Below are 72,089 nucleotides of genomic sequence, written 5' to 3' on the forward strand. Positions count from 1 at the left end.
TACCCTCTCAATTTTGGGTGAGGAGGAACTAAATCCACCTCAAATTTCACTAAATATAGTCACAAATTTGAAATTTATATAGACATTATGTTTTGGAATGTGGCATTTTCCTTCTCCAATCACAATGAGAGGGATTTGAAATTGCCTCATTAACTAATTTTCCCGAGCCTTTTTGAGTCTCATCCTTCCTGAGTTTATTTATTCACCTTCTTGAGTGATTATTTACTGCCGATTTTGGGCAATTGCTCCCTATACCTACTCATGTTGATTCGATCACTTTACTGACTAGTTGGCAATTGTAAACACACATAATCAGTCAACACTCACCTTATCTTTCTATGCAGGTCGTTGTGTGCTTTTTGTCTCCAAATTATGCGTTGCAGGGCAAGCCGAACTCTCTCTCTCTCTCTCTCTCTCTCTCTCTCTCTCTCTCTCTATGTGTGCGTGTGTGTGTGTGTGTGTGTGTGTGTGTGTCCATCCAAACTTCTCATGAGGCAATGCCTTTGAGAACATATCTACAAGGCTGTTCTATATCTACACATAAACAATATGATCTCTCGAGCTGAGTCTCTCTCCATGACATAGTGATAATGCATCTCAATGTGCTTTGTGTGAATACGAAAGACTCTTGCAGTGAGCACAATCTTCCCAACTCCTTGAAATTGGGTAAGAGGCATTGTTGGCACAAGAGATGGTATTCTCAATAGGGACAACACTAAAAGAATTAAACAAGTTACGGTGAGATATATTAGGCTTTGTAGCACCACTTCCAAAATGCCACACATGTGAATTTGCGACTTGAATCATGCATGTATCATGGATAGAAGGGTCATACTGACATTGTTGCACTAAAAGTCCATTCTATATCAACAAATGCAATGGTTACATTTGAAGAAGATTCACTTTCTTTCTTGCGTGTCTCTTTAGATTTTAACTTAAGACATTGCTTTATCATATGATCAATAGCTCTACAATAGCTGCATCATAACTTTTTTTTTTCCTCGTTCAATAGATTTATCGGGTGCATTGCTATTATGGGATGCATTTTTCAGAGATATTTGCTAGCTGAAGAAGGAACAATGAGAGGAGCAACATTGTTTTTGCCACCTCTTCTTCATGTAACAACAAAAGCTTGATCAATAGTACGTTGTTTAGCCCTATTTTTTTTGGACATAGCCTCTTGTAATAACAAAGAGGCACCAACACATCACACTTAACAACATTATCATTTTCCTCGACTTGAAGTAGAAGCAAAGTTTGATACAAATTTGCTAAGACATGTAGAATAGTTTGCACAAGTAAATGGTCGGGAATGACTTCACATGTAGAGTTGAGCAATGAGTTGTTAATTGATATCTTTGATTTCCACAAGAAAATATTCCATTTCATCTTCCTCGTGCATGACCTTGACTCTAGTTGTTTTTGCAAAAATGATATTTTGTGCCATTGCTACCTGCATATAAGCTAGCTAGAATTTTCCGTGCCGCTTTTATTGTTTTGGCTAAACGAATGTGATGATTGATAGTATGCTTGATAGACAACACAAAGAATGGATGCACCTGCGGATCTCTACTATCCCAACTAGCCTATTCAGTTGTAGATAAAACAACACTAGTTGTCATAAAATCTAATATCTAACTAATCCAAATGATTTCTCATATTAACCTGATTATTCAATGTGAGAGAATAAACGGGAACAAGAGTTAAATATAGACATGTACTTATGGATCTATCTCAACACGGGATTAAAGTCAATGGGTCCAAATGAGAGACGACCTTTCAAAGAGCAATGCTAGCTAATGGAGTTTAAAAGGCCTTAGGATTAGCTTCATTAAAGACCTCCAAAGTTTAGTGTTAAAAGTCCTTATACCTAGAACCTTAGGCAAGCTAGTGCTTGAGGTGGGAACCCGGCCCAAGCTTGAGGTGCTTGTCGTGCTTGCTGACTAAGGTGCTTGAGGTACTTCATGACTAAAGTGCTTGAGGGGATTAAGGTGTTTCAAAAAGTCAAGCATATGCCTACAAAGGAGGGGGCGAGCCCCAAGAGTAGGGGGGTGGGTTGAATGGCTCCTCCTTCACCCAAAGGACACCCCTTGCTCAAAGAGGCAAATGGGACACGTGTCAAGCCCCTAGCTAGGTTGCCCTCATAGTGTACCTAAAGCCTATTGGTTGATCCCTAGAGGGGTCCAATGATAATTTACCTAATTAAATTTAATGTTTATGCATTTATCAAGTGCTCTCTCTCAAAAGGGAAAGGAGGACACTTGTCCAAGGACTACCTCTATTGCTAGTTGTGACCAAGGCTTGTGTTGGCTAGGCTTGGGAGAGACAATGAGCTTCAATCAAGGGAAAAAAGAGGGGGTCGACCCAACCAACTTGGGGGACTAGCTTCAGGGGTATACTCTCTCCCCCCCCCCCCCCCCCCCCCCCCCGCCCCACACACACACACTCATTGTGTGAAGTGCTAATTGCAAGAACTTCATCTCCTTCTCCAAGCTTGTTGAGAAGCGGAGAGCCTACACCAACACTCTTGGCTATGGAATGCAAATCCAACCAAGAGCCATGCTTCAATGCTTAAGCTTGCCATCTTCTTCATCATCATTACTATGCTATTATGTTATGGTAAGCAGCAAGAGTGATGATAAGTGAGGAACTATTTCTTTCTTGTAAGAATGTTTCTTCTTCCTCTTTCCTACCCTCATTCCCTGCTATCTCTCTCTACCTTCGAAGGTGTTTGAGGTCTTGGGACTAACGTCAAGGACAAGTTAATGTTTTCATTTAGCTAAGTTACAGGCATAATTGTGGTGCATGAAGCTCTCTATCTTCATTGCACCATCAAGGTCTCAAGGAACACAAAGCTTGTATTGTACCAAGTCTCTCTTTATGGGAGAAGTTATAATACAAAAGCCTTTTTGAAGGGGGACCGGCTCCACATAAATCCGGTCCTCAATTGTTGTGAAGTTCTCTAATTCTCTCTCTTGCAAAGTATTGTTCATGGCAAGTTAATTAAGTATAATGGTTATGTTGCTACCTCTAATCAAGTTCACCCTCTATTTTCTCAAAGTATTCTTATAAAAATGCTCACTACAATTTTCTTAATTCCGTTATTCTCAATGTTCATAGTCCATTTCCATTACATTGATAGTAACAATATACTGGCTAAAAACCGACACCATCCTCCACAAAACTTGGATTGATAGAACCCGAGCTTATATCATAACTTTTATCAATGTTCCAAACACCCTTTGAAAAGAGTACATGCTACATCATGGAAGCCCACAATGGATAGTTGTCACCATTCAATTTGTCATTAGTAGATTATATCTTGAAAACATCATTGCTCTCAACAATATTGAAAGACTCAACTTGATGCAAAAACTGCCCAAATTGAGTAAAAGCTGAAGAAAAACTGTACGTGCTATATAGCACAAATCATAGTAGACTCTCAAAAACCTATTATGCAAAAATTTACAGGGGAAGAAGTTTTGTACAAAAGGATGAAGTCGCTCGCACAATACCTGCAATAGTGGAAAAGGAGGCCAAAATGAGCTCGAATCAAAATTGCGAGCACGCATAGACTAAAGTGGAACTAAGTGTAAAGAAGAGCTTCCAATTTTTGGCACCAATAGTAAGCAATAACAAAAATTAAATACCAAACTAGAGATGGATTCCTCTCTCTCCACTCTTATGATATGTTGTATATTCACAAATCATGTTTACATCTCCTCTCTTACAATCTTTCACTATCAATTTTATTCTATGTGTGTGTGTGTGTGTGTGTGTGTGTGTGTGTGTAGCTGCTAAACTATATAAATAACACACCAATTGAACAAGATGTTCAAAAAGACGACTGGCTAAAGATGTCAAGGCAAAGATAAGTACAAAAATAATTCAGTCTTTGAATCAAAATTGTACAATAGAGTAAGAATGAAGTATCATTCCAAAGGAATTTGTACAAAGGTATCAAAAACTATCCCAATTGCATCATTAAAATGCTTCCAAAGTCGGACTGCAGGCTAAACCTCTTTAAGCCAAGATAGAATTCTCACCTGCATCCATATAGTCAAGACAACAGATATGTTAGACTTGGCTACGTATAGCAGGATTAAAGGAATCTATCAGTTGTTATCCATGTCAAACTTAACAAGTTTTAGACTAGCTATTGTCCTGCATATTAAAAAGTCTCCATCATGTTTTAGAGTTACACATTAGCTTCTTATATATCTATTAGTTTTTTTTTTTTTTTAATGTTGACTAATCGATGTTATTGTAAAAAAGCTTTTGCAAGCAAAGCATGGTGAAGTAATTTTGTCCTTAAAAAGTAATCTGATGCCAAGCCTTTCAAAGCTAGAAACACGAAGGATTAACTTTGACCAAGTAATCCCTATCCTGAGACTTGGTAAAGACTAGAAGAGTGTAATGTAAAACACTAATCCTGCCAAAAAATAATACGAATGTTTATCTAACATCATAAACTTAGGTATAAAAAACAAAATACTCATCAGTTAACAGTTGGGTTAACTCTCCAAGTTTACCCAGCACAATTTTGTCAAACATGGACCAGAGCAAAGCCTGGCATCTTGATGGTTCCATTAAGTCAGAGCAAAAAGAACAAATTTATATATTTAGCTTCAGGTAAAGTGAAGAACCAAATCTATGCCAGCTAACCAAGCATTAGGTAAATTTTTTGTAAGTTATAACATAATTCTTCACCTACCATAACAACCTAAGGCAGCAAAGTAAAAAAGAGCCCTATCATTCTCCAATTGTAAAAAACATTTTAACAGACCAGATCTGTATAGTGTCAAACCAGACCCGACTAACACCCAGGATCAAGATGAAGAAACAAGGTCTGTGTAAAATCAATTAGACCAGGCCAGATCTCCATTTTTTATAATTTTGTTACTAGATTTAACAGAATATGGCAGCATTTTAGTAGCCAGAAAAACTATGTATAACCAGCACTACCACCAGGTAATCAGCTCTTATACTCACCATATATATATTTTAAAATAGTACTCGATGTCATACTCCAACAAAGTAGCAGAGGATCTGTAATTACCAGGTAAAGAAGCCAAACAACATCCTATACTGATGTGGATACAATTGTACCAGAAAGTGGTAGCCAAAACGAGTGTACCATTTTGCAGTTCCCTTAATAAACTGATGTCATTTTTATGCCAAGCAACCAAAGACCTAGAATGAGTATAAGTAATCAATGCTATGCAAAAAGAAATCCCCATATGTACAGATCCTTACTAGATGTATTGTAGAAGGCCAATTTTAAACCAGAAATCTAAGTAGAATTGTAAGTCAGCACCAGAGCCAGATTTGGCTACTCCCAACCATACCCAAGAGAGTAGGACTTTGTTTAGAAAAAACCCAGGATTATACCAGAAATCCAAGACAAAAAAACCAGCTGGTGGCCAGTAAACAGGCAGTAGAGTTTACCAGTCAGTGGGCAAAATTTTAACAGATTTCTACATTCAGTGAGCAGGATTGGAAGCCAGCAAGAAAATAATCATATTCTTTCACTATGCCAAAGTAAAAAAACCTGTCATCATTCTCAATAGAGCAATAGATTTCTAGACCACCTCTAATTTTGACGGAATGTGGAGCTAGTGAGCAGCAGTACACTCACAATAGTCTCCCAGGAGCCAAGATAGGTAAAAATCCAATGATAGTTACAACTACAACTATCAAAAAATGGCAGTATTCTAGTTACCAGAAAATCTATGCATAACCAGCACCACCACCAGGCATTTAGCCTTTATACTCACCATCAGATTGTAAACAAATCCAAATAGTTTATATACGATAAATTTGATGCCATATTCTAGCACAGTAGCTACCAAAAAACTAGAGTGAATGTATGCAATCAGCACCATGTAGAAAGACGGCCCACTTGTAAAGATAAGTTATACCAGCCCAGCTCTGTTAAATGGAAGAACCAGATCCGGCTACAGTTCAATTACCATATGAAAGATTCGATGCCATCTACTAGTATTACAACTTAACAAAGCCATGAGATTTAAAACAGTCCTACCTGTGAGGCACCGGGTGTCCTACATTATGTTTTTCAAGAGATGAATCAACAACACTATTCCTTCCTCTCGCTTTTTCTCAAGAAAAAACAACAAAGTCTAAGTGAGGGATCAGAAGATCCCTCACCTCTTTATATGTGGTCTTGAAGCACCAAGGAGGATCATCTAATACACTCCTTAATGTGATAGCTGCCTGGTTTAGAGACAGAGTGAGTGTAAGATTCAGCAACAGAGGCAATCCCCAAGGAGATCCGGGCCGCGATGCAGTATGATAGCTGCGATGGTTTGATGGAAACCAAGCAGAGTTAATGAACTCGAAAGCCACCCAAAATACTCAAGAGGCCAAAGTATAAGTTAAGAGATAGATTAGGGGGTAGTATCCATAGGGTAGCCCCAAAAGTTGGTAAAAAGCACTAACTTCACCAGCAGTTGTACAACAATGTGTAGCAACTCACTTTTTACCAAGTGAGTGTGTGTGTGTGTGTGTTTGTGTATGTGTGTGTAGCTATGGTCAGCTTGCTGTGACAAAGTGTGTGTGTGTGTGTGTGTGTGTGTGTGTGTGTGTGTTAGCTTAGGCATGTGCACTGGGTTTTGGGAGAGATGGTGAGAGGTTTATAGGTATGTGTGTGAGGAAATTGGAATTGTTCAAGCAAACATTCTCCAAAAAATTCTCCCAATAGTGGTATCAGAGCTTCTGGTTTGAGGTAATCTCCAAAAAGTGGTTTGGCTTCTGGTTCCATCTTCGGATTTGCAGCATCAAGATTGCAAGTCAAGGCTTAATTGACAGTTAATCTGCAAATCAACCAACTAATCCCTCTTATGAACCATCAAGAATTCAGTATATGAAGCTTTAAATTCAATTTAATGGCTAAATCTCGTGTATTGTGAAGGTGGGAGAGCGAGAATCGAAGAAGCAAGAGATTTTGAAGATATAGAAGAAGTCGCGACTAAGAATCTAGCATCAAAGCACTCTGAAGGATATTTTGAAAGAGCAAATTGGGCGTAGAGATACAAAAAGGGGATAATTCAAGGGATGGCTTGCAATATCTAGCATCAAAGCACTCTGAAGGATATTTTGAAAGAGCAAATTGGGCGTAGAGATACAAAAAGGGGATAATTCAAGGGATGGCTTGCAAGATCTTTCGAAGATATACTAAGAGAGAAATTGAAGTTCGTAAGTTTGAGAGCAGAGCCGACAGGAAATTGAACATCTTGGAAGCGTTTAGGTTTCATTAGGAATCCCCAATTTTAAGACCAGACTACGACATCTCGCACCCAAAGCATGAAAGAAAAATACCATTGGAAGCAAATTGGGGGAACCAAACAACCACTACATGGGAATCACCCCTTGATTACATAGAAGCCTCATTGTTGACCGCTACCAAAATCTACAAGGCCATCATCAAATTGTTCATCCTAGCGATTAGAGCACCTTTTGCTTCATGCTTGTGGGCCGAGGATGCAAAGGTTGGCTGCTATTAGCCTCTCACTCTCTACGCGCTGTCGTCCTCACATTCAGCTCGTTGTAGGCCATTCATTTCACACACTTTTGATTAAAAGCGTGGCATTGCTGGCCGATCATCCATTGCATGCCAAACCTCCTTGGCTTCCCATTTATTATCAAGGACTCTAAGTCCTTAAGGGTGCAGACACCCCCCATTTACCTCAAACTCTTGGTTGGTCGCCAAACACAAGAAGAAAATGAAAAGAAAAATCTTTACTTTCTTAGCATCTTCAATACCCTTGGCTGCCCAACTTCGAAAAAAAATCCTTGGCGGCGATCAATTTTAACCCACATCTGGTCCGGACACTCAAAGAGGAATTTGGTTGTCCTTTTGCCCAGGCCTTGAATCATATCTTCTACAGCTTCACACATTGAAAAAACACTCAAATATTCTAAAGCTGGTGTTTGCCGTGGTTTTTGAAACCCCAACAACAGTTGAATATACTCAAGCTTGTGCTAGCCATCACCAGGCAACCATACCCGAAAGTTTGACTGCCTTATTAATCACCTCCTAAGAAAGTAGAAAAGGGAGTTTGAATGCAAATAAAAGTTCAATTTCTCATCTTTTTCACATACTGGCCTGCTCAATCTCTCACAAAATTTCAACCATGCCCAGGTACGACACTTCTAGGCAAGATGTCATCATCGACCATAGAGCTAAGTACAATTAAATTTGAAAAAAGAGAGAAAAAAAGTAAAAATAAATAGAGAAAAGAACGCCATCATGGCCCATCTTCCACAACCACCCTCTATTGTTGAATAACTCACAAATTTGCAACAATCACTTGCATATGAACACATGCAAAGGTAGGAACTAGAAGATAAGCTATTGCAAACTACCCGCACCAAAATTGCACCTGCTCCAAAGCAAAACAAAATTACTAGAAAAGCAAGGATTTTTTATGGCACTAAATATGCCAGCACGGTACTGGCATGGGTTAGTCAACTAGACGACTACATCCATGATGAAGACTCTCTTCAGTGTGACATAGTCAAATGTGCATCAAATCACCTCATCGATAGTGCTACATTATGGTGGAATGCCACTAAACAACACAGTAGAAGACTTCTCACATGGCATGCACTCAAAAAGTTATTTTCACCCCATTTCTTACCTACACACTACAAAGCTAAAGCACGTCGCCAATGGGATTTAATTTGCCAAGTAGTAATGAAGATGTATAGGCTTACGCTGATCATTTTTGGAATGATCTTATTTAGCTTCAATCCATTGAACATGCCAGCCGCTGGAAACTAAAGCATAAGCACATATCTAAGTTAGCACTGCAAATTATTGCTGAAGTTGACATGTTTGAGCCATATTCATTATCAAAAGCCATCAATTTGGCACTCAATGTGGAGAAAAAGAAATATGGACATCAACTCCATTCCGATCAACCAACTAACACCAACTCTAACAAGAAAAATACTTCCTCTACTAACTTTGACAAAAACAAAAACTAGAGTCATATTTTTTCAAGAGGTGCAGATTTGACAACTCTGCTACATCCTCTCAACCTAATGGCAACAACAACAACCACATGCATTAGAGGGGCAACCAAAATCTTTCCTACTATCAACGTCCTAATCAACCTTAACGGTAATAAAAAGGTGAAATGTTTCAAATGTTTTCAGTTTGGTCACTATGCAGATAATTGCGCAAAATTTAAGAGCAACGATCATCCCAATGGACAATCTAATGGAGTCGCAACCACAACCAAAGACCATTCAATAAAAACCACCCAAACGGTACACAAATTAACCTCATCGAAGATGCTAATCCTGCCAGCAATGAAGTTGAAGTCAATTACGAGGAGGGATCCATGATCCCGAGTATGATGCCAACGAAAATCTTTCTCTAGGTATTCATATATCTCCACACTCTACTCAAAGTGAAATGCACAGAGTTAAAGGTGAAGATATCAGAATTCTTTTAGACGATGGTAGTAGCCATGATTTCATCTCTACACAATTGGCACAACAACTTTCTCTTTCACAACTCTCTTCACCTCACAAAGTAAAGATTGTCTTTAATGATCAATGTTTCAATTGTAAAGCTCAAGTTACTATTGAAGCTAGCATTGGTGAATTTTTCATACACATACATTTCTAGTCGCACCACTGCATGGTATTGATATGATTTTGGGGATGCATTTTTGACATAAATTTAACCCACCAGTCAATTACAAAACACCCACTTTGACTCTCACCCATGAAAACAAAACCTACTCTATCCAAGCAATCCTGGAACATAAAAAATTTCCACTATTTTCTCACACTCATACCAAATAAGCAATTCAAAAGCAAGGAAAAACATATCTAGTGCTTGTAAACAACTCTTCACTCAAACTGAAACTCGTCAAGAGTCTTCACACGATGATTTCTCTCACAATTTAAACATTGTTTCATGCATGATTTTCCTCCCGAAATACCACCGTCATGCCCTGAAGACAATAAAATTGATATTATCCCGGGTAGTGAACCACCTTATAGAGCACCCTATCATGTAAACCGAGCCGCACACATGGAAATCCAAAACTAAATCACACATTTACTTGATCGGTAAATTATCAGACCTAGTAGTTCACCATACTCTAGCACTTCTTGTTAATAAGAAAAAAGAAACTTTTTGTATGTGTATTGACTACAGGGCTCTAAAAAAGATCACCAATAAAAACAGGTTCCTTATTCCGAAAGTGGATGATCTACTGGACAAATTGATCTTAAATTAGGGTACCACCGAGTCAAAATGTTTGAGGAAGATGTTTATAGAACTGCTTACAAAATCAAATGGGACACTATGAATTTCTTATCATGAAATTTGGAGCGACAAACGCCGCACTTGCTACTTTCACTCAAATGATGAACCGAATTTTTATTGACCATCCAAACTTTGTCATTGTATTTCTTGATGATATTCTTGTGTTCAATAAATCTGAGAAAGACCATAAGAAACACCGAACATGTGTCTTTGACCTTCTGTCACAAAATCACCTCCCGAAAAGAGTTCATTTTCCAATCTGCAATTGAGTATTTCGGACATATTGTATCGGAAAAGGGAATACATGTAGACCCCAAGAAAAATCAATCATGGCCAGAACCCAAAAACTTGCGTGAGCTACGTTCTTTCATTGGTCTATGAAGCTATTATTGAAAGTTTGTTTGTAATTGTGCTTACAAATCTTACTCTCTGTCTCTTCTATTAAAAAAAAAACACTTCATATGTACGAACTCATTTACAAGAAAGCTTATTCACTACAGGTAATAATTCTTTGACTAATGCACCTATTTTACAATTGCATGACTTTGATCGACCATTTTTTGTTGTAGTCATTGATGCTAGTGGATGGATTAAATCAGCAACCTCTAAGAAATTAGGCCTTTTACACCCTCTCCCCATTCTTGAAAGACCTTGGGAACACATTTCTATGGACTTTATTACTAGTTTTCCACTCACTATTTACAAGCATGATATAACTTGGACCATTATTGATCTTTTTTCTAAGCAAGCATATTTCATTCAAGAAAATGCTCACTACATATCAAGCTACACTTCTCTTTCTAAAGCTATCTTTCTTCATCATGGTTTCCCAAAATTAATGTCTGATAGAGATTTCAAATTTTGAAGTGCTTTTTGGACTATAATTTTTGAAAATCTTGGTACTATACTTGATTTCACTTCTGCATTCCATCTTGAGTCTAATGGTCAAACAAAATTCACTAATTGCACTATCATTGATTTCTTGAAAGCTTACGTGTCTCCTCAACCAAATAAATGAGATAATTAGCTACATATTTTATTGTTTTCTTATAACAATATAGGTCACTCTGCTATAGGTAAATCTCCATTTGAGATTATGTATGGTCACTCTCTTTCTACTCCTCCTTCATGTCTTTCTAACATTGTGCCTACTATCAACACTTTCGCTGCAAATTTTCATGATATTTATGAAAGTGTTCACTCTGCTATTAAGCACTCACAAGAACTTTGCACTAAGCATGCTAATAAGAACCACAAAGCACATGAATTTAAGGAAGGAGATTATGTTATGCTTAAAATTGAAAAGAGGAGAATTAAAAGTGTTGATACAAATTTTTTTGTTAAGCTTTATCCTCGTTTTTATGGTCCATTCAAAATTTCTTCTGTGATAAATGATGTTTCATTTCTCTTAGAATTACCTTCACACTGACACATTCACAATGCATTTCACATTAGTTTATTACGACTCTTTTGAGGACCCCTACCTACACATCATATATATGGGGATCCACCTACACTTGTAGATCAAGAAGAGCAACTCATCTCTGACCAAATAGCTAATTATGATACCACCACTACACACACTGTCATGGTTTACAATCGTTATCTTTTGATTTTTAAAGGCCACCCTAGAGAAGATGCTAAGTGGATGCTTGAACTTTTTTTCCAAAACCTCCTAGATCTTCTCCACACATTTCATCACGATCCAGTTGATTATCTATTGAGCAATTGAGGACAATTACTATCCCTGGTGGGAGGGATGTTATGAGATTGGACACCCTCCTACTGTATTTGGTTAACTATAATTGGGATAGCTGGCATGTAATGGTTAATTATTGTGATGTATTTTTATTTTTACTAATAGTGAGTTAATGCTATGTAGATTGGAACTCTGGGAGTTGAGGAGAAGACGCTGACTATAAATAATTATCTTGGCCAGTTTTCATTTGCATATTGTTATAGTTAAATTTGCCAATGGGAGTTGAGGAGAAGGTGCTGACTATAAATAATTATCTTGGCCATTTTTCATTTGCATAGTGTTATAGTTAGATTTTCCAATAAGCCCCTCTTGCTCCCTTATAAATAATTAGTGAGAACTCACCCTATAGAGGAGGGTCATGCAATAAGTGATAACTACCACTCAAAGTGGAACTAAGTGTAAAGAGGGGCCTCCATTTTTGGCACCAATAAGCAATATCAAAAATTAAATTCCAAACTCCACAAGAGGTGCCGTGGAGTTTGGGGCTACAATCTTTAGACCATTGATGTGGAATATTCCTCTCTCTCCACTCGTATGCAATGTTGTGTATTCACAAATCATGTCTATATCTCCTCCCTTACAATCTTTCACTATCAAGTTTATTCTTTTGTGTGTGTGTGTGTGTGTGTGTGTGTGTGTGTGTGTGTGTGTGTGTGTGTGTGTGTGTGTGGTTTGGTGTCCTAGCCTAGGTGTGTGTACTTGGGTTTTGGGAGAGATGGTGAGAGGTTGATAGGTATGTGTGTGAGAAAATTTTAATTGTTCAAGCAACCATTATCCCAGAAATTCTCCCAATGGTGCTTTCATGTGCCGCATCGAATGCAAGGCTGCCTTTCTCTTCTTCCGTAAATTTTTTTGACTAATGCCATGGCATCACCAATCAAAATAATTGCACAAATTTCAAAAGTTCACAACGAGCTTCACAAATATCTAAAGAGACATTGGAAGTAGTGGAAAAAAGAGACATTGGAAGTAGTCCCATAAAGCCTTTTGATACATGTATCAATTGTGGACCAAGCGCTAAACAGAGCGGCTTCACGTATAACAACCACAAAGAAAGAGAGAAAGATCTTGATGGGTTGTTAGTGGTAGGGGTGATGTGTTTAACGGGGAGGCTGCAATACTATGTGGTCTTGAGGGGCACAATGGTTACTCCTTGGTGGTATGGAAAGTAACACAGTTTGTATTCTAGTTAATATTGCATTTGGTAGTAGGCCTAAAATAGAAGTATTGAAGCATTTAATAGGGTGGGTAGCGTGCAAAAGTGTAGAGTTGATAAATTGTTGTGTGGTGAGTACGGTGCTTGAATAGCTATGGACAATGACTACTTTGGTGAGGTCCAAGGATATGTTGAGAAGTTTATAGGCTTTGTGCAAGAGAATGTTGGTGTCTGCTCTCAAATCAAGTACTTCTGGTTATGCACTGCAAATTAACCTATAGTGAGAGAAGGAGAGGAGGTTTAGATGCCTCTTTTCAGGTTAGGTTGATGCAATTTACTTGTGTCTATGGAGTTTAGCCTTGCAAGCTCTCTTAGCCACTTCCTCTTGAGCTTGTTGTTTCATGGTGCCTTCTCTCTCCTTTTTTTTCATGCATGCAATTTCTTAGGCATTTATTTAGTTAAAGGTTCCTCATATCTTTTGATTCTCTACCCATTGATTTAAGCTATCATGGGGTTGCTATCCAGAGCTGCTAGGTGATTTGCACCTCTTGGAGTGATACCACTCAATACAAACAGTCCCAACCCCTGAGCAGTGAGTTTGTGTTTGTTTTTGCAAAGTGTATAAAGGAAAACAAATCCGTTTTTGGAATGTTTGCGTGCAGAGGTCTTTGTCAAATCAAGCCTTTCTTCTATGTTTTTCACCATATACAGAATGAACAGCCTTGACCTGTTTTTCATCTAATTTATCAACCTCTAGTCTTTGGAAAATGATTGGGTGGTCCATTCCAATGGTACTCCGACTCTCAAGGTTGGGCAAATAAACTCAATCAAAAGAACAAAATTAAGCCCGTAGAGTAGCTCAAATGGTGTAGTTTCTATCGCCGTTTTATAAGTAGTTCAATAAGCCCACAGTACACCTGGTAACTTGGCGACCCAAGTGTGTTGATCCTTGTATTCCACAATCTTTTTAAGTTCTGCACATAGTACCTTGTTTCTACTCTTTGGCTATCCATTGCATTGGGGATGATATGGTGCCAATGAGTTGCGTGTCACTAGAAAAACAATCAATAACACTAACTACCTTATTGAGGAAATACGAGCCCTAATCACCAAATGTTTTGATAGGTAGGCTGAGGGGCACAAAGATGTTTTGGTATAGAAGTTTCATTTTTGTATAAGCATCAACCTGTGTGCTTGGCATAGATTCTATCCACTTTGTTGAATAATAAGTGGCAACAATGATTTTGTTAAATAATTTGTGGCAGCAATGATGTATTATGTTTTTGGCTGGCAAAACCAATGTAACAAAATGTATACTTCATTTGGAAAATGCTTGTGTGATAATGATAGGTGTTAAAGGAATTTGATTGTAAGTGGTTGGGATACCTGCCCTTTGACAATCATCACATCGTGCTACATAAGCATTGGAGGCCATCTAAAGTGTGGGCCACCACAAGCCTCATGCAAGACACACCTTGGTTGTGATCTCAACGGCAAAACAAATTATTCATGTTCCCGTTCCCCCATGTGAACTCTTCAAGATTTATCAGGGCATGACACTCTTTTTAGGATTGACTCATTGTATTTGTAGTACAAATGACCTGCTCTCAATTGGTAATTATAGCTTACTCTCAAGAATTCCAGTGCATGCTCAATGAAAGGGGATAGGGATAATGGAAGTTGTGAGGAGCATCATAATGTTCTCACTCCATTTTGGGACCCATTCAATGGCAAAGAGTGAAGAATCAAGAAAATCATCATTTGCCTCAATGGGCTCCTCCTTTGCATGATGTGGTTGGTTCCTTTAGGGACTGCTACCTCAAGGTTGAACTCTAGCAAAATGATAAACCAACACACTATCCTAGCCATGCTAGAAGGTTTGTTGACTAAATATAAGAGGGCTTGATGGTAAGAAGAAAAAGTTAATTGCAAAATTGTGTCAAAACTTATCGAACAAAACGATCATCAAAGATGCTCTCTTTCTATGTAGTGTATTTTTCTCTACCAAGTTTAATTATTAGCTTGCATAGGCAATTGGAAAGTCCATGTTTTTCTCACTATGTTTGGCCAAGATTCAACCAATGTCATAAGCACTTACGTCAATGTGTATATGTGTTGGGGTTCAGGCCAATTGGCTGGACGCCCATTACAAACCCATCACTTACTCACTTATTCTTTACATAAATATAGATTAAGGAGAATAAGGATAACTCACTCTCTAGATCAAATAAATATGTGTCTCCTTCTCTCTCGCACGCATGTATCCACACACGCACACTACACAAGTGGTATCAAAGCTTGGGTAGGAGGAAGCGGTGGCATTGACCTTTTTCTCGTGCGTGCACGAGCTTTGGTACGAATGAAGGTTTTCAGCTTTGGGTGAATCACAAGACATTGCTCTTAGTAGGTTTTGAGTAGTCGATGACTGCAAAAAGCTTTGTAGATCATGTAAAAGCTTGAGAAGAGCTTGTGAGAGAGAGAGAGCTCTTGTGAACTAATATAGAGAGATAAAGGGAAGCACTAAATAAACCTTATACCAATAGCACAAATTAACTCCTTACAATATCACAAATGTAATACACCTCACAGTAGTACAAAATAGAATGCTGGTGAGTTTGGATGATAGTGCAGCAGGAAAGGCACCTCTAGGTAGACATTGATTGCAACACAACAAGAAAGAGGGAAGCTTGGCCCAACCCATCGGTATTGATTCTACATTGATGAGCACCCAAGAATCATTTTTCTTGAGACATGCTCTTCTCTTTGGCTTTGGCCTCCCATCACATCCTCACCGTTGACAGATCTACAACAGCTCAATAAACATTTTTGCATCATTTTAGTTCAATGTGAGTTTATACATTTTGATTATGCATATGATAGTACGAGTATGTGCTGTTGTGAGATCTTATGAGAGCGTTATCCCCGTAGGGGTCTGTTTTGCTTGCATACCTATTGGTGCTTGTTTATGCATATATCTTGCACTTTGCAATGATGTTACAACTCATGTACGTTGTGTTGTAGATACTACCTTTGTACGCCTTGTGGAGCCTATTTTGGCTTGGTGTGGTAGTTACCCAACCATTTCAGAAAAAGCCCTTTCTGAAATTGTGGCTAGCCATTATGTCTACTTAGCCTTTTGTGAGAGTCAAGCGCGAGGTTTTTATAATTTGAATAGTAGAAGTCGGGTTACCCTGTGCAAGGTGGACTAAGTTGCTAGATATCCCTACTCATGACTTGCCATAGGATATCTATAGAGGCATGTAGGTGATGCCTAGTTAGCAGTCTTTCAATAGTCATTTTTAAGCAGTATATGCAATTTGATGCCCTGTTAGCACTTTTTTTTGTTATATGCTTTGATTTTTCTTGTTTTGGATTTGAGATTTGGATCTCCAAATGGAGGTGACTGTATTAATATTTCCACAAAAATTTTGCCATAAATCCTTAGTTTCTCTCTCTTCCATTTTCTCTTATCAATTATGGCTAAATCTTCTAAGAAAGAAGAGTATTATATCAAGAAGTTTGATGGCACAAATTTCATGATATGGAACAGCGCATGCTCTATGTCTTGGTTAATAAGGGCCTTGTAGTGCCATTGAAAAAGTACAAACAAGGTGTTTACACTGACAATCAATGGCAAGAGCTTGATGCTTGTGATATGGCAACCATTTGCCTACACATTGGTCAATTCATTATCTTTATAATTATGGACAAGACTATTGCAAAGAATTTATGGAATTCATTATGGTCAGCTTCATATGGCAAGAGTGCCTTGAATAAGGGTTTTGTTATGAAAAATCTCATGCATTTGAATATGGACTTAGAGGGCAGAAGTGTCAAATCACACTTAAATGAGTTCAACAACTTGTATATGCAACTTATATCCAAGGGATTCAATATCAATTATAGATAAAATCTATTTTCTTGCTACAATTTTTGCCTCAATCGTGGGACAAATTTAACACTACAGGTAGTAACTCTGCACCTGGCAATAAATTTACCTGTAGTGATGTGACTAGTGTTTTTCTCATTAAAGATATTACATGCCAATCTCCTGACACTAGTGGACATGAAAATGTATTTATGGCTAGTGATGGTTGTCATGAGCAAAGAGGCCACAATTTTAGTTGCGGTTAGTCACAGGATCACAAGAATGCTTGTAGCAAGATTCTTGGACGTGACCTGCAATATGTAGAGTGCTAATCATTGCCACAAGAGAGTCCATTTGAAGAAAGATTGCTGATTTTTCAATGTTAAATCTATTTTCAAGTTTGACCCTTCTAAGAGCAGTGTGAAGATCAAGGAGCTCAATGTAGTTGAGTCTCCACTAGTTGAGTCTCCACTAGCTAACGTTGTTCCTGACATGCCGTAGTCGTCAGATGTCTTGATATTCAACATTGACTTGAGTTTAAATGCATTATTGGCTCTTGATGAGTGTTATGTGCAAAATTGGACCATTGACTCAGATGCCAATTTCCATGTTACTCCCCATAGGGAATGGTTCTCCAAATATGCTCCCATGTATAGTTTGGTCTAGCTCAGTGACTCGTATCAGCTTGACATTTGTGGAATTTGATATGTGAAGTTATGTATGCATAATGAAATTGATTTTATGCTTCGAGTGTCAGACATGTGCCAAAATTGACTATGAGTTTAGTGTCAGCCAGTCAGCTTGATGATTTGGGCTATACTACAGTCTTTGGAAATGGTTCTTGGATGATTTGCAAAGGAAATTTGGCCCTATTGAAAGGCAAAAATTCTGGCTCATTTTTACTCTTTGTAGATCTCTTCTATGAAAGAGAATTTTATTTATGTTGTCGAGGTGCCTTCTATTGAGTTGTGGCATTGTTGGCTTGGTCATATGAGTTAGAAAGGAATGAAACAACAAAGTTTGGGCTACTTACCTGTCTCAACATAACACGGTTACCTCTTTTCCATTGAATAGAGAGTTAGAGAATCCTCTTGATTGTGGGACGCATGTCTAGCCTCACCATCCTATTTTATTGCAGTATTAGCGAGAACCACGATTAATTTGTCAAACCATGGGATGAAGCTGACTCGACTAGTGTATAGAGGCTACAAGAGTTTGTCAATCTCTCGGAAAACAACTAACAACTCGCATCTAACTCAGGCTACACTCAAGTGATTGAAATCACCAAAAGGCAATCGCTCATCGACAAACAAATCACATCCGTTACAACATCAAATGACATCCAAACGTAACGAAACATCTAAGACAAGTTTATAAGACCTAAGCACACATGCTTATGGTCTCAAACCCCACTTTAGGTCAAGTTCCAAAATCGTGATTATTAACTGTAGTGGATTTTTTACCTAGTCATTTTTGACCCAGAATGCATCTAAATGCTTAGCATTGATGCCCCAATACCCCGCCTATGCTTAGTTTTCGATTTGAAAATGTAAATTCCTAGTTAGATGAAATTAGTCCGCGGGTCGGCGACGCCAAAAGCTACGAAATATTGTGAACTTCTTACGTCAATGCGTAGAGCTCTTACTTGCGGTTGCAATGCAACAAACGCAATCGCAATGTGACAATCGGGGAGGGAGTAGGGAGCGCGAGAAGGAGAGAAGTGAGCGCCTTTCGCTCACGCTAAGTATTTCTTATCCAAAAACTTATAAAAAACTTACAAAAATTGGCTTTTATACCTTAGCCAAGTTTTTTGGGTGGTCAAAACTAATAATCTGGAGTTCTACCAAAGCTAGATAGTGACTGGCTGATACAATCTGGAAGCTTGTAGACCCGGCTCATTAGTTACAAAGTTTATCCGAGAAAATAGGAGTTACAATATTCTCAATTTATCAAAATAATAATTATTTTACAAAGAAAATGATGTCCGTGTTAGCTTGTTGCTAACATTCCGTCCCTCCTCGCCTGTGTCGTCCCTGGACACAACTTTATGGGTTGAAATAGTCTTTGGGTTGACGGTTGGCGAGGCGGTCTTTAAGCGCATCCAGTGCCTTCTGGTATCTAATTTTTGTTTCTTTGTCGGGCACTTGCAAAAATTGCATGGTCACTTTATTCTTCAGCTCCAACGTTGAGTAGCCTACAAATCTGGATGTAAGGTTGTTGATCACCGGTGCAAATATCTTCGTTCTCCAGGTGAAGAGTCCAATGTAGAAATCTTCTTCAAATGCCAGCATATTATTTGATGGCAAGAACATAAATCTGGCATAGAAGCCGTAAAGTACTTCTTTGGAAGGTTGCCCACTCAGATCATAGCACAAACCTTTGTTACCTTCTAAAAATGACATCCATGGGGCTCCTATTTTCTCAGGTTCATGAAAAACTTGGATGCATGTGAGCAACATTGTGCAGATCTTATATAACATGGGACAGGAGAGATCTGGTAGACTTTTGAAGAAATACATGGTGCCCGTTAGGGTTTTCGCCATCTATTCCTTTGTCGCTTGTCCTCTCTCTGGAGCTGGCAGTTTGGGGTAGTTAAGCCAAGTTGGCCTCTTCTTTGTCAGTGCTTCATGCTCTTGCCATGTCCTTACTCTGGGTACAAGATAAAATGTGGGATCTCTTTGCAGGGCTACAGGTGCTCTTGTGAATAGAATTAGGTATCTCGGATTCTTGTTCAACCAGCTTAACCTCCACTTTGGGTGGTCTTTATGTGCGCCATCTTCTTGCATGTCTTTGTATAGCCTCTCTTTTACCTGTAGTAATTCCACTTTGATGAGAGGGTATGGCAAGTTCCATTGCGCATTGATATGCTTGGGAGTGAGTTGAGTGACGTTGATAGAGTGCAGAACTCTCAACTCCTAATCCATTGCGGCTTTCCACTGCTCATCCACCTCTAGGGTGATCTTCTCTTTCAGTGCGTCTTCTTCAGCTTTTGACAGCTGGACCATTGGCACTATGTTTGCACCTGTGATGTGAATCTGGAAATCCTCTTCACTACTCGGCTCTGATGTGGACCATGTCTCAAACATAGCAAATGAGACCAAGGGTATGTCTATCTGCGGAGGCTCTGAAGTGCCTGCCTCTTTTTGTGTGTCTGGTTTTCCATCTCTGAGGAGTTGGTTAACTCTCTTGAGCTCTGCTATTTCCTTTAGGAGCTCTTCTTCTCTTTGAACCTGCATCAGTGCCAAGTCCCTGCGCTGTGATTGCTCCAGCTTTAATTCTAACTCAAGGTCTTTGTTCTTCTTTTCTAGTGCCTTGTACACTTCATCAGTCCCTTTGATCGAGACCACGGCTGGATTTTCTCTGATTTGCCATAAGAAGATTGCCTGATCATTTATTCTTTGTTCAGAGTATTGCAAAGAAGCATTGGCAACATCTAATTACACTTGAATTTTTTGAGTTGACAGAGATGTCGTAAGAAGTTCATTCGTAACTTCTGTCAGCTGCTCGTCTTTTGCTTTGCAGGCATCGGATAATTTGGTGAGCAGATAACCTAACTCCTCCATTTCTTTTTGCTGCCTATCTTTGGCTAACTCATGCTGTTCAGCGTTTGCCTTCATCTCCAGCACTTGCCTTTAAAGATCGATGATGACAGTCATCCTGCCTTCTAACTCTCCTTGGAGAGCATCAATCACCATCTCAAGCTCTTTGGCCTTTGTGTTGCGGCTTAGTGCTGCTCAACGGAGTCTCTCCGTCATGTCTTGCATCTGCCTTGCATATTCATTTACTTGTACTATAACCTCGTCGTTCGACTGCCAATCCTCCTCTCTTGCCAGCTGAGATGTGCCTGCTGCCTCATGTGTGTCTTTCTACTGCGTCGTAGTTGTTGGTTGTTCTTGTGTGGAGGTAAAGGGTTGGTCTTTTGCTTCATCATCCTCAAGCCTTGTTGCCTCGATGGTTTTTGGTTGAGTGGAAGTAGAGGGTTCTACATCCTTCTTTTGTTGTGCTACAGTAGAGGGTTCTCGCTCAGATCTTGTTGTCTCTTCTGGTGCCGAACTTCCTTCCTTCTCCGGCTCGGGTTATTTCTCTTGTGTAGTGGTAGCCTCTTTTTCTGGCTCTGCTTCTTTATCTTTCTCTTTCTCTTGCTGGTCCGCCTCTTGTGCAAATTCTGTTTCCTTGGTAGACTCAGATTCATTGGTTTTCTCTTTCTCAGGTGATGGTGGTGGGTTTGGCATTGGATGGTCCTGTTGTTCTGTAGGCAGTGAGGTGGGTCTGGGAGATTCGTATCCTTGCTCTTGTGCTTCTTATCCAGCCATCTCCTCGGCTTGTCTTTGTCCCTCCACCTCTTTGACTCTTCTAGCCGCTTCCTTCAGCTTTAGGGCCTCTGCTTCTTGGTACATTTTCTCCAAATGCTCTGTCAGATCTTCAGCTTTTTTAAGTCCAACAGGCACCCATTTCTCTGGGTCCTTCCCTTGTGCTTGTCTACTGCGCTGGTAGGCCTATTTCTCTCTTTCAAAGCGTGCTTGTTTTTGTGCAGACTCTTCATGGTGGGCGGCGCCACAACTTTTCTTTTCATTTCTTCTCTATGAGCTCTCTTTTCCTCATTATCAGAGCTCTCGCTTCTATGCCTTTCTGGCGAGCTATCAGCTGATTCTTCATTGGATTTATAAGCTCTCTTTCCTGACCTTGTAGCTCTTGGAGAGGGTTGTGCTGCCAATATCCATGTATTTTGATCAGGAGCAGGCGGTATATTTTTGGCCATACCAATGGCATGGTATGGTATCCTTGTCAAGACCTCTGGCACACCCAAGTAAGTGATTTTGCGTTCTTTCTTGGTGCCCTTCAAGGTAGTCAGGACATACTGTGAGTGGTCTACTGGTTGCCTTGTTGTCGAGTTGAGAACTTGAGTGAATGTGGTGGCCATGGCGTGATTTGGCGTAGTGTACCTTGGTGGCCTTTTTGCCAAAAAATGGAAGTGCTGGTGGTACAAGCAGGCTGGCTCTTCCACTTGTTTGTGAATTAAATCGGCGAAGGTAGCCGCTGTTGTCTCTTTGGTAAAGGTTCCGACTGTTTTCTTGGTCCCTTGCTCGCATGGTCATTCCTTCTGTGGGCAGTCTGAGTGCCTCTACCACTATATCTTTAGTTATCACTACTTCGACCTTGTTCCCTTGGGGGTCAGTGATCTGTGCAGTTACATCTTCTTTAATGGTGGATAAAAACTCGTAAGCTTTCTGAAAATCCACTCCGCAAGGCTCCTGTTCATAGAAATCCTAAGTCCCAGCCTGCGGTTAGCCTCTTTTGTCTCTAGCTTTGTGGCTACATCATAGACTTCTTTGGGTAGGAGTTGCAACTCCACCTAATGCCCCTCTTCACCCTTGAATCTGCCGGTGAAGACTGTAGTGTGATGCTCTTCTAACTGTTCTCTGGAGAGGTACGATGCCTTGGCTGCTTTGGATGACTCGCGGTCTAGTTGATAAGCGGACAGTTCCTGTAGCTTTTCCTTTTGGTTGAGCTTCTTCTTGGCCCTCTCTGTTGCTTGCATGGCTCCTGTTCAGTGAATAGAGTGCAAAGTTAGCACATTTGTCGAAATTTTCTCTGAAATATCCTTTAGTCTGAACTGCTGACAATTTTGGTCCAATTTGCTTCAAATCAAATTTTGAACAAGCAAAGATGCATAAAAACATGCAAGGAACAAAACTGTGAAGTCAAAACAAATTTTTGCTACCCAAGTAAATAATCGCGATTATTTACAGCTGAGGAAATTTTCAACTTTTTGCAAACTTGGTTTCATAGGCTTTGAAGTATATACCAAATACATGCTCTGAGTGAAATATGGGCTCATTTGGATGCATAGGGTGAATGATAGTACCAGATTTTGGTTTTAGGTCTCTGAAACAATAGATATAAAGGAAATTTGAGATTTTGAGCTCCAAATTGGTTCAAACTTGGCTAGTGGGCTTAACACGTCATGTACTTTGGATGTATGACGGCAAAATATCAAAACTCCCCAATTTTGACCAGAAAGTAAATAATCGTGATTATTAAGTTTTCTTCCAAAATTGACATTTTCTGGTACAAACTGGTTCTAGACATTGTATAGACCTTGTATTTGAGATATAAGGTGATTTGGATCAAGAAATGTGTTCCATAACCCAAAAATTGGCTTGCAAAGACTTCTTTGCATTTTTTGACAATTTTTCAAGTAATGGGTGGTCATTTTGGCTCATACTTGATTTTTGGCATGTAATAGGTGTGTACACATGATAGGTGAGGTGAGGTGACAATTTCCAAGCAAAACTAATGCAAAAGTAAATAATTACGATTATTTACAACAGTAACAATTTCTTTGCAAAACTCACAAATTTTGACCTAGACATATTCCATACACCTAATACTAGTCCTAAATCGAATTTGGTCAAGTTTAGTCATGCCGGCATCACTTTGGGCTTTGTCAACTCTGAAATCACCGTTTTTTGTGACTACACTGCCTGTTAGGTTGGTCGGTCAACTTTGAGGCTTTGTACTTTTCCGCAACGTAGTCGTGAAGCAACCTGTCCAATTCTGGCTTATTTGGAGTCAGTTTGACCCCGTATGTCGAATTTGACGCTTTGTAACCTTCGAGCCGTTTTTTGCTTTCTGAGGTCTTTGCTTGATGGATTTCACCGAACCAATCATATACATTGTATATATACCTCATAAGCAAGCCATCTATGGAGTTGGATAGGAATTCTGGCATTTGCAAAAAATCTAGCTTTTCTATTGGAGACCCCCTCGACCCCTGCTGAATGGTCAAGTGATGATATAGAAAGGTTCTATTATGTTAGGCGATTCTATGGTTCAAATCCCATCTGATTTGGTCGAGTTGGCAGGCCGCTATGGTCAGTTTTTGGTCGTAGGTCTTCGTGGGGGATTTAACATTTGAGTTTTTCATTTCAAGTTTTTTTGACAATTTCATCAAACTTTTAAGTTTTTTTAACCAAACATGTGTCATAGCATAGAGTATCTATTTAAAGTAATTTTCAATCATCATAAGACTCCATATATGTGTTGTTGACGGAGAGAGAAAGTATAAATTCTAGAGAGATAGTATCTATGCGCGTTACCGTTGGAAGAACAGATTATAAACCCTAGAGAGAGAGAATGAATTCTCTTCTAAAATCCTTAGAGAGACAAAGTAAAATTCTAGAGTTGTATATCACTATGCACACCAATCCAAAGCTTATATAATGTCTGACTAGCCAAATAAACCCTTAACCTTGACTACATTGGTAAGCTATCAAAATTCTGATAGCATAACGGCGTGAAAATGCAAACAAAATAAATCCCCATTCCACAATTCATGCCATCAAAGTCAAATATGTTCGCAGCGCATGCCATCAGAGTCAAATAAGTCCACAACATATGCATGCGATAAGTCAAAAATCATGCCGAATAGAGATAATACCATTTTCCCCAAGCTTGAGCTTCTTAAATCAAAGTAATTTTGCGTATATAAGTATATTCACTAATCTACCATAGGATATGACCAAAATTAGAGTACAAAAAAAACATAAATTCCATAAATGTAATGGTCACTTTAAAAGGTAAGTAATTTTCTCCCAAATAGCTTGCAAGTTACTTTTGTCTTTTGTTTGAAATTTGAAATCCTATGTTGCATAAACATTTTTTTCTAAGATAGATGATCACAAGTAGAATAAAATAAAATAAATGCAAAAAAACACTTTAGTATCATAGAGCAATTATCTAGTTTAGTGAAAGATGCATACCAAACCAACAGTAATTAAATGGGGGGAGAAATCCTCCTTGGTTGTTTGAAAATAAAGGCAATATCCATTGGTGAGAGGGTTGGCTGATGAATAATCATGTGCTCCTTAGATTCAAATTCGAGTACTTTCGTATACACATAGTACATATGTTTGCATACCAAAAAGGATTTTTTTGTCTTCTCTCGCTTTTGAAAATCTAGACGAGTGTATGTTGGACTCTCTTTTATATGAATCTTATAAATCTTTTCAATGAGCACTCCAAAAACTACATGTTCTTGAGACTTTTTCATTTCATCCAAAAATAAAGTTGTCATACTATTACATGCTTTCAATTTCTTCACGGCAATTCTCCTCAGGGCCCATTGAGTGCGTGGCACATCACTCTCTAACACACTATTTCTTTGAGATGGCAAAGGTGTGGTTGTTTCTTTTTGAGATCCAATAGCATCATCACTATCACTAATTTGCAGTGGAATGTTAGAAATGCGTGGTCCTTGGATATCAAACCTGATTTTTTTGGGCCAACCGCGATGGTTTTGTTGTCTAGATTCCATGACGTATTCCGAGTGATGGGAGCTACTTGTTCATGTTCTACCCCTCTTTTTTTGTTGTACTGTTTCTTTGTCTCCATGCAAAATTGGTTGTGCATACATTGGAGTCCCTGCAATAGACTCGTGCAGTAGATGGGCCACGTTGGTCGGTGTTGGAGTGTGTTGAGATTCAACTTGAGAAAGCAAGGTCTCCATTATGGGACCCGTTCCTATATAACGCCCAGTAATATATCCCACATGCTTTGCACATTGTATATATGAATTTATAATATCTGTTACGCAAGCATCATACAAAGAAAATTTTCTCTTTCCACCTTCACCCGCTAACCAACTGGCATGCACACTTTTTGATAAATTAACATTGGGAATTTGTGCCTGCTCCCATGGACTTAAATCAGGCTATGAAACTTAAACAAACATGAGTTAATATTTATAAATTTCATGTATGCAAAATTTATAGATTTTGCTAAAAATATAAATTGTCATAAAGGTACTTACATCTGTACCAATTCCTCCCTAGTGAGAAATTCGTTGGTCCCACCATTTAAACCATCTGGTCACTCTAGTGATGCTCTCTATAGTTAGATGTTGTCCCCACCATTTTTGAATTGATTGCACCTTTTGAGATGCAAGCTCAATGGTCTTACAAGCTCTTTATTCCTCACACTTATCAATGTGTTGATTTGTTAGATTTTGAGGTATCCACTTTTTAGCATATTTGTGTAGTCTCTACTCCCAATGAAATAGGCATAACCGTTCACGAACCTTCATAATATTATCTGGCCTGCCATTGAAGACTATTCGAATAGCATTCCAATTTCCCCCAGCCTAAAACCTACAAAATCAGGTGCACCATGTCAATACCTTTCCATTGTTGAATTAAGGTTCTCCCAAAATATAACTTGAGTCTTTGCATCCTCCTCTTTAGTTTCACATATAGCTATTATCTATAGTGATTGTATGCAGCAAGGTATTCAACATAAATATTTTCACACATATCATCTCAAATTTAATAATGAAAAAAATATAAGAAATTTTAAATACTTAAAGATTACCTTGGATCATAAACTAAGCATGACATTGTTGCCCAACCTATGGGTAAAATCAAAATGCACCCACGCATTTCTTAAGTCATCGAGTCAGGTTTGTTTCATATGATTTACTAGATCAATCCCAGAACAAGGTCCCTTAGTGGACATTTTAAATAGGAAGCACTCATTATCCTCTTCGCCTTGTCGAGGAAATTTACTCCCATGGAAAAAAGGAAACATGCACTTTTTTGGAAGCAATAAAATATTATCATATCCATCCCCAATAACTACACCTTGACTCTTCCTCTCCTTTGAAACAATTGAAGAAAACCTACATGATGCATCCCAAGAAAGTTAAATCAATAATACTTAAAATATTAACAAATTCATTTGGTTTGAACAAGTGGCATCATTTCCTCCAAAAAATCATTGAATTGTCCATTGCATGTAACTTCAGCTTCCTCACCAATCAAGGAGTTAAGCACAAGGGTTGCGCCACCAACATTTAAATTTTTCTTGGACCACCCTTTTCAATTTTTAGTACTGCAACTACCAGTTTCCGTACTCTTGAAATGACAGTCCTTGAGGTTCCTACTTTAACATTATGAAAATGTTTACCAACATGTATTGCCTCCATGGCAATGTTTGAACAAATGAATAACATCAGGTTGGTACAAGACCCCATCCAAAAGGAAGAAGCTCCTTCACAAACTTCAAACCAGTTGCCAATCTTCCAAACAGTAAAGCACCAAAAAAGTTGAACCAAAGAGAGTAGCCCTCACTTGCACCCATAGAAACAACACAAAATTTTGTTAGCATTGGCTCTGTATGCAGGTGATGCATGGTTTTTATCGATGTCACAAAGGTACAACTTTTTTGTGCAAGTAACCTTATAATTGAAATATAAATTTCAAGAGACTTTGGTAGTCAATTACACCATTATAAACAATTTTTTAACAGTTTGATATACAGGTACTGGTATTGGTACCAGTATCAAATTTTTAGTGCCAGTATTGGTACTGGTAGTACTAGTACTACTATCCTCCTATCCTGGTAAATTGGCACGCTAGTTGTTATCCATTTCACATAGGTACACCTTTTTGTGTAAGTAACTTTATAATTGAAAGCAAAATTTCAAGAGACTTTGGTAGGCAATTACATCATTTTAATCAAACCTTCTACAGTCTGATACACCGGTATTGGCACTGGTACCTGTCTTAGATTTTCAGTGTCACTACTAGTACTGGTAGTACTGATACTACTATCCTGCAATCCTGGTCAATTGGTATACTAGTACTGGCACTAGTCTCAGACTCTCAGTGCTAGTACTGGTACTCGCAGTACTGGTATTGATATTGCTACACATCTATATTGTTATAATGCTATATTGGTTTATTGGCAAACTGATTTCAACATTGTTTATGTCGAGAATACCAAAAAGGTGTATAAACTAGTAGTCTTATATAGGAGATAGGTAATTCCATAAGTCTTGCAAAGAGCCAGTATACTGGTACTGATACATGTCTTGTATACTGGTACTGGCATCGGTCAGTTCTATTACTAGTACTATTAGTACCAATACTGTTAGTACTGGTATTGAAATTGCGATACCTCTAAACTGGTATACCAAGTGGCATACTTAGTATTGGTACTAGTCTAAAATTGTCAGTGCTAGTACTAACATTTGCGCACTGGTAGTACTGGTACTGATACTGCTTTATTACTTTTGTGGTAGACATGTTTAATGGTTTACCGGTTCCTTGAAATATTGTTATTTCATGAATATCTGGACAATGTTAAAACCAGGAGTTTTACCCTCGGAGATAGGAAATAGGCAATTCTATAAGGGTCCTGCTGAGAACCAGTATACTAGTATAGACATAGGTTTGGTATACTGGTACTGGTACAAGTACTAGTCTTCTGACTTTTAGTGTTAGTACTAGTACTGAAATTGCTATACTGGATACTAGTACTGGTACTAGTCAAAAAACTTCTAGTGCTAGTACTGGTGCTGGTAGCACTGGTAGTTATATTTCTATTTTTCTATACCGCTATACCGGTTATATCAACCACTGGTTAACAAAACCAAAAGAATGCAAAAACTAGGAGTTTTATACTTGAAATATAAAATCGTTACGTGTTTACTTTGTAGAAGAAGGAGTAGAAGGAGAAGAGAAGGTACTCAGTGTGTGTGTGTGTGTGTGTGTGTGTGTGTGTGTGTGTGTGTGAATTCTTGCGCAAAATGGCTATTTCCATGTGTGTGTGTGTGTGTACGCGTGCGCGTGTAGGTCCTCCATAGGAGCTTCCAATGGAGCCCCAATGGAGCTCCTCCATGCCTTGAAAGGTATGGTGAGAAGGCAGTGTGTGCACTGCCCTCTCACCATGCCTTTCAAGGCATGGAAGAGCTCAGCTCCATTGGGGCTCTAAATGGAGCTCCTCAATGCCTTGAAAGGCATGGTGAGAAAGCAGTGTGCGCGCTGCCTTCTCACCGTGCCTTTCAAGGCATGGGGAAGCTCCCCCATGCCTTGAAAGGCACGGTGAGAAAGCAGTGTGCGCGCTGCCTTCTCACCGTGCCTTTCAAGGCATGGGGGGCTTCAATGGAGCCCCAATGGAGCTCCATTGGAAGCTCCTATGGCGGAAATGCATACACACACACACACACACACACAGCAACACATTTCCCAAATACAATCACACACACACACACACACACACACATACACACTTGCATTCACACACACAACCACACAGTAACACATGACGCAAACACAATAATGCATACTCACACGCAAACACACTTACAATCATGAATTTGTATACTACAAACACAAGCACAAATAAAATTTTTGGTCTTACATGGTCAAGTACTTTGAGAGCATTGATGAGCTCAAATGTCGAGTTCTTGGACGCTCCTAGTTGGACATCCCTTGCGTTGGTGCACAATAATGCTTCTTATCCCTTGCGTTGATGTGAAATAATGCTTCTTATCCTGTCGTAAGTAGTACAAGTCCATGACGATGCATTGAGTAAAGCTGATGAGGAGCATTAATTTTGTGTAGAAATTTGTCAAATATAGTTTATTGAAGCAATAAAGCCCCATGCCATCAGAACGCAATTAAGGTTAACTGCACATTTGATCATGGGAGCAAAGCATAATGAGGGATTCAATCTGCATCACTAATTGCGATGCAATTAGTGCTGACACAAGTTGCCGAAGCCGGCAAAATACTTGCAGAAATAGAAGGATGGTAGACCATAGTAATAATATTATTATTGCTGCAAGCCTGATGATGATATGATGAGCTGAGATTAGTCGATTACAAGACTTATCACAACACAGTGTTGTGTGCGGGAGTCGCTGTCAATTATGGGTACTGCCTGCCACCATTGCTCTGATAATTAGTGGACGCTCAAAGTGGAGGACTTGCAAGTCTGCACCAGGTGGACACGTGATCATGTGGCGTGGTCATGTAGGGGATCCAAGATGCTTGCAAAGAGTACCATGAAAAAGCAGTGCGCACGCTGCTCCCTCGGTGTGCTCCCGAGGAGGACGCATTTGCAAAGCGGCTCAAATTTGGCCAGTTGTCAAAAGAGCAAGGGAAACATTACAGCGGAGTCATTACATTACTCTTTCTAGCGGCCAAGAGAAAAAGCAGCGCGCGCGCTGCTCTGGACTGAGTCCGTGATCCGGGTGCGTCCTCCCAAGCTCATCCTGCCCCTATAGGTGATGCCAACCCGATTGACTTGCTTGCAGTCGAAGCCAACACCGCCATCATGGAAGCATTTCTTGTTTCACTGGAAGAGCATTACTCAGCAGTGGACAATGGTGATGCAACCCTTGTCGGTGACCATGCTATCCTCCCTGACGCCTCAGAAGACGAAGGCGTTGCTGCTGAAGACAACGACATTGTGGCGAAAACCATGCGGAGGGCAGCCACCAAAGCACCCGAACCTGCTGACGCAACCTCAGTTGCCGCCGTCACTGCTGCAATCCATGAGGCCAACGCCACTGCCATCCCTTTTGCAGTGGATGATGGTGATGCTACCCAGCAGTTGCCACAGATGGCGGTGTCTACATTTGTGCCCGACACCTCGCAAACAATGCTGCTGAAATCAGCGCCGCGGTTCAATTCAACCAAACTGAGCCAACTGAAGCCCAGGCCTCCAATGGCGAGCCCTTGCATGCTCACCTGCATGGCTCCTATGCTGTCATCAATATTGATGGCGCCGACGCCACTGACGACGCTGGTGCAGCCCTCACATCAGCCAAAAATACCGCCAATATCCCTGCGGCGGACATAAATAATGAAGCCAAAGCCGCTGATGCAAACGATGCTGCCAAAGATGCTGCTGCAATTCCCAATTCCCAATATTGATGTTGCTTCCACATTTGCTCTCGAAAATGCTGCCCACCCTCAATTGCAGCTCTTACTCCCTTGACGATGGATGTAATGGTATCCATCTCCACTCTGGTCTCAACCTTTGCCACTTTTGCCAAAGACGCCCACACAAAACCTGCTCAACACTGAAGACTCGCTTTGGTGGCGAGCCACCTCGCAAGCCTCCTACATCGAGCTCTAAGCTAAGGCCAATCCTTCATGCCACAAATCCATTTGTCAAGTTGGATTTACTTGACGCTTACATGATTGTAACCCAACATGATTGTAACCCTCCCTCTTGAGCATCACTTCTACCCCTTACCTGAGGCAATTCTCTTTCACCCCACATTCCAATGAACATCGTGTGGCGTGTAACTGCCATATGTACTGTATATAACTGCGCCCGTGATCATCAATAATTTAACGCTTCTTGCCTCTCTCCTTGCGTATCTCCGCCTCTAGCCCTCTTCTCTCTCTCTCTCTCTCTCTCTCTCTCTCTCACCTTCTCTGTGAGATCTCCTCTTCTCTACAGAGGAGTCATGCACCTACAACTGTAGGCAGCAAATGTCTCCGCCAGTGCTCCAATGCTTGATTATGGCCATAGAGATTATACCTGCGCGCATATGAATTTAGAAGAGATAAGCGAAGAACGGAAGCTAGGTGAAGGTGCGGATCTCTTCCCTAGCACCCCCCCTTAGGAAGCATGAAAGCAGACGATGGGGTGGTGAGGAAGAGGCACATGAAGGTCGAGGAGGAGAGGCGGACATAATATGTGAAAAAGAAGGGAGCGAGGGCGGCGATAGCTCAAGTGGCTGGGAAAAAGATGGTAAGATGGGCAAGCGGCGGCGTAGATCCTAGAGGTGGACCAGGGAGGGCATGGAAAGATGATGGGTTGCGTCGGCAAATAGGGATGCCGAGCAAGAAATACGTGGGCTACGACATGGCCAACTATAATTATGAAGTAGCATCGGCTCCGACGTCACCCTCCAAAGGTAGAGCAGACGTAGAATGATCGTTGGAGACAAGGGAAATGACGGAGCATACAAGAACCACTAGGAGCTTGCCGTATGCCCCAGCTACCTTTGGTTGCGGTCCTTGTAGCTTCTCCTTTATGAATAAGTTGTAGCTTGGCTCGTTGTTCGTGTTGACGTGATGATGATCAATGTCCCACAAAGTGAGATCAGGTGCCAAGTAGCATGACATGGAGTGGTTATGGTACATGATTTGCTTGCAATGGCAATGGGTGACTGATTGCAAATCGGGCGAGACGAGCAGCTGGATGCTGACATGCAGTTTTGCCGATGGAAGCTTAAAGAAAATGAAGGGGTCGATGTTGTGACCTGATAAACATGGTGATTTTCTGAAACCCTGGTATCGGCCCCGGCCAAACGAGGCTAACGTCGTGTAAGACACATAAGCGAACGACAGGTTCGCTGCAATGGCATAATCATACAACGCTGGCCCATTGCTAATTAATGTTGCGGCAGTAGTGGGCGGAAGGTGACCCACAAACCCGGTCAAGTTCCAGGGCTCGGGAAACATTTTTTGTGGACCCGACTTTGGAACCATTTCACACGCATATGAGCAGGCTTGGCTAAATTTAAGAGGGATAATCACACTAACAATCTCATATTATAACTAAACAATCCATAATTTGAACCGGCTTGAAAACCTTCTTGCCCAAATATGAACCTACCATTTTTCATTTTGAACATGTTTTGGCAAAAGTGAACCTATCATTTCCCGAGCCCTACGGCCAACACGGCATTCCTTACAAGACCATTCTGTGGGCGATTCAACATGAATCCCAATAATTACTACGCCTGCTGGGACAGGCCTACAGCCAACTGCTATACAATGGCTCAACAGTGCAACCCTCCAGGTGATGATACAGGACCCTCCATTGTGGCAGTTGTAGCAAACATGGATTGGCCTTCTGCCAACAGATATGTAGCACGTTTTCAAGAGTGACAAACACACAAAGAGGAGATAATTGAATACCTCAGGGAGATGGTGCAAGGGCTCATACACGAATTTTCTGAGAAGACAAGGCACTGGCCAGATAGTGTAATTATGTTTCGAGATGGTGTAAGTGAAGGTCAGTTTGATGAAATTTTACAGAATGAGGTTAAAGGTAGGGAATCCTGATTATAAGCCATGATTACATGGATAGTGGTCCAAAAACGGCATCACACGAGGCTATTTCCTACTGATGACATCTACAAGGACAAGAACAATAATACCATATGGTTATGAAACGCAGTTTTAGTGAATCTGTGTTGACGTGTGGGAGAACATTGCCCTCTATACATATTTACCTATCTTACTCTTGGATGAGGCCACTAATGCTCTCGATGCAGATTCGGAGGGTGGTGCATACTGCCCTCGATCAAGCACTGACGCATGACGCTCGTTGTTGCCCACTGCCTGTGCTCGCCCCATCACAGTCTTCCATAATTGCCAAGTCGCGAGGTCGGAAAGCATGAGGAAATTTTGCGGAGGATGGGGACTATGCTACACTCACTCAATCTACTACTGCAAATAATGATGCTCACATGGGACTGCAGCTATAGATATGTCCTACCCCCTCAACCATTGCCGGCACTAACCGGGGTGCTGGCTCACCCTCTCAACCGCCAAGTGAGTAGCGTGATTGATAAAACACAAACTCTTTGGTTTGTCGCTTTGTACATGTCAATAAAAAGAGGCGCTCACTCCTCATGATACCTACGTCTATTTGACACACCAAAATATTGAGAGAATTTCAAATTGGTCACTACTCCCACCCAGCCATGACAGTAGGAGTCGATGCTTGCACTGTCAAAAGAAAACACAACAGTATGTGGTATATTTTTCAAATCAGCACAAGTGGTTAACAAACTTCATGCCCGAGATGTTATCTCTTGAAGTTGGACTTAGAGCAGGGTATGTCTGAGGTGGCCAGGACTAAGGCCTGAGTTGTTTTCATCCGCTTCAAATCAAGGGACTATCTCCTTCATTGCAACAACAAAAGTATTTCTAATAAAAGAAATTTCTGAATGAAACCTCTCTCAAAAAAGGAATTACAATAACTTGTAAATGCATGTGGTGTTGCCTTTTGGAATTTATATAGAGGGGATCAATTAGAGGAATTAAAAAAATTACTTGATATAATGATTGGCTATAATCAACAAAAGATTGATACATTTGTGGACCATCAAAGAGTGTTTCAAATATGAGTGCATAAAAATATGCTTGACCACTCATACATCCTCTCATTAATAACACCCTTTATGTCTTTGGCTCACCCATGGACATGCATTTTTTTTTCAAGGACCACTTTAGTCTCCAATCACAAGCACTTGGATGAATAAGAGAGTGTGGAGGTAAAGAGAGTTTGTAAGCCATATCTCCAACTCACTTGAGCATATTAAAAGGCCCACAATATCTCAAAAATAATTTAGATGTTGGTCCAATTTGCACTCACAATATTGCTAGGCAACCGGTAAAAGCATATGCTAGTCCCATGAGTAGTCCCAAATCTCGAAAAGCATCTACTAGTGCCACAAGTGACCACCAGTAACTGCTTTAGTAGAGTGTGCAAGAATATATGCTTGATTTATGTGCTATAAATATTATGCCCCTATCATTGCACAAATGACAATTCGACTATTGTGCAAATGATCATTTTCTCTCTCGGCTGCCGCTTCCACTTTGGCATTTTCTCTCTCTCTCTCTATCCCTCACACACCTTGTGTGTGTGTGTATGTGTGTGTGTGTGTGTGTGCGTGTGCGCGCACGTGTGTGTGTTTCTCTCGTTGTCGGTACTCTCACACCCCTATCATATCTCTATTCCACAAGTATGCTTTTCTCTCTCCGTCTAATCCTTCTTCTCTCTCCTTCTCTCGATACTTATTTCACCTACCTCAATGCCACCATAGAGAGCATACATAAGAGAGAGCTCCATGCTTATATAAACTCGAAAAAGCATCACCTTTAGCCAAAAAACACGAATTGATTAACTCGCAAATAAAATTAACCCGTCTTCGTGCACTGCTCGATTTCTAGGGTTTTTTCTAAGGCTTTAGACTAGCTACCGGCCATACTATAAAATGGATCATTGACAAGTAAACTACTTACCCCTCATGTCTCGTGTGAGACGGCGCTGAAAATGGTCAACTGTGGGCTCCAGAAAAGTCGTGCGAAAGAGGTCGAAATCACTCTCTGCAAAGGCTCCAAGTGGAAATGAGGTGGTTTTAGCCTACCTTGGATATCTATACCCGGACTTCGCCAACCAAATTTCCCCAGATTCCCCCGTTAGTCCTACTAGGCCGTGAAATCTATGTTAGACTCAAAAATTTCCCTGATAGGATTCCTGTAGCTCATTCTGCAAGAATTTTGCAAAAGTAGGCCTGGCCGCTTAATTTAGGCTTCCCGCTTCCATCTTCTGATTTCATTGAGAATTTTTGTGCTTGTCTGCTTTGTCTTTCTGATCACCATCGTGTCTTCCGTTTTTCCATCTGAGCTTCCCTGCTATTTATTATTAATTTTTGACATGTTTATTTGAAAAAATAAAAAAATGGCAAAATGCTCTAAAAAAGTAAAGTAAAAATCCAATAATTAAGAAAATCTATTGAAAAACACAGCTTTATTGTTTTTTATTGGATTTTTCTATTTTTAAGCCTCTTTATCAATAAAAATGATGAAAAATATCCAAAACATGACTATTTTTTATGATTTTCTGATAACATATACACTACTTACACTCATCGGGAAGATATTATCAATGAATTTCCCCTTGATGATGAATTATAAGGGCATTATTAGGTAATTTTGCAAAAAATCACACGCTAACATCAAACTTTTTCCTCCCTCTTCAAACATTGCCCTTAATTACTTATTACTTAGTACTTAGTGCTCAGTGCTTAGTGCCCTTCCACCCCTCCTAGATGACATACTCCGGGATGACTGTGTGCATGGGTTGAACAATTGTGTCTATGTACAGCCGTGGTTGGCTCTACCATGCTATGAAGGTCAATGCAATTCAAACCAATATGATGTGCAAGAGCTAGGTCTTGAGTAATTAACTCAAGGGTTTTTGAAGTCGAGGTTTGCTGCTGATGTCTTCCAAAGAGAAAATCTTGTAGATTGCGTACTCTCTATATAATTGTACCATCGGGATGCTTCAGCACACTGATTGTTTGAGTTGTTGGTAGCACTTTTGACAGTTGTCAACCTTTTTCTCGCCATTGGTAGCTTGGTCTGCTTGGTGCTACATTGTGTGGTGGAGTTGTTTGAGACTTACCTCACCATTGCTTGATTGGTTTTACGGTTTGTGGAGAAGATAAGTGCTCCTTTTTCTTCCAAACCATTTCCATGTTAGGTTCCTTGCTCGAAGATGTCCGTCTCTGTGTTTTAACCCTTGGAACCTTCTTTTGTTTTGTTGGTGAAGTCTTAGGCACCCAGATTTGAGTCGGTTTATCCTTAAGCTGTGCTTTTGGTACCCAAATAATGCTACTTGTAGCATTTGATTGTCGAGGGGATGGAGAAGATTGACTACTTCGTGGTTTGGTCTGCCGATTGCTTCTTTTCCAATCCTCCTTGCTTGGTGCAATTGGAATAATGAGTTGCCCTCCTTTAGTTGATAGCTTAAGTTGATTTATATCCCAATCTGGTACTGCTATGTATGTTCGCATCCAGGGAACTCCAAGAATCATCGTCTCATTCATGTGTTCATCTGGTAAGCATACAAACTGATGAGGACATGAACATCCATGTACTATCAGGCTCTAGTTGACTACTCCCAATGTTGGAGTTGGTTCTTGTTGCATCCTTTGATTGTCGCTATTCCTGTTGTCAATGCTTGACTTGTTGCCTTTTTGTACGTGGAATAACTTACTGCATTTACTCTAGCTCCTGTGTCGACCAAAGCATTGGTGCTATGATTGTTAAGTTGTACTTTGATGCGCAGGTCCATTCCATCTAATAAGTCATCATCTGTTGAAACTGCGTCTTTAGGTAATTCCCATTGTCGGTCATCTATTTCTAGAGTGTTGATGGGAATTGATATCTGTTGATTCTTGAGAGCAGCTTTTCGCTTGAGTACCTGAAGCCTAGCTTCTTCTTGGGCTTCATCAATAACCTGCTTTCGTTTGATTTTTCTTTGCTTGGCTGCATACATTCTTTCTAGCAATTCATTGGTTAGTGGCAAATTGTATTTCTTTAAACGACATCCACTAATCCAATTAGCCATTGATTCACCATTTAGGGTGGACAATTTTACTGCTCTACTTGGAGATACATCTTCAATGATAAACGACCCGTTTCCCTTTTTCTTAAACTTGGAAATGTGTTGCTTAAGGGAATAGAATAAAACTAAATCCCCTTTTTTGAAGATTTTTGTGATTAAGTGGGAATCAAATAATCATTTTTGTTTCCGCTTTTGTGCATAGATATGAGCTACATCAGTTAGCCTTTGCTCATCTAGCTTTTCCAAATCTTCAAGTCTTTCTGACAATTCATGTCCAATCCACTCAAGATTCTGTGCTACCCTTAATGTCGGCAATAGAAATTCTATTGGAAGTATGGCATCAAGACCATAAACAAGGTTAAAGGGTGTAGCATTTAAAGTTGTTTTGAATGAAACTTGATAAGCCCATAGAGCTGCATGGAGATTCATTTCCCAGTCTGTCCTTCCTGAACTAACCACTTTAGTCAGCACCGAGCTAAGAATTTTATTCGTATGCTCAGCTTGTTCGTTAGCTTGTGGGTGATAGGGAGCTGATTTGTTATGGATGACCATAAACTCATTAAGCAAATACTCGATTACCTCATTGAGGAAATGAGTTCCCCGATCACTGAAAATATCTATTGGCAATCCATACCTCGTGAATACATACTCATATAAGAATGCAGCAGTGGTTCTGGCATCATTCTTTTGAGTTGCTTTAGCCTCGGCCCACTTGGTCAAATAGTCCGTAGCTACAATGATATATTGAGCTTGGGTTCTATAAGCAGGTGGATGTATTGGTCCAACAAAATCTATACCCCATTTTGTGAAAGCTCTAGCCCCCATCATCGATCTTAAGGGCATGTTATCTACTCGTGTTGGCATTTTTTCTCGTTGACAAGCATCACACCTTCAAACATATTCTTTGGCATTTGCAAAAAGTGTTGACCACCATATGCCTGCCATCAAGATTGCTCTTGCAATGGTCTCACTAGAAAAGTGACCTCCAGCTAATCCAGCATGTGCTTGTTCTATAATCGGAATATACTCGTTTTCATTTGCACAAAGACGTAAATGTTGATCTTTACCTCTCCGATACAATTGGTTCCCAATAAGAGCATAGTCTCTTGCTTCAGTTTCAATTGCTCTTTGACGGTGTTTACTCATATCCTCAGGAAATGTTCTGCTCGATAAGTAAGTAACCAGATAGTTACTCCACTTAGGAACAGGTAACATCTAAAACAATGTTACATGAGGTATGGGTGTTTGTTTTTTGACATTGAGGGCAATCCTTTACAAAAGATCGAACATCTCTCCTCATAGTTGGCCAAAATACTCCAAGTCTCAAGATTCATTGCATAGCTGGTCTTCCGCAAAGTGAAGTCCTACTATGGTAACATGTGCTTGACTTAGGTACTGTTCTTGTTTGTGATAGGAAGTGGTATTTGTGAATCCACGAGCAATAGTCATCAGTGACACGATGTTTTCTGACCATTTAGGTATCATTTCCACGGAGAACAAATAGGCATCTGGTAGATCATCGTCTACCCCTTTAGGTGATTCTCCTGAAACAATCCTTGACAAATCTGCTTGTTGATGTGTAGTGCCCTTTTTTACAACCACAGTGAAATCAAATTCGAGAATTATGATGAACCATCTCACTATTCTCCCTGTGTTTCATGGCTTGTTGACCAAATACAAAAAGCTTGGTGGTCCACAAAGAACACAAAGTTGTTGGCTAATAGGTAATATCTATACTTTTTAACGGCATAGATCATTCCTAATCCTTCCCTTTTGGTGGTGGTGTAATTCTTTTCCGCCATGTTCAATTGTCAGCTAGCATAAGCAATAGGAAAGTCAATTTTCCCATCTCCTGGTTGAGGTAGTATACAACCTATAGCAAAATAAAGCATCTACATGTACGTGGGATACTTTATTCCAATCTGGTGCTTTCAATATTAGAGTTGAGGTGAAGCTTGCTTAAGCTTCATGAAGGATTCTTCACATGCCTTGGTCCATTCAAAGTGTGTAATCAAGCTATACATGGATTTTGCAATTATAGCATACATGTAGATGAACCATCGGTAATATCCACAATGCCCCATGAAGGCTTGTACCCTTTTTGGTGTTGTTGGTCTATGCAAATCAGCAATGACATGAATTTTTCCAATATCCGTAGCTATGCCATTTTTAGACACTATATCCGTAGCTATTCCATTTTTCCAATATCCGTAGCTATGCCATTTTTAGACACTATATGTCCAAGAATTTTTCCTTGTCTTCCCATGAATGTGCACTTTTTAGGATTTAAGAAAATCCTATAAAGTCTACATTTTTTAGGTGTTCAAAATGATCAGCCCGAATTGATGAATGTACGAATAAATCATTAATGTATACTTCTAAGAATTTCCTAAAATATTCTTTGAAATCATGACTCATCTCTTGGGGTGTAGGCCAGGTGGACGTGGGAAACCACCCTTATACACTTGATTTCCCCTATTCAATATAGGGAGAGAAAGAGGAAGGGTTGACTTTTCTCTTTCTTCTCCACTAGCCCACACAGTGGCTGCCTATGCATCTTCCCCTTCCTCGTTTCTCTTCTTCCCCTCTCTTGCACACACTCCGTACGCGCTACACGTGCTCATCAATTGGTATCAGAGCTCTAGGTTGTTGGCTTCCCCTCCCCGGCTAACCGTGTGTGAACCAACCCCGAGCTTGAGAGCTTAAGGCAAGCAAAGCAGCAGATCTTAGAAGGAATCGGTAGCAGTAGGAGTTTGCAAACTCTCAGTAGATCGAGGAAATAGAGAGCAGAGAATCAAGGGGGAGAGTCGACATCTCTGAAGTTGAGATCAAGGCCACGAGCATGTTGAATTGCAATTTGAAAGGAATCGTTTGCAATCGGGCAAGAGCAGAGCCGAGAAAAGAGTTTTTAGTTGAAGGCAATTGACGAGCAACAAGCAAAGGCAAAGGGGGAATTTCTTGTAGGTGCAGCCAGGCTTGAGGAAGCGTGCAGCAGAACGGGCTGCAAAGGAAAATCAAGGTAGCAAGTGCAGACAAAGTAGAGCTGACCAGAGTTGAAACTGAGGAGCTCGTGAGCAAGGCAAACAAAGGCAGGGCGTGAGCATTGAGGGATTGCAAAGCTTGGAATCGAGTAGCACTGCGAGACCTTCAGGGCAAGCAATTGTGAGCAGGAGTAGAACTGGGCAGTACCGAGTTGTGCAGTATCAAAAAGCTCACACACACACACACACTGTGTAAAGTCGGTTGGGAGGAGCCGACAGAGGGCAACAGAGCAAAGCCCGATAGCTTGAGCTGGGGTGGAATTCGAGCATTGGCAAGCTTGTGGTGTGTTACACACACACACAGTGCACACACACTCCCCTGTGTGTGTATTCAAGCAGCGCTACACACACACACACACACTCACTCACTGTGTGTGCTTGCTCGTCAACGCTGGCACAGACTCAGCAATGCAATAAAATAAAATAAATCGATTTTTTTTCTCCTTTGAGCCATAAAATTTTTGTGTGCAAGGGTTCATTCCCACAGAGAGCCCCCGACAAAGCCCATTTTGATGCTCCGACCCCCGACTCCTCTCCTCGAGCTCGTGAAAAGGAAGATCTCAGAAATTTGCAGCTTGTGAAATAGAGAGAAAGACACACATTCTCTCATTGCACGAAAAGCTTGTGAGATAGAGAGAGTGAGAAAGAGAGCTTGACACCGTGCTTGCGAGCGAGCACAAGCAACCGAGTTCGACAAACTTTGAGAGCAATCTTCACAGATCAAGCAAAATCTGCGATCGATACCGATCCGACTCGGTATTGAACGCTCGAGCATTGGCGTTTTACGGCTATTCGGCTAGCCACTTCCACCCGGCGGCGGAAGGCGACATCGAAATCGACACCGCTCATGCGCACCGGCTCGACACTCCTCATTGCGGCGGATTTCCGACATCCGTCCCACCGGGCACTTCCTCACACGAGCGCGTTCCCGCAATCGACGACCGTGCTTGCGACATGCGCGGGTGAGGTACCTCTATCATAGAGGAGTGACACCCGGCATCGGCACCGAGCGCATCGATCACCCTGTACGACACAGTTTACGGATACGACACCTTTGGCGGCTATCGACTAGCATATTTCTGCCCGGCGGCAGAAATCGGCACATAGCGACACCGACACGCAGGTTACAGACTACAGGGGGGTTTTTCAGCCCATTCACTCACAGATTCTTCGATTACCAGACACAAGCTTTCACAGGCGATTTGACAGTCATTTTGACAGCAGATTCTCTGCGGACACATGCATTGACAGATGCATTTTGTTGTGAGCACACCTAGTGCTACTGAGCTCTTTTGAGAGCAGATATCCCCACAGGGATCACTTTCACTGCATGCAGCAGTTCTTGGCACCTGTTTGAGCGCGATTTTACTCATGTACGTTGAGTTGCGGACACTGCCCACTATACTCCGTGTGGAGCCATTTTTGGCTATTTTGGTAGTTTTTCCCGGCCGTTTCTGAGACTCGGACCGGAAGAGCCCTTTCTGAGACTGTGGCTAGTCCATTTGTGTCTGCATTAGCCGGAGGGTCGATCGCGTGAGGTTTTCTTTGAGCTGGGGTGTGCTCGAATGTTGAGACACCTTCGGTGATACAGGTAGTGGGAGTTCCCCTTTACAGTACCCTCGCCATAGGATATGTATCTGGACGGTTATTTATGCTTTTGACGCCGAGTTGGCACTCACATAGCAGTGGTTTTGTGCAGCAGATGCCCAGTTAGTGCAGTTGGCACATTTATATGCATTTTGAGTTGAGTTTTGACTCCTCATACAAAGGAGACTCTGCCGGATTTACTTCCCGCGAGTCGTGACTTCCATTGTTGGCACTTTTGAGTCTATTTCGGTTGAGATTTTACTCCCAATACAAAGGTTACTCTGCCCAAATTTCTACAGCTTCTCACCATAGTTTGGCACCTCTCAAACCCTCTTATTAGCGATGGCTTCCTCTTCAGAAAAGGAGGAGTATTTCATTCGGAAGTTCGACGGTAGCAACTTCACCATGTGGAAAGAGCGCATGAAAGATATTTTGATAAACAAAGGCCTCTCAGAACCGTTGAAAGAGCGCGCAAAGGATGATGATTATACACAAGCTCAATGGGAGCTTTTGGATGCAAAAGCCATGGCTACGATACGTCTACATCTAGCCGAGTCAGTCTTCTTCACTATCATCGGGAAGAAAACAACCAAGGAACTTTGGGATAGCTTATGTTCAACATGGGAAAGCAAAAGTGCATCCAACAAAGTTTTTCTCATGAAAAAGCTTATGAAGCTCAACATGAAAGAAGGTAACACAGTTTTCGGTCACTTAAATGAGTTCAACTCCTTGTTTAGTCAGCTGACATCTCAAGGCTTTAAGAAGTTTGATGATGAACTCAAGTCTATCTTCTTGTTATGCTCTCTACCCAGTTCATGGGATATCTTTTGCACAGCCATTAGCAATTCGGCTCCGAATGGCAAGTTAGAATTCAATACTTTCACAGATGCGTTGCTCACTGAAGAGATTCGTCGTAAATCTCTCGATAATGCTAGTCATGGAGATGCGTATATGGCTGGCAGTTCAACAAAGCCAAGAGGCCATGACAGGAACAAATACAAAAGCAAAAGTAGAGAGCGGAATCCTCGTAGTCCTAGCAGACACAAGAACCAAAGTAGAGACCGCAATACCAAAAATGTCGAGTGTTACTATTGCCACAAGAAGGGTCATTACAAAAAGGATTGTCGCAGTTTCCTAAGAGATCAGAAAAACATGCAAAAGGATAATTCTGGAAAAGGCAAAAGTACAATAAAAATTGAGGAGCTCAACATTGTTGAGTCTCCCATGCCTACCACTGCAGTAGAGGATGCTCCTCCTCCAGTGATGCTCATTATGCCCACAGAGATTCATGCCGAGGTGACAACAGATGCCTCAGATGTTTTCATTTTCACTTCAGATCTCACTTCAGAAGCTTTGGTTGCACAGGATGAGGATTATGCACAGAATTGGATCCTTGATTCTGGTGCAAGTTTTCATGTCACACCGCATAGGGAGTGGTTTTCCTCTTATGCATCCATGCATGGAATAGTCAAGCTTGGTGATTCCTATGAGCTTGACATTATTGGCATTGGTGATGTGAAACTTCAGATGCATAATGGCACTACTTTTGTGCTACAGAATGTTAGACATGTGCCCAAGCTTACGAAAATCTTTCTTTCTATAGGGCAATTGGATGACATTGGCTACACTACAGTTTTTGGTAATCGTTCTTGGATGATCCGCAAGAACAACCTTATCATGATGAAAGGCAATAAAAACGGATCCCTGTACTCTTTGTTTGTTTCGAGTGTCGACGAACACTCTATCTATGTTGCCGAGCTGCCGTCTCCTGAGTTGTGGCATAGCCGGCTAGGGCATATTAGCCAAAAGGGAATGAAAACACTTCAGCGTTTTGGCTACTTACCTGTGTTAGATTACACGGACTTTCCATTGTGTGAGCATTGTCTATATGGCAAACAGACTAGATTGACATCTTCGCCATTGAATAAGAAACTAGGCAAACCTCTAGACTTGGTGCACAGTGATTTGTGTGGTCCAATGCCACATAAAACTCTGGGGGGGGGGGGGGGGGGGGGGGGGGGGGGCGAACTACTTTCTCACGTTCATAGATGATTCTACCAGAAAGGTGTGGGTGTATCTCCTTAAGCGTAAGGAAGAAGTTTTTTTGACATTCCAAAAATTCCTTGCCATGGTTGAGAACCAATCAGGAACAAAGCTCAAAGCTTTTCGCACGGACAATGGTGGAGAATACGTCTCCACAGAGTTCAAGGATTTTTGCAATAGAAGAGGCATTCCGCGGCAGTTTACTGCTCCATACACACCTGCACAAAATGGGATAACTGAAAGAATGAATCGTACGATTCAAGAGCGAGTTGTCTCTATGATGTCTATGGCGAAGCTTACTCCTGAATTTTGGGGGGAAGCTGTTCTGACAGCAGTGCACATCATCAACAGGTCACCTAGTTCTCCTTTGAATTTCAAAATTCCAGAGGAATTATGGACTGGCAAAAGGCCAAGCTATGAGAATTTACGTGTATTTGGATGTGAAGCATATGCACATGTGCCCAAAGAACTTCGTCGGAAGTTAGATCCCAAATCACACAAATGCATCTTTATTGGCTATGGTGCAAACAGAGAGATGGGATATCGTCTCTGGCACCCATAATCAAACAAAGTCATTCGTAGCTCACATGTAATTTTCAATGAATCAAAAATGCACAAGAAGCCCATCAAAGATGTTGAGACAGACGTGTTCGTTTTGAGGATGTAGCCTTCGAACCAACTCAGTTCAGTAGTGTCGCACCTACTCCTCAAGTGCAAGATACTACTATTGCTCCGGAGAGAGCAGAATCCAGCAGTCAGGCACTCAAACGCTCTGAGAGAGTATCACGTGCGCCCGAGTGGTTTGAGCCTGGTATACACCACATTTTGGTCACTGACAGTGGAGAGCCAACCTGCTACAAAGAAGCTATACAAATGGAGGATAGTGTTAAGTGGGAGCAGGCTATGCAATCAGAATACAATTCAATTGTGGCTAATGAGACATGGGATTTGATTGAATTACCAAAAGGAAAAAATCCTTTACCTTGCAAGTGGGTATACAAGAAGAAGTATACAGTGGAAGATCCCGAGCCTAGATACAAGGCTCGTCTAGTTGCCAAGGGTTTCAAGCAGCAAAAAGGTGTGGATTTTGATGAGATTTTCTCTCCAGTAGTCAAGATGACTACACTTCGCACCGTGCTTGGCTTGGTTGCTATCCAGGACATGGAACTTGTCCAAATGGATGTGAACACAGCATTTCTTCACGGGGATCTAGATGAAGATGTCTACATGAAACAACCAGAGCGATTCGTATGTGAAACCCAAAAACCAACGAGGACAGAATTGGTTTGTAGACTTAAAAAGGCACTATATGGCCTCAAGCAAGGTTCCAGGCAATGGTATCAAAAATTCGACAAATTCATGCAGTCTCAGGGTTACATTAGAAGTCAAGAGGATCACTGCTTATACACCAAAAGGTTGAACGATGGTTCTTTAATCATCTTGATCTTGTATGTAGATGATATGCTTATCGCAACAAATCAATTGATGAAATCAATCAGTTGAAAAAGATGCTAAGCACTCAGTTTTCCATGAAGGATTTGGGAGATGCCAATCACTTTCTTGGTATGCACATCAAGAGAGACAGGCAACGTGGAATTCTTGAATTATCTCAAGAAAAGTACATTCTCAAAGTCTTGCAACGTTTTAGTATGCAGGGGGGGAAGTTATTGAGTACCCCAATGCAAGCATACTCCAAAATTAGCAAGGAAGACTCTCCCAAGACAGTGGCTGAGAAAGAGAAAATGGTGAAAGTACCATATTCTTCAGCAGTTGGCAGTTTGATGTATGCTATAGTAGCCACAAGACCAGACATTGCACATGCAGTGGGAGTGGTTAGTAGGTACATGGAAAACCCTGGCAAGAAGCATTGGGAAGCAGTGAAGAAAATCCTTAGATATTTGAAAGGTATAGCTAGCAAGTGTTTACGCTTCCGAAACAGTGATGCATCTATTGTAGGCTACACGGATGCGGATTATGCGGGTTGCGTGGATCGTAGAAGATCCACATCTGGCTATGTGTTCATGTTTGCTGGAGCAGCTATCTCTTGGAGATCGTGTCTCCAAGATTGCACGTCTTCATCTACCACTGAGGCAGAATATGTTGCTGCGTCTGACGCCAGCAAGGAAGCCATATGGTTGGCTCGTCTAGTGGGAGATTTGGGCATTCACGAGGTTCCAGTACTACATTGTGATAGTCAGAGTGCCATTGCTTTGGCAAAGAATCCAGTGTTTCACTCAAAGTCGAAACACATAGAGGTCAGATACCATGTCATACGAGATGCATTGGCTGGCAAGCGTATCGAGCTTGTCAAGGTTCACACTGACGACAACCCCGCAGATGCTCTCACAAAGAGCCTAGCCTCGGAGCGATTTACACATTGTATAGAACTTATGGGTGTAGGATGAAGCCTCAGCAATGCTTCATCAATTTTGTATAGACTAACTATACTAATGCCACTATTGGCCACCATGACCTTCAAGTGGGAGGTTGTTGGGGTGTAGGCCAGGTGGCCGTGGGAAACCACCCTTATACACTTGATTTCCCCTATTCAATATAGGGAGAGAAAGAGGAAGGGTTGACTTTTCTCTTTCTTCTCCACTAACCCACACAGTGGCTGCCTGTGCATCTTCCCCTTCCCCATTTCTCTTCTTCCCCTCTCTTGCACACACTCCGTACGCGCTACACGCGCTCATCATCATCAACCTTTGAAACATGGCTGGAGCAAAATTAACCCAAATGGCATAACCCGATATGCAAATATACCCCATTCTGTTGCAAAAGCAGTTTTATGCTGATCTTTTGAGTCAACCAAAAGTTGATTGTATCCCAAAAAGCCACCTAAGAAGCTGTAAGCTTCTTTACCTGCAACTCATTCTAAAACATGCTCTATTATCGGAAGAGAAAATTTGTCTCTAATGGTAGCTGCATTCACCTTTTTGAGATTAATACACACTCATAATTTTTCATTCTTCTTGGGTACTACTACAATTGGAGACACCCAATCTGTCTGTTCAATTTCGTAAATGAATTCGGCTTCCTTTAGTTTTTCAATCTCTTCTTTTATCTTCCTAGCAAATGTTTCGTTATACGTGTATGGTCTCTGTCTACTTGGTTTCGCATCATCTCTCATGGGTATGGTATGTTGACAGATTTCTGGATCAATACCCTTGAGATCCTTGTAAGACCAAGCGAAGATATCTCAGTATTCCTTTAACAAGCTCAGCAAAAGCTTTTCTTCTTCTTCTGTTAGGTCATTTGCAATGTAAGCAAGTCTAGGCTCTTCTCCTGGTTCAGCCAAGTCTATCTTTTTAGCATTTTCAGGCCCTTCGTAAGACTCACCCTATTTCCTTTGTTCCCTCACAGGTTGTTCAACTATAATTTTTTGATCTTGGAGAGTATACTTTTTGTAATGGGATGGAACATGCATTACATCCTTATCATCCTCTTCCGTGGTTTCCATTTCAGTTGTGTATATCTTCTTTAGAGCTTTTTTCATCTTCGTCTTCAATATTGAGGATTGAAATTCATTTGGATGGGAATTATGTCGTAGTCATCCTCATTGCAAAATTGAGTAGTCATAGACGTATTCACACATATATCCATTGTCGCTAAAATTTGAGTCCACTCGAATGGCTCAAATAAATGCTCTGAAAAGGGTTCATGTACATAGGCTTCATCTGTGCAGTCTCTTTCTAGGATACATTCTTCTCGTCTTAAGCTTCCATTTTCTGAAGCTCCACACATCCAAATAAGAGTGTCTTTGTTTAACTAGGATGAGAGTTTAGTTTCAGCCGAACAGACTGAATCAAACTCTTGGATGGGTGTTTTCAAGACATCTTTATAAGTGTGATCTTTTAGATTTACTATTGTTATAGATCCCACTTGCTTCAAGAACAGATAATTGTTTCCCCAATCTTGTATAAACTGTACCTGTCGCATGAAAGGTCTTCCCAATATGATTTCATCGTTGATTTTTTTTCCAAAGTCTACTATGGGAAAAGTGTGTTGATATTCAATTCCACAGAAATTGACTATCACTTTTTCAAGCAACCCTAATGGTCTCTCAATGTGTCCGTCCAGCCAACTGCAATTTCATTCGAGTTTGTCTAATGGCTGGCTGTCCCCAGGATTCCCATACTGCTTAAGTGGCTATGTCTATGCATTCTTCACTATCCAATATTGCCATGGTTTCAATCTCATTATATTTCACTGAGAGGGTGGTGTTTCCTTCTTCCCCTTCATAATATTCTCCAACCTTGTTCATGGGAACAGATCAAATATCTTTGTTTTCCATTTCATTTTTCAATTTGCCCAAATTTTTAAAATTAACCCAGTTATCCCCACCTTCTCTAGGATTTTATGTAAATCATTCCATAAGTATGTTCTGAGTTTTAACAGTTCTCTCAAGGTAAGAGTGCATTGGATGGGTGTAGACATGATTGAATGAATGTTGTCTACTTCTAGGGTCTGTTCAGCTCTTTTTACTTGAATGGTCTTGCACACGATGGATTCATCTTCGTTATCTCCCAAGTAGGAAGGTAATGTTTTCAAGGTCAATGGTTTCGACATTCCTGAAGCTTCCGATCCGCAATCCCCGTACAAAGATTGTACATCCACTTTCATATCAAAAGGTAAGTTATCCAACCAGACTTTCTCTATAGGATATGACTTTAGAGTTAGGCTCCCATCATTGATCTCTCTCACTTTTTCCCATAAGTGTCCTGGCCAGTCTTCCTCTACGAATGGAATTCCGTCCAAGGCATCTTCGCTGCCAGGCACTATAAGCTCTGGTTCTTTTGTTTCCAGGTGGGGTTCTACCACCACATCATATTTTTCTTTAGTGTCTCTTACCACAAGCTCCTCAGGTTTTGTGATACTTTCAAGCTCGGGATTTTGTTTTTCCAGCATTTCTTGCGTGATTCTTACCAAATTTTGATACGCTTCCAGCTTAGCTGCTTCCATGTCTGGAGAAGGATAGTTTTTCCATTTGTTTTCCATGTTTTGGCCTGCTTTAAGTCCTACTTAGTAGGCTTCCAAGGCGGCATTAATAGGCTCAAAAATTTTATCAACAAGAATGGATCCTCCAGATTTCACGGTTATTTCTTTAAACTCACTTCCAGTTTCTTTCGACTTTTCCTGGAATAGCTTCTTTGCTTTCTCCTCGATTTCTACCCGCTGTTTTTGTTTTCTCATCTCATATCTTTTGATTCTGCTCCTTTGGTTCTTTGAGAAGAAACTTTCGTATTTTTTGAATCATCAGAGGAGTTGTGTTTCTTTTTCTTGGCCTGGGCTCTAGTGATTATCTTGATTGGAACAATCGGTTCACTCTCTAATGAGCTACTAGGTATCACTTGGACTACGTTTACTATCCTTTTACCCTTGTTCAAAGGATTTTTAGGAAAATTTTCTGGAAAGTGTCCTCCCTTTTTGCATGATCATCAGCACCACAGTTATGACAGTCTCCTGTTCTTGGCTTCATCATGGGTCTTACCATGGGAGGTATGACACCTTGATTAGCTACATAATACATTGATGCGAGCTCTGGTGGAGCATAAGTCACGGGTTCCTCCATTTGGTGGTGGATGTGAATTATACCAATCTCCTTCTACCATTACTGTAGATGGACTAGGTTCTGCATAGGGTGTAACAGGCACTAATGCTTGTTCATCTATGACTCCTTCAAAGTGCATGTACTTTATAGGCACTACATTATGTCCAAGATACGGAGATTGTTGTCCCAACACAGGTTGAGGTCTTTCCATACCCATTGGTGGTCTTTGAGCTTGGGCCATATTAGGCTGATATCTGTACATGGGTTGTCCTTGTGGCCTCATGGGCACGTACTGAATATTCCCATCATACTTTGGTCTGAAGTAACACTCGTGGGTCTCATGGTTGGTCCATTTTCTCTTGACTGCATACCATTTTTGTGGTCTAATTGGTTGTCCCTGTTGAGGTATCCCTTGTCCTGGTCCCCATATAGGTGCTTTTTGTATGTTGTTCATCATGTCGTTCATCCTTTTTAGCATATCTTCTATGGCTGAGAGTGGTGTTGCAACAGCCGTTCCCACTTGTGTTGGTTTAGTGGATGCTATTTTCTCGCTTTGGTTATCTTTAGGGACATCTTCTTCATTGAAAATTTTGCAATTGTCTCCTAAGTCAATAGCATTTGACACACACGCTTCTAAGGTTGTATGCTTTTTATTTTAGAGTATTGCATGAAGTTCTTTGTTTAGCAGTCCCTCCAGAAACAAAGATACAAGTCGTTCTTCTGCAGGTATCTCAAGCTCTGGGCATCTGACAATGTATTGTTTCATTCGAGTTGCACAATCCCTAAGAGACTCACCATGTTTCTGTTTAAAGCTATAGATTTGAGCTACTGTACTATGTTTGATCCCTGTTTTGGAACAAGCAGCTACAAATCCTTGAGCTAATGTGTTCAAGTCCATGATTGACCTTGGTGAAATTTTTTGGAACCATGTCAATGCTTTTTCTTCTAATGTCATTCCAAACCCCTCGAATTGAGTATGGAAATCGAATATACGCTCTGCTCTTAGCACTTGCTTAAAGCTTGCTAAGTGGTCGTATGGATCCCTTGATACACTGTATTTTCTGACCCATTTCTAAAAATCAGCTGGTCTGACGCGTCTGTTTGGTTCAGCTCCCGGTCTTCTGGAAATTGGTCATGTTCGAGTCCTTCAAACCACTCTATTGGAAATAGTGACTCATGTAGCCCTTGATTGGCCTTAGTGTCACCCGGTTTTCTACGTGATGAGGTGGTTTCTGGTTTCTTCACATTACTCTCAGATGATCCCTCACGGTGTTCATCTCTTGGAATTTTTTCTGCTCCTTGTCCTAATATCCAATCCCGTATGGAATACCCTTGGTATTTGGTTTGTTCTACCTCCTCAGGAGTCATCATAACAAAGTTGTTGTTATAACAATCCCTAAACAGGTAAGTTGGTACGTCCGCTGACCTTATCTTTGATCTTGAAGATATAGATGATCTTCATGGCCGTTAGTTGTCTTGGTTTGGCATGAAAAGTCCACAGAAGATCTTTTATGTTTCTATCTTCCCAACAATAGACTCCGATCCTAGGATTATCCGTATTAAGCCGTTTCAAAGGCTTCAAGTCTACTTGATTGTATCCCTCAAATTCTAAAGTTGGTGGTCCTTCTTTTTCTGATATATCTGGGATTACGGTTTTTACTTCTAACCCCCATTTTTCTATCACATCAGGGTTTTCGACTTGCATATATTGAGTTCCATTTTTGTCCATGTACATTTTTCCTTGTTTGTGTTTGCCCTAATCTCTTCTCCGAACTCAATCCCATGGTCATCAATGCAAATAGCATACTCCTCATTAGGGTCCAAGTAAACCTGGGCTCCATGATGGTTAGTCTTGTAAAAAGATAGTATATGCTTATAGCACACTGTCGTTCCAATTTTTGAGTGAGTCGAGTAAGAAGACATTTCAGATGTTGAATCTGAAAAAGTGTCTGTTGAGACTTCTTCAAGAATTGTGCGCAAGGGATTGCCTTGATTCACGCTTTCTTCGGTGGATACTCTAGTGGAGGTTTCTTCAAGTATGCCCTGATTTCCTAGTACACGACCAGATCTAAGGTTCATATAGACTTATGAAGCCTTGGATAGAGTACTCACCTTTGGATTGACTTGTCGTCAATTTCCACTTGATTCGATTGCAGCTTTCTGTCAAGCCACTAATTCCTCGTCTGCAACTTGATTCCTGTACAAATTTGATCAAGTTAGTTATTCTTCTATAAGGACAATAGAGTGTTTTCTACTCTCGTGATTGGTCTCTGTGTATCACTTCAAATTGAGCTATTGGAGTCAAAATTTGACTTTCAAATTCGACTTAGCAAAAAATTAAAGGTTTGATATGCAATCTAGAAACTGAGTGAACATGTACCAATTTTGATCCGATTGAACTCAAAATTGCCCTGTGGCTTTATATTATGTTGGTCTAACACTGCATAAGCTCAAAAGTCAAATTGATGTCTCTGGATAGCAGAAGTAAATAATCGTGATTATTTACTTTTGTGAGTTTTCTTCACTTTTTTGATTGGTTTGGCAAGTATACAACTTGTTAGAGTCCCTGGACAAGTTTCAACAAGTTTGGATAAAATCTAATCAAGTTTATCAACTGTTTTGTATCCGCAGACTCTAATTTTGAGAATATGGCTTAAGTCTCACTTTTGGGATCCAAATTTCACCAAAATTGATTTGTGAGGTTTACTTGATATGCTTGACCTTGTGATATACTCAAATTTGCAAAATCATCAAGTTTTGAAGCAGATGTAAATAATCACGATTATTTACTCCAGCTATATTTTTGCAAGTTTTTGCCCCAACTTTGACACATGTCTGTTAAGCACCTTTAGTTAAGGTCACTAGCCAATTTTCATCAAGTTTAGACAATTTTTTGTCAAATGGTCATCAATTACCTGTCCATAGACTAACTTTGCAATTTTAGTCACAATTTTCAATCCAGTGATCCAAATCTTACCAAATTTGGTTTGTGGGCTTATCATATAACATGTTAACTAGTGGTATGCTGACTTGATCAAAAAAGTTGAAAATTGGACAAATGTAAATAATCACGATTATTTACTACTAATAAATGTTTACATCCTTTTGGTCAATTGAGCATGTACACATGTTTATCACATCAATATAAGCCTATAAATCAATTTTCAACAAGTTTGGACAAATCTTTCCCAATTTACACTTAAGATTCAAAAAGTCAGTACAAACTTTAGTTTTTATCCAGTTTAGTGATCCAAATCTCTTGGACCTTTACAGAAGTTGGTTGTACACATGCAATGAGTCAATGGTATGAACCTTGGTCAATTTAGAGCAAAAAGTTAATAATCACAATTATTAACTTTAGACTTGAAATGAACACTTTTTTGCAATTTTTTCAAAGACATTCCTTATATGAACTGTTTTAAGCCTATGAATCAAGTCAAAACTCAATTTGGCCTAAAATGTCAAGAAAAAGTAAATAATTTGAGTTTTGCCCAACTCTTGAAATTTTTACTTCGAAGTGTCTTTGAGCTTACCAACTGGTTCAGACAACTTTTAGGCTTACTCTCTAGTCGGATTGAGTGATTTTGGATCTTTTCGAGCTATTTCTAGCCATAGACCTGAAATTCTGCAACTTTCAATAACAACTCACACTTGATTCTTTCAGAGAGAGCAATGTTCTGAAATCCACCTCGGATCCTACTTACCCTACTCCTAGATTCTCATGCAATGGGGTTGTGGAAAGTGTCCACAAATACGTGTTTTATGTTTTTCTGAGCATCGATCTTAAGACTTGTCTCGTCTACCAATCATTCTCGAAATCCTAATCTATTTCTACAATCCTACAATCCTAAAGGCACTCAGCAAGTATGATTACTTCCAAGCTACCTCTACACCGTAAAAGACGACAAATCTTAAGCCATGCGGTTTCTAAAAGAAAGTTTTGAACTCTAGGCAAACCTAGAGGAAGTTAAAGGATAACTTCACAAGACGCTTGTGTTTTTCCCTAGTTTAGGTCTCTTCGATCCCCGACAGCGGTGCCAAATGTGGGACGCATGTCTAACCTCACCATCCTATCTTATTGCAGTATTAGCGAGAACCACGATTAATTTGTCAAACCATGGGATGAAGCTGACTTGACTAGTGCATAAAGGCTACAAGAGGTTATCAATCTCTCGAAAAACAACTAACAACTTGCATCTAACTCAGGCTACACTCAAATGACTCAAATCACCAAAAGCCAATCGCTCATCGACAAACAAATCACATCCGTTACAGCATCAAATGACATCCAAACGTAACAAAACTTATAAGACAAGTTTATAAGACCTAAGCCACATGCTTATGGTCTCAAATCCCACTTTAGATTAAGTTCCAAAATTGCAATTATTAACAGTAGTAGATTTTTTACCCAGTCGTTTTCGACCGAGAATGCAACTAAATGCTTAGCATTGATGCCCCAATACCCTGCCTATGCTTACTTTTTTATTTGAAAGTGTAAATTCCTAGTTATGATGAAATTAGTCAGCGGGTCGGTGATGCCAAAAGCTAAGAAATATTATGAACTGCATACGTCAATGCGTAGAGCTCTTACCTGCAGTTGCAATGCAACAAACGCAATCGCAATGTGACAACCGGGGAGGAAGTAGGAAACGTGAGAAGGGAGGAGTGAGCGTCTTTACCTCACGCTGTGTATTTCTTATCCAAAAACTTACAAAAATTAGCTTTTATACCTTAGCCAAGGTTTTTGGGTGGTCAAAACTAATAATCTAAAGTTCTACCAAAGCTGGGTAATGACTGGCTGATACAATCTAGAAGCTTGTATCCCCGGCTCATTAATTACAGAGTTTATCCAAGAAAATAGAAGTTACAATATTCTCGATTTATCAAAATAATAATTGTTTTACAAAGAGAACTCCGAAAAATGATGTCCGTGTTAGCTTGCTGCTAACATTGACTTAGTACATAGTGATCTATGTGTGCCTATGCTACATAAATCTCTAGGGGGGATTATATTTCCTAACTTTTATAGATGACTCTAGTAGGAAGGTGTGGGTCTACCTCTTGAAGAGGAAAAATGAAGTTTGCTATATTTCAAAAATTCCTTGCAATGGTATAGAAACGAGTCAGGCAAGAAGTTGAAGTCTACATACCAGTTCTTCCCTTGTAGGCTTAACTTCAAAACCCTTTGGTTGATCCATATAGATGTCTTATTTTAGATACCAGGAAGGAAATCTATCTTCATGTGCACTAGGATAAGTTCCATGTCCTCAATGGCTACTATTAGCCCAAGCACAATATGCAATGTAGATATCTTATCTACTGGCGAGAAAATATCATCAAAGCCCACACCTTTCTTCTACTTGAACCCCTTAGCAACCAATCTTGCCTTACTTAGGCACCCTATGGAAACTTTGTATGTTCCCAAGGCTCACTTTCCATAATCAAGTTATAGTCCAATTGCATTGCCTGCTCCCTCTTCACGTTATCTTCCATCTACATAGCCTCTTGGTAGCAGGTAGGCTCTCCACAATCAGTGACCAAAAAATAGTCTAGCTTTGGTTGAAAATTTTTAGGGGCACAAGAGACTCGTGTAAATCTCCTCAGTGCTTGATTGTTGGCATTTGCGCTCTCTAGAGCACTACTAGTGGTAGGAACGTCACTAGTAGATTGAGCTATTTGTTTGATCTCAATTGAGGCTACATCCTCAAATCTAACATTGTGATACTCAATCTCTTTAATAAGCTTTCTGTGCATGTTCAAATAATTGAAGATCACTCGTGAGCTACAAATGACTTTTCTAGATTTCAAGTTCCAAAGACAAAAGCTCATCTCTCCATCTGCACAATATCCAATGAAGATGCATTTGTGTGATTTGGGGGATAGCTTCTTGCATAGATCTTTAGAGACATGGGAGAATGCCTCACACCCAAAGACATGTAATTTTTTGTAGTTTGGCTTATTTCCAGTCCACATCTCTTGCGGGTACTAGGTGATCAATTGATGATGTAAACTGCTATCATAACAACCTCTCCCCAAAACTTTGGAGGTGAGTTTGTCATAGACAACATGGATGCGTCTCTCTCTTGGATTGTCATATTCATACACTTAGCAAGGCCATTCTGAGCAGGTGTGTATGGTGTAGTAAATGGTCATCTAGTGCCTCTTCTAATACAAAAGAACCTTGAATTCAATGGAGACATACTCTCTCCCATTATCAGTGCAAAAACACGGAGGTCTAGGAGGGGATCATTTCTCTCATGAAACCACAGCCAGATCTATATTCATGGCAGGCATCTGGCGGCCAACTTTGTTTTCTAATGCAAAAGAATTTGTTCAACGATGCGATGGATGTCAACGAGCTAAAATGCCGACAAAAATTGATAGTATGCCACTTCAACCTATTATGGGAGCACGCACATTTGTTAAGTGGGGTATAGACTTCATGGGCCCAATACAACCACCGACATATAAAATTTAGGCACAATATATTATTGTGGCCATAGATTACTTGACCAAATGGATCGAGGCACAAGCTACTAGGAATATTGATGCTAGAACTACCGTTGTGTTCATGCACACATACATATTTACAAGGTGCGAACTTCCTTGATCACGGATCACATTTCCTCAATGAGGTGATAGAACACCTACTAAGTGAATTTATGGTAATCCATAACAAATCTGCACCCTATCATCCTCAAGCAAATGGTCAAGCAGAGCATAGAAACAAAATCATGAGTTATGTACTAACTAGGATAGTTAGTTCAGGCAGAACGGACTAGGAGATGCATCTTCATTCAACCTTGTGGGCTTATCAAATTTCATTCAAAATATCCTTGAACACAACTCCTTTTAATTTGTTATATGGCTTGGATGTGATATTGCCAATGGAGTTCTTACTACCCACTCTCAGAGTTGCACGTGAGTTGGAATGGAACGGGAACAAGTTGTCAAAACGACTCGAGGACTTAGAACGACTAGATGAACAACGATTAGTAGCTATTGCCCCATATATATGCACAAAAACAAGAACAAAAACAGCTCTTTGACTCACATTTGTTGACCAAAGTTTTTAAACCAGGGGATTTGGTTCTAGTGTACTCCTGAAGCAACATATACCCAAGTTCAAGAAAAAAGGACATGGTCCTTTGTCATTGAAGATGTTTCATTGAGTGCTGCAATCAAACTAGCCACCTTAGATGGGGAAATTATGGAAAGTGGATGTCGTCTATAAATACAACCTTTCCTTGACTAATGATCTTTTGCAAAGAATGTAGCATAAGCTTAAACAATAGCAGCTGATTGAGGAGATCAAGGAGGAAGTGTGCATTCTGGCCTAAAGAGGAAAGCTGCAAGACAACCAAACCTCAAGCTATACCACTCGATACTCTCCAAATTCAACCAACTAGTAGAAGATGAAGTCAAGACTAATGACGAGTGGATGGATGGTCTTGATATTTAAATCATCGTGAATTTGAAAGAGGATTACAAAGTAAAGGCTTTGGCAGATACACGAGCCCGAGTCAATGCGGTCATCTATTCGACTTATTGCAAAGCGACTGTTCAACCACTTGAGTATTGTCACAAACGACTATCAAAGGATGCAACAAAAAGTCACTCCAACTCTAGGGAAAATCAACTTGAATGGAATGGTTCATGGATTCTCTTGCCCGCATACTTTCATATGTATATCGGATGAACATATGAACGAAGGCTTAATATTCGGAGTTCCATGGATGTGGACCTATAAAGAAATCCAAGTTTGGGATGCCATGATTCTAGAACTTACACTTGAAGGAGGACAACTAAAGGTTCCCTTTGCATACAGTAAAGAAGAATGGAAAAAATATCTCAGTGATTTCCATCAAAGAAGCATGAGTCATTGGACACTCTTGCAACTGCTCCTCTCTAAAGACTTCTTTTCACCAACCTATCATGCAGGGAACCAAGCAAATTTGGATACCCAAAAGTCAGCTCATCAAACAACCTCAGCAAATCTAGGTGCCTAAAAAGTTGTTACACACCACCAACAAGCCTAAGGTAAACCCATCGTACCCTCGTTATCAACGAAAATTACAGTTACCAAAGATGAAGTGGGTATGGCAACCAAAGCAGGAATATACAGCTAAAGATCACAATGGCAATTGTTCGGAGTAGACAAATCAAAGTAGAGCCAAGAAAAACAACATATCGATGGGTACCAAAGACTCCATCAAAACTAAAGTGAGAGGACAAATGGGTGTCAAAGAGTAAATCATCAGCCACAACGGTGACCACAGAATTCAGTACTCATGTGAGTCACGACAACAACAACCTCTCACTCGATCAAAGAACGCGCTCAATTGCTACAAGCTTTACTCTTAAAGAAAGTTCAAACACAGGATACCTCGCCATTGAAAACCCTTGAGTGCCATACTCAAGACCCACCTCTTGCAGAGCATGGTGTGTGTACATGCATTGACAACAATAGCATTTAGGGCCAATCAGGGCCATGCATAGACACAACTTTATAACCCATGCACTACACAACCCGGATGGTACTCTGTCATCCCAGAGGACTTGCAAGGAGAGGGGGAGGCATTCTGAATGTGGACCCAAGCGTATAAATTTGGAAGAGAAGAAGGGCAATGTTTTGAAGTAATTATGTGTTAACCTGCAATTTTTTATTTGCAAAAATAGATGATATGTCCTAATAACAAGATGAATGGGAATGCAATATGATAAACAAGATGAATTGGATTTCGACTTCAAATGCCAAATTTTGAAGTTCAATGGAAAGGGTAGAAAAATTGTGAAGCAATTCCGATCAAAAAACTCGGTGGCCACTCCGACTCCCTAACCGTCTGTGACAAATTGCGACAGAAAGGTCCATGGATGTAGGTTTTTAGAAATTTTTGATCCGGAAGTATGTTGTGAAGCCTACTGAGCTCAATGGGTAGGTATAAGATGGGGGGTGTCACAAAAGTCTAGGTATGTATAGTCCCTTTCCCTCTCATTTGCATTCTAGCCTTTAGAGAGAGAGCTCCGTGTTGTGAATTTCGACGTCCTTCCATGCTCTCCTATGCAACGTCTGCCAGCTCTTACTCACTCCATCCATGAGGGGTAAGTTCCTAACTGTGTCTAGAAGTGTTTTGATTATCACTTTACCGACCACAAGGGTTGTACGGGACACGACAACACATGGCAATCTGGGAACTCTCGGGAACAAAAACACTAACACCAACCACACCAGACATCCAAATAGCACCAAACTTGAATCATAGGCCCATCACTAGTTGGGGCCATCAAGTTGGGGAATTGTGGAGAATTAGGGGTGCATTGGAGTCCCAATCATCAGCATAGTACAAAGTGATCATATCTTCACCGCAAAGCGACATTTTGCACCACAATACAAAATATTGATCCGTTTGACCTCAAACTCAAGTGGGGCACTCTATACAACACATTGGACCTTCACAAAACTTTAGTGGGCACACATCTAACGGCTAGTGACTCCAAGTCAATCTCGGCTCAAAAGAGGAATGTCAACCTCATTGGGGGCAACACCAAGTGCCGAAAACACAACCAAGGGCTTCAACCATCATAACTAACATAGTAGAGGTTGGGTAGAGCAAGATCAAGACTAAGTGACAATCAAATGTAAATATCATCTTAGGCGCGCCAAAGATTATCTGCTTGGTTGGAAGCATTTTTTGCACATATTTTTACATGATCATGATCCCCTTACCCATCACAGATCGAAATCACACTGGTACACTTTTTTCATGCCTAAAAAACCCTCAGATGCACTTTACCGCACCCAAAGGACTAAAAGCGTCTATAATTGTCTTTTAATTTTTCAAATAACCCCAAACTTCATCAAGCACAAAGATTCAACCCTACAAAGCCAATCAAGTTGACATAAGCTCAAAATGGCCCAAAATAAGCCAACTTTATCTTAGGCGCGCCTAAGATAGAAATGTCACCAGGAGGACCTCACTTGTCATTTGAGGACACCAAAATGTTCATAAGGTTCAAATAAAGCACCTTGACAAGTTTCATCAATTTTGGCACAACATAACTCCATCATTCACCAAAAGCTTTAAAAGCGGTAAAGTGGATACAAAATTGTCCATAACTCTCACCATGAATGTCCAAAAGCCATCAAATTTTTTGCACATTACCTACAACTCATACACTTTCAGTGCATTCAATCTGGCACCAAATTGCATGCATTTAAACACATCTACATCTTACGTGCACCTAAGATAAAGTTTGCCAAAATTATACTTTTTAGTGTTCTTTTTTGCTTCATTAGCTCTTCTACTTGTTGGGACTTGCTGGAATTGGTATAATAACCATATTTGATGATATTCTATCAGGTTCAATCTCATCCACTTCAGGAGCTCCAAAGAAGAAGACCATGCAAGAAAAGTTGGTCGAGCTTCCACCATACCAGATAGAGGAAGACTCACTAAAAGAAGCAAATGTCACATGGCTTACCAAGGAGCAGCTAGAGAGCCAGCATATAACCATCTACCATGGCACCTTCAAAAGCGCACAAGGATCTAGAATAGAAGTCCAAATGTTTTCAAAGGAATCTCAAGACCTTGCCAAAGAATATGCAGTCATGCCACTTTGGGAGAAGATTGGTGTCAAGGACTACATAGAGCTGGAACCGTCCGGTGTTGATTACAAGAGAGCTTATAAGCCTTTACACCAAGTTACAAAAGAAGGGAGGGCAACCATTTCAAATTTGAATCACTCATTGATAGAAGTAAACATCACCAAAAATCAAGTTGCAGATGCCCTAAAGCTGCAAAAAGGAGGAAAATCAATGAGAGAACTGCAGCTATCCTTAATCAGCATCTTCACTAGTAGATCTACTTCATTCTTTGACCTAAAGCAAAAGGAGATCGAGCAGGCCCTCAGGCTCTATCACCAGTATTTCCACTTCTCCGCAAAGCAGTCTCCCAAATATGTGGTTCCAAATCATGTCGTGGCCTCCACCTTCACTCAGGCAACAAAAAAAGAGGGAGTGACCGAAGTGAACCATGCCTAATATGTCTATACAACCCTCACCCATGTGAAAAATCCAGAGAACATAACTTTCTTGGGAGCTCCAGAAGTACTAACACAGATAGCTTATCATGCTATCGACCGGGCAGAGCATCTCCCACCTACCTCGGAGAAAAATTTGTGGCTACTACGCAAGAATGATGATGAGAAAGAAGTACAGACTAGAGCTCCACTAGTGGCCACAAGATTGAGGACCAAGTTTTTCAATGTCCAAGCCAAGAAACCGCTACCGCAGCAAAGGCCATTGAAAACGACAAAGAGGAAAAGAAAAGGAGGAGGACACTCCGCTCAAAAGGAAGAAAAGAGAAAAGGGGAAAGGTAAGGTAGATGATGAAGAACCCAAAAAGTGACCAAGACCCACAGCACCAGTAGAGGAACCAGCCCAAAAAGTGGCAAGGGTTGAGAGCGAAGCTGCTGCTTTTGAGCTTGAGAGGGTTCAAAGAGGCACCACACGGTGCAAGTTGGTTGGCTAGTCTATAGCAAGAGCAGACAGATAGGGATTAGATGGGGAGTCCAATCAAGCTCCAGTTTGCCACGGACCCAAAAAGTAAATTCGATGGAATTTGGCACTACTTGGAGTTTGGGCAAAGCACAATTGGGTGCTTAAAAATAGATTTCCTTTAACCTTTTGGATGTGCCTTATATATAGGCAACCTTTTTACGATGTCACTAGAAAATATTGACCTTCCAAGGAACAAAAAGTTTTGATCATTAAATGCTCCACACGCACACGCGCACACACACACACACACACACACACACACACACACACACACACACACACACACAATTAGGCTTTGTCCTTGCTTGACTATGCAGGAGATGCACACACATAAACTAACTCACACACACCTAATTTTAGCATAAAAATGGTGATGGGGTTGAGGGAGCCCCAAGGGAGCTCTCGACCTTGGATTGGAGTGCTTGAAGGATTTACGAAAAGCTTGCAAGGAGTCTACAAGAGGATGTGAATGTCGCAAGTGAAAATTGAAGTTAAGATGGGAGGAGTGTCTTAGTTTCACCCAAAAGTACAAAGGTATCCTCCCCTAGAGAATTTAACGACAAGGTGTAGGATCAAAGTCAAAACATCCTCCCCAGAGATTTGTCAATTGGGTGTAGGATCAAAATGCCTCCTCTTGAGAGAGTGTATGTCACTCAAGGTGGTTGGCTCAAAAAAAAAAGGTGTTTCCTTCGATGTCAAGGATAAAAATGTGAATGTCTATTGTCAAAGCTTCAAATATTTTGCGTTTTGTTTGTCATGTCAACCACAAAGAATTTGTGTTGTCGATATTTGTTGTGGTCAATGCTTCTCCTCCCCTCCAAATGTGTTTTCAAAATATTCAAACTAGATGTTGATGTTGGCATGACATGCGTGCCAGATTTTGTGTAAATATGTGCTAGTCGGATGGTCAGACATTGCCCATTGTTGGGCAATGTCGGATCCTTGTACAAAAGTTGTTTATGTGAAGCCGAATATGATCGTGCTTTGATCCAATGCAAAAGTAAATGCAGAGATTTTGTGCAAACTGCGAGGATATGTGTGTGTAAATGCATGGTGTGAAGCTCGTAGGGTCTTTATAATCTTGAAATTGAATAGGGCATATATAACTTTGTGTTTAGGCTTTGTGGAAATTTGGCAGTGAGAAACGAGCTCTTGAACCCAGGGAGAATGCTCTTTCTTGTGGCCAATTGAAGAGGCTTAGAGCCCTTTGATAAGGAAACCATGGGAAGATACAAACTTTGAGGTTTACTTTAGCAAAAGGTGTTGCTAATGGGAAATGACCCTTCACTCTGCTACACATTGGTGAGAAAAGACCCCAAAAATGAAGGTTTTGGTTATTAAAGAGTCTCCTGTGGGAGACTACCCTTGCTAAGATTAATACGGGAAAGGGCTTCTTAATTTAATTGGATTTAAAGGTTGCAGAGGTTTTGTTGATTACAAGATCCAAGGGGTTGTAGCTATGAAGCGACAACTTCAAGGTGGAGCAGGAGCGGCCTATATTGGGCAGATCTCCATAGTTGTGGGAAGGTTTTGCAAAGGAATGGGACCCCACAAGTTTAAACTAGGCAGGTCTACAGTCTGTTGAAGCTTGATGATGAGTCGGAGGTAGAGGAAATCAAGCAGCTTGATGAAGGAGGAGCCTGACTTTTGATCAACTAGTTGATGTTGGCATTCCTGAAAAAAGCATTATTGATGATAGCAACTAGCAAGCAATTGATGATGTGGGGCCAAATTGACTCTTAAAACAAAACTTAGTAAAATTTTGAAATCCACCAACATTCTGCCAAATTCTAGGCAAGAAAGTTGAGCTCGAGACTTTCCACGCAACCAAATGGCTAAAAGCATGCATTGATGGTACAAAAAAAGGACCTTTTATGTTTCTACCTAGTTGGTACTTCTACATTTGTTCAAGTTGTTTTGGAGGAAACCTTTTTTTTTCCTCTAAATTTAATCACTCTAGGATGGAATGTATCAAAAAATGAAACACCAATCCTTTGAAAGAAAACATGGGTGTGGAAATTATAAATGGGAGTTGTACGTTTGAATTCGTCTGATTGAGGCTGTCATTGTCTCTCCCGCGTCAATGGATTTGCACCTCTCTCACAGATAGCACTTACGTCAAGCCTTTTTGAGCAAAGTCTTTGCACCTCTCTTGCAAGCAACAAAGGCTTTTCAGCTCGGGGGGTTCACCTCTTTGACATGTAAGTTACCATGTGAGTTCAAATGAATGGGTATTTTAATTGCCAAAATGTTAAAATATTAACAGGATCATATTAACAAAAGGGATTTTTTATTGATTTTAGAGAAAAACTCTTAAGTTTTTGAAGAAAAAGGGATCATTTTATTACCTTAAGCATGTAAGTAAAGGGGTTTTTTTAAAACCCTTTGAACGCACGCTATATGAATAGTCTATTTTAGGTGCACTCCCCGAGCTTTGCACCACCAGCTAGCGAGGCCTCTGACTATGCATCATCGCCACAATGAGGACGCCTTGAGGAAGGCTATTTCCAGGGCATCACCAGACAAGGGGAAGAAGCCTAGACCATGGATGCAAGGTCCCCCCCTCACAGATACAAAATATCCTTGGAGCATCAACATCCCAATCACGAGAGCTCGTAAGGAGAGCTTCTCTGTAGAGAATCAACTAAGTCTGGAGCGGTTTTTGGTGAGGATAAGACTCGGTCATCTACAAAATCCAAAGGTTGGTGCTCCTCCTTTGCATGTTTACACTATTGTGTTGTGTTATTGGCAGATGATTTTCTTTGATGAAAGGTAGCTATTTTCATTTGAAGGTTTTAAGTTTTTGAGCCCTGTCTTTATTCTTCTTAAATTGCATGCATGCATGCGAGTGTATGTTTGCTATCTTGAGAGGTATGCCTTTTGTTTTCCATTGCATGCGTGCAAGTATATAAGCTATGAGCAAAACAAAAGTTTAAATCTCTATAGGCCAGTGAAGGTTAACACATAAAATGAGGCACTTTACAGTACCAACAGTACCAAATTCTGCATTGGCAAGGTCATCCATGTGAAAAAGAGAAATCCATAATCTCTGTGTTGAGTTTTACATTACTGAAGTGTCTCCAAAATAAAGGAATATAGGAAGCACGCTTAGGTATTTGGTTTGGGAGAATGAGAGCATCTCTAATGAGCTTCATATTTCCACATTGCAGGAAAAAACAAAAGGAACTCTTTTGACCAAGTTTTGTTATATTATCGAAGAGCTTCATGAGGAGTATGGTATGAGCATGGAGGGTGTGCTTCCAAAGGATCTTTTGGAAGAAGACGTCCCTGCTGATGACCATTGGATGACTGTTTTCAAGTAACATCACCAAAAGAATACAAGGATTTACTTGAATCATGTGCAGCCAAGTCTAGTTCACGATTATAGATTCTTGTTCCACAAGGTATACCAAGCCCCTCCATCTTGTAGGGAGATCACTTCAAAAGTTTGTACGATGCTTTGCTTCTGAGAAATGTCATGCGGCAACAAAGGACCTTGTGCACCATAAAATTGCATGGGCAAGGTTTGGAGAGAGTGTACTTACTATGTGTGCGAGCCACCCGGGAGGGTTGGAGCGAAAGGTCAAAATGTGGCGAAGGGAAAACGGTGCCTCCCACCAAGGCCACATGTCATCTATTAGAAGACCTACCTTACGCAAAGTGGTAGTAATTTTTGTACAGAGGTAGACCCCCCACATCGTCACGTGTGGAAACCTGACTATGTTACATACCTAGAAAGTATTGTTGAGAGAGTGCCTCAGACACGTGCAGTTGCATCCAATAGGCTGAAAGAGTTGAGAGCAGCTTCGCAATAGAACAAGGAAACTTTGTTGAGAGCAGAGGGTTCCAATGACGTTGCAAAGCGGATAAAAGATGACAGAGCGCTATGAAGTGCAGCCTGCAAAACTAAAGCAGGAAAACCCTTGCAATAATGAGGACATCAAAGAGGTGGAGGCTGATTTGGGAGCCAGTCGGCGAATGCTTCACCGACTTGGAAACAGTGAAAACATGAAGAAGCTTGAGAAGGAGGTTGATCTACAACAAGTAATTCTTTGACATCCATGCCTTGAGAAAGTGGTTTTGGTATTTTTGGTAGCTTTTGGTAGTGTTAATAACTTCTATTTTTTGATGTATTGGTAGTTCTAATACATTTGGTGGTTTATGGCAGTTTTTGGTACTTCAGTTTATTTCTTAGTATTGGTAGATTTTGGCAAGTCTGGCAATTCTGGTTTTTGGTAGTTTGTCATATTTGTGAAAGCCTTGGTACTTTTTTAGTATATGTAAATCCTGCTTTGGTAGTTTGCCAGTATTTGGTCCTCTTGCTTCTATATGGTAGTTGCATATTTTAGGTAGATTGGTAGGTTCTTGTAGATTTTTTGAATTGGTATTTTTTGTTCATACTGGTATTTTTTGGATCTTTTTGGCTCTACTTTCTTGTTTTGGTATCTTCTATCATGTTGTTTTTAGAAGTTTGGGAGTCTTATAATTTTTCTATTTTTGGTAGTTTTGGAAATTTTGGAGGCAATGGTAGTTTTGGTTGTGTTGTTAGTACCTCTAAACCCTTATTGAAAGCTTTTGGTAGTTTTTGGTTATGCTTTGGTAGTTTATGGCATGGATCTAACAAGGTTGTTTTGGTAGTTTTGGTTATGTTTGGGTAGTTTATTTTTGTATTGGATGTATTTATAATGCTTTGGTACTAAATGATATCTTTTGGCACTACTCTAGTTTCCCCTTTGGTGGTTTATGGTTGTTTTCTATCAATAGTGTTTTGGTGGTATTGGTAGTTTTTGGTAGTTATGGTAGGTTTTGACAATGCTCTTTGAGGACTTGGTAGTTTTTGGTACTACTTGGTTGTATGATGCCTTCAGTACCACCTGCTAGCTTTTGGGTACTAATTTGGGACTGCTTGTATTTTTGTTGGTTGGCAACATGATGAGTTTGATATGCTGGAGGCAACACAACCTCTTTGTCAAGCATATGATTGTTGATGTTAGGCTTGGGAAGAGTTTCTTGTTATATCCTACGCCCCAGTATGCTGTTGATTTGGTGGGTATGATCCATGTGTTTGGTGTGTGTGTTGCATGTGATGAGTTGCTGGAGTCTACAGGGGTTGTTGGAACGTTTTTGCTCGAGTGAAAACATCAGTATCACCCCCTTCGCTTCAGTGCTTGGTTACAAAGCAGAGATCATTGTGCCCAACCTGGTTGTACTATGGTGATCTCCAAGGTGGCAAACACCTGGGTCAGTGGGTATCATGTTGTGAAGAGTAAGTATGCGCATGTTTTGCAAATCATATGCTTACTTGCACTGAATGTGAGGCTCTTCGTAAGTACGTGTTGTCTTTCAATTTTTTTTGCAAAGGAAGAGGATGTTGCAGCGGTTGGGCCCAACGGAAGAAATGGAGAGGCGGTCAAGGGCCACAAAGTCTGTTGCAAGTAATCTATGCGAGGAGGATGAGGTTACCAAAGAGATAGGGGATGTTCTCCATGATTTAGAGTATGGTAGTGTGCAAGGGAAAGAGACTGAGAAGGGAAAGCACTGTGATAGCATGGTGACAGTTAAGAGTGAAGGAAATGGTGACTTTGAGGAAAAAGATGCTAAAAATACTAAAGATAATATGGGAGGTAAAGTCCCTCACATAGTGGAGCTGGATGCTACTGAACCAGATGATGCTGACACAAATCTTGGAGATCAAATCACTAGAGGTTATGAGCATAGGCAAGGGCAAGGTGCAGCGGCCAAGAAGGGAGTGGAAGAACCTAAAGGGATAGGGGAAGAGGCCAAGCAGGGGGTGGAAGTCAAGAAGGGGGATGAGGGGGAGGCCAATGTGGGGGTGGATTCCAAGGAGGGAAAAGGGGTAGATGATGCCAAGAAAGGGGAAGGGGCACATGCTAGGAAGGGGGAAGAGGTAGAAAGGGGAAAGGCAAGCAATGCAAAGGACATGGATGGGGACAAAGATTCCAAGGAGGAAGTGGCAGTAGAGGATTCCAAGGAGCAAGTGGTAGCGAAGGATACAAAAGTGGACAGCACCGAACGGTAGTGTGGATCCAACTGCTGATGATGCTACAAAATCCAACATGTGTTTCTACTGATTTGACGATGCTATTGGAGCTTTTTTGTGTGCAGAGAAAGAAGCGTAATTGCGCCCATGGCCAATTCTTGTGCATGCAAATTGTAGCCCTTCTTACATGCTTATGTATTTATGTGCTTTTCATTTCACTGAACCAATTCAACTTTTGGTCTTTGTCTTTCATCTCTTGTTCTCTCTATAGTATTCTGGTGTTTTCATCTTATAACTGTGTTCCAATGTTACTATTCATTTCCAAACTTAGTATTGCACACTATAGTACCAGATTGGCTCTATGGAGTACCAAATTTGGTATTTTCTAGTGGCATACCAGTTCTCTTTTTTTTTTAATAAAGATTGCATTGTCTATTTGCAATGTCTATTTGCCTCCACTCATTTGGATGTTGGTATTGTAGTAAAATCTTGGTGGCTATATGAGCCACCGACAAATCTTGGATGTTGGTATTGTAGTAAAATCTTGGTGGCTAGATGAGCCACCGACAAACACAACGCTTGTGGTTGATGTGGCTACTAAACCCAGGCGGCTGATTGTGCTTGATCTCAACGGGGTGTTATTGACAAGTTGTAGCAAGCTTCCAAAAGGCCTTTGGGTTTTGGACAAGAAGCTACAACCACGAATCATCAATGTCTATCAGCTCACTAATTTGTCTTGTAAGGCCAGATGCTGACGAGTTCATACTAACTCTTAAAAAGAAAGCCAAGATAATTTTGGGGTCCTGCTATAAAAGGAGAAAATTGATAGATATGTTGAACGCTTGCTTCCCCCAACATGTGAGGCAGAAGTATACTGCTTATTCTTTTGTGATCCTATCATCTGGTACAACACTTTTGTCCATTTGATAAGGTAGAAGTCCTCTTTAGCCTTGGCTGCTTTGACTGCAAAGTTATCACCAGTGGACAACATTCCACATAACATTTCAGGGCATCCTTCATATAGTGGCAAGTTAGAAACTGGCTCATTGGCATAGAATTTGAATAACCATCGTCCTCTTCATCATCCCTTCCTATATTACCAAAATCTAGCAGTGGTTTGATGAAAACATATATCCATTCTTCTATGTGCATTCTATTTTTGCATCTTCTCCATAGCCCACTCATACATGGATCACAAAAGCATGAAAGTGTTAGAATTTCTACACCGCAATGGTTGTCCTTTGAATACCCATCAGCACAATGAAACAAGTGAGAGCCCACAATATGCTCACAGTCTAGTGGAGATTGCGTTGCATATCATCCGCGCCAATAAGCCAGAAGAATCTCTGTGTAACTACACTTGTGAGATTGTTCTTTGGCTAACAAGTTGCGTTCAAAAATTTGACCACATCAGCCACATGGTTCATAGGCCAACCATCTGGTTTCAATTACTCATGTTTCAAGGTTCTCTTGATGGCTTCCCCATCATGCTCTCCTTTTCCATGGCTTGATGCTAAGAAGTTATGCCTCATGTGCAAGTCTATCATCTGATAGTACCTGGCCAGAAAATAGTACGGTCTACGGGCTTTGAATTGTGAAGCAGCATCATCTGACCACACCCAATGGTACTGCAAACAATTTCCATGCTATTTCAACCACTTGTCATGAATCATGAAACAATGTTGTACAAACAATGTATCATGTTGTGTGTCATCTGATATGTAAAAGTGTACCGTCTTTTGAACATCACCTACTACATTTCTTACATAATTGATGTGCACAAGTGTTGTGACTTGAGTAGACCACCAATGCATTGGTTGAATCTCATTCTGAATTTAAAAGAATATGTAATGGAATTTGCCTATTCAATTTGCGAATAGCGGAATTTAATGAGAGTACTTTCAAGAAATGATTTTGTGAGCATAGCGGGTAGACATAATTGAAGATAGCAACATAATCATAGCAATTAGTTAACTTGGCATAGACAACACTTTTGCAAGAGAGAGAGTTTAGAGAACATGACAACAATTGAGGACCGGATTTATGTGGAGCCGGTCCCCCCTCCAATAGGCATTTGTATTATGATTTCTCCCATAAAGAGAGACTTGTTACAATACAGTCTTTGTGTTCCTTGTGACCTAGGTGATGCCATGAAGATGGAAGGCTTCATGCACCACAAACATAACATAAACTTGAAGAAAGCTTTAACTATCCCAAGCCTCAGTCCCAAGACCTCAAACACCTTCGAAGGTGGAGAGAGCTAGCAGGGAATGAGGGTAGGGAAGAGGAAGAAGAAACATTTCGTAGGAGAAAGAATTAGTTCCTCACTTATCATACTCTTGTTGCTAGCATACATAATAGCATAGTAATGAAGAAGAAGGAGATGGCAAGCTTAAGCATTGAAGCATGGCTCTTGGTTGGATTTGCACTCCATAGCCAAGAGTGTTGGTGTAGGCTCTCAACCTCTACTTGCTTGGAGAGGGAGCTCTTGCACTTTGCATAGCACACAATGCGAGTGCTTGTGAGTGTGTGTGGGTGAGTATACCCCCTAGGCACCCCCCTAGCTTGCTTGGGTCGACCCCCCCTTGTAGCTCATGCCTGAAGCTCATTGGACCCCTCCAGGCCTAGCCAATCACAAGCAGGAGCCATTACAAGCAACATGGGTAGCCTTGGGACAAGTGTCCCCCTTTCCCCTTTGAGAGAGAGGACTTGATAAATGCTAAAACAATTAGATAATTCATGTAATTTATCATTGGACCCCTTTGAAGCTTAGCCAATAGGCTTCAAGCAACACATGAAGGTAACATGGGTAGGGGCCTGACATGTGTCCTTGCTGCCTCTTCAAGTTGGGGCTTCCCTTGTGTGTGTGAGTGGGTGTTCTCTCTCTAGCTCCTAGGAAAAGGGCTCGCCCCCCCTCTTGTAGGAATGATTTTGACTTTAGGTGATCAAGCACCTTACTCATCAAGCATGACAAAGCACTTGAACTAGGGGGTGTTCCCACAAGCATCTCAGGCAAGCTTCTCAAGGCACCTCAAGTACCTTAATCATGCAGCAAGTCAAGCACCTCAAGCATGGAGCCAGTCAAGCACCTCAAGCATCTTAATCAAGCACCTCAAGCATGAAAAACACCTCAAGCATGACAAGCACCTCAAGCAGGACAAGCACCTCGAGCTTGGGCCGGGTTCCCACCTCAAGCTCAGCCCTAGCTTACTTAAGGTCAAAAGGACTTTTACACACATTTATTGGAGGTCTTCAATGAAGCTAACCCTAAGGTCTTATGCTCCATTGGTTAGCCTTGCTCTTTAATAGACCATCTCCCTTTTGGGCCCCTTTACATTGGCCCCGTGTTGAGATAGATCTAACAGCACATACCTATATCTTAACACTTGTTCCCGTTTATTCTCCCACATTAAGTGATCAATTTAATATGAGAAAATCATTTGGGTTAGTTAGATATTAGATTTTATGACATTACCTCTCTCTTGAAATCATAGTCGTCCTCGACTATGAGGTAGAAGAGATAAAGTCTTAGTCATTAGTCAATCGTACCTAGCGGGTAAAGGATCCCTTTTTACCCTACGACATCTTTCCAAGATGGATGACTAATCCATTTGGTGCTTGGGAGACATAGCTGCCGCAAGCATGTCTGCTCTTTAGTCCATTTCATTCTCCCAAAGTAGAGTGACAAATTCTACTTGGTGTTTGAGAGACGTCGTCATCACAAACATGATTCTAAGCATGCATACTAGTTAAATTTGTGCACAATTAAAAAGAGGACTAGTCATATAAGACAAAAACATGAGTTATTTAAAAGAAATTTGTACATTTGCTTACTCTAATGTAGCATTGTAAGCATTGACAAGGTTCATACTATCCTTAAGTTGTACTCCTTGCATCCATTTAGCATCTTCAAAAGGATAATTTTTGAACTTAATAAGATACCGTCGGATAATCTTACCATGTCGTAGTACCTTGTCTTCATGCCGAAGGATAGCTTCGGGTTGTAGCACCTCTTCTTGGTCTTCAACTTCGGGAGGGTCTTCAATAATTGGTTCAATTGGTGGCTCTCCTTTGTAGGGCTTAAGTAAGCTTACATGAAAGGCATTGTGTATAAGCCAATGGTTGGGCAACTTGAGTTGATAAGCCGTCTCATTGATAGGCTTCAAGATTTGGAAAGGACCATAGTATCTTTTTGCTAGTTTAGCATAATACTTTTGATGGCCCGTAGGATTTTTGCCCGTCGTTTGCCTTAATCGAGCCTTAGGAAACTTGAGTAAGACCCAATCATTTTCTTTGAACATTAATGCTCTTCTGTGCTTATCAGCAGCAGCTTTTTTCCTTTGTTGAGAGATGGCTATAGCCTCCCTAATCTTGTGAAAAGATTCTTGTAGGTCACGGCTATACTCATCGGCGGCGAAGATCTTCCCATGTACTTTCAGTAGCAAGGGACTTTTAGGTCTTCCTTCTATGATCTCGAAAGGTGCTTTGCCCGTAGAAGTATGTACAGTATTATTGTAGGCATACTCTACTAGCGGTAAATACTTTTCCCATTGTGAGCGTTGATCTACTTCGGTAACATAAGTCTTGAGTAGATCGAGTATCGTAAGATTGGCTATCTCACTTTGGCCATCCGTTTGTGGGTGATAGGCCGAAGAGAAATTCAATCTTGTTCCTAGATTTTCAAAGAGACCTTTCCAGAAATTACTGGTCATTCTAGGATCTCTATCTGACACGATGGATGTGGGTAATCCATGGTGTTTGAAAATCTGAGATATGAAGAGAGTTGCCATTTGATGTGCCTTAATAGTCTTTTTGACAGGAATAAAATGTGCTTGCTTGCTAAACCTGTCGACTATTGTCCATATTCCTGTATTCCCATGGATAGACTTGGGTAATCCAAAGATGAAATCCATGGATATACTCTCCCATGGTGAATTTGGAATAGGCAATGGCTGGAGTAATCCAGGTTGCTTCCCTCTATCATACTTGGTCTTTTGGCATACTACACATTTTGAAACATACTCTTGTATGTCCACTTTCATGGTAGGCCAATAGAAATACATCTCTACTCCTCGGAGAGTAGGTTGAATACCTCTATGCCCTGCATATGGAGGAGCATGGGATTCATACATAACCTTCTCACGAAGGGAATGGGTAACACATAGCCTATTGCCGTGGAGAAGATAACCATCCTGCAAGGTGAATGGTTCCTCTTTCTTCCCCAAAGCAAGGGCTGACATTATGTCTCTAAAGTCAGGGTCAGT

The 72,089-nt window shown here is 40.6% G+C and overlaps 1 protein-coding gene across 1 annotated transcript; it reads left to right on the plus strand.

Moving 5' to 3' along the window:
- The first annotated feature begins 30,035 nt into the window (after positions 1-30,035).
- Positions 30,036-30,765, plus strand: LOC147432077 (uncharacterized). The gene has a single exon (XM_086491490.1). The coding sequence runs from the start codon at positions 30,209-30,211 to the stop codon at positions 30,734-30,736; it is 528 nt and encodes a 175-aa protein (XP_086347616.1). The 5' UTR covers positions 30,036-30,208; the 3' UTR covers positions 30,737-30,765.
- The last annotated feature ends 41,324 nt before the right edge of the window (positions 30,766-72,089 follow it).

Source organism: Adiantum capillus-veneris, chromosome 20 (genome assembly GCF_014529385.1).
Source record: "Adiantum capillus-veneris isolate H3 chromosome 20, ASM1452938v2, whole genome shotgun sequence".
Classification (NCBI taxonomy): domain Eukaryota; kingdom Viridiplantae; phylum Streptophyta; class Polypodiopsida; order Polypodiales; family Pteridaceae; genus Adiantum; species Adiantum capillus-veneris.

Bases quoted from the DNA above. Each gene is read 5' to 3' on its own strand.
- LOC147432077 (XM_086491490.1), top strand. From the start codon at position 30,209: ATGGAAGCATTTCTTGTTTCACTGGAAGAGCATTACTCAGCAGTGGAC.